Genomic DNA, 71,623 nt, shown 5'->3' on the forward strand with positions numbered 1-71,623 from the left:
CACATATAACAGCAACAGGACCGGGTTCGCTGTCCGAGGGGCCGGAGGTATGCAGTCCGTCGCCTGCAGCTCTTCTGTGACACATTCCTGCCTGATCCACTGACAAAAAGTGACAACAATGACCTCTGTGTTGTTGTTGACTCTGAAGAGAGCATAAATAAGAGTTTGAGCGTGTGAAATTATTTCAAAGCCGGTGGTTCGCTCTTTGTTAACCAGTGGAAAAAATATGAGGTTCAAGTTTGTACAAAATTGTAGTTGCAGTAACACAACACGAACGTTTACCATGCAACATTAATATGTGTGAGTTTGGAAGAGTTTCCTTGTTTGTATATCAAGATGTTTTCAAAAGCTTTTGTGCATCTTATCCTGACAGTGACCCCTGAGACATCTGATGCTTACACAAACAGCACACACATACACAGGTATGCAGCACAAAGACTGATCCTCTGCACAGCCCAGACAGGCTCTGCAAACATTCACGCCTCAGATTTCAATCCAACTTCCCTGCAGTGTGATTTAGATTTCAGAGCTTATACATGACAGATGCACATGCTGCATCTGGGTCACTAAACAGTACACGTAATTCACCTGCCTCTCCACTCGGTTTCCTGACTGACAGACGGCAACAATATTTACCCACCACGCAACAAATCCCTTCCTCCTCTTTGTGTGAGCTGCGAGTGAACATGAGTGGAATAACTCCATTTGTTCTGCTCCGTCGAGCCGCTGGGTGAAAGACAAACAGCTGCCTCTTTGCTAAACAATTGATCATAAAAAAAAGTGATGCGGACGCACGGCAGCACACAAAGACAGCTCATGGTTCGAGCTCAGTCAGGTGGAAGATACTGAGGGAGACAGATGTCAGAAACCTGCCACCCAACAACGTTTGGCCTCAGTGTTACAGCAAACATCTCCCAGGTGATTCAGAGGCCAAGGTGACAAAACATGCTCACAGCGCTCCTGTTCTGGCCTGTAACTGACATGTGATAATAACACCGAACAAGAACCTTTGCAGTTCTGTGCAAAAGTTTTAGGCACTTGTGACAGTATTTGCCATGACCTCCCAGCTGCAGTTCTTGGTACACCTGCACAGTTCTTCAGGTACCTGGTTGTTCCAGCACCTTGTGCCTCAGTGTCTGTGTCTCTTCATGTGATCGCAGACTGACTGCATGATGCTGAGATCAGGGCTCTGTGGGGGCCACACCATCTGCTGCAGGACTCCTGGTTCTCCTGGTCTCTGAACATAGTTCTTTATGACTCCGGCTGTGTGTTTGGACTCTTCTTTGGCAGAGATGGAAAAGTTGGTGGATACCGACAGAAATAAAATGCAAAAAAAAGTGACAGACTTAGTGAATAAATTCTGACGTCTCTTCACTTCCAGTGAATAGAGGAAAGCATCAGCTGTGTGCAGAGTGATGATGAGAAGGCTGGACCTTCCTCACATTAATACTTGTTGGTTTTCCATCGTTTGACCTTTGACTGGATCTTTGAATGACCCTTATCTCATTCTGTCCTCTTCCTCTGCAGTGGGTTAATGATTAGTTCATTAGTACACTTCAGTTGCCATTTTTAAGTTGGAACAACTTCATAAAATGAAGTAAACAACAAAATAAGAAGTAAACTAAACGTGGATATGAATCAACGTAACTTCAAATTAATAGTTATATTATACTTTTATTATTTAAGGCAATCGGTTTCTTAGATTTTTTTTAAGTAACATCAACAACTTGTTTTAAGACAAAAACATTAGACCCCCAGACTAAGACCAATGTTATCATGGTAACAATCCATTCTTATTGTCTTTCTATCGTCTTTTAATCTTTATCCTATCATATTTTTTATTACTCTTCTAATTGCCTTAGTTCCCTAACATCCTAAATTTCTTTGTATTGCTTTTATTTCCTTTTATTGTTTTTTATGGCTTTCATTTATCCTTATTATATTTATGATATTCCTTATTGTTCTCACTCTTTACAAATGTTTTTATCTGTTTCTATTGTTTTTATTTCCTTTATCGCTTCTTCGCCTTATTTTATTGCACTGTTACTTACTACTTTTTCCTCTTTATGCTTTCATTCTGTTGCTTTATGTTGTTTTAGTGCCTATACCCTTTTTCATTATTTCTATCCCCTTTAATTGCTTACATCATCTTACATCTCACTTTGGTCCTCCTGGTCTCAGTTTATGTTGCTGGGCTCTCGTGTTCTTTGCTTGGGCTCTTATGGGTTCATATGTCGCTGTTGTAGTTTGAGTTCTGCTGCCATTGTTCTCTTGTATTTTTGTGATTTTATGTCAAAGCACTTTGTAAACCCTTGTTTTTAAAGGTGCTATATAAATAAAGGAATTATTATTATTATTATTATTATTATGTAATGATACCTGCACTGACCAATAGCACCCAAAAACAAAAAACAGGAAAAGGCTCATGATTTGTAGTTTGCCAACATTGTTATGTGGAGAGCAAAGAGAAGAGAATAAAGAGACCGCAGCGATTTTTAGTTTTTATTCTTCACTGAATAAAACGTCCTTTACCCAGAATTCATTGTACCACAGTCCAACTTAACCAAACAGCTTTGTGCAACGGATGAATTCAGACGTCTATCTAAACTCAGACTATTTGTTCTATCCAAGCCCCAGTCAAAGTCTGGACCCTGACACTGAAGCAGCTGAAGGCAGTCCATTATTTTACAGCTGTGAACACAGTCTGAAGAGTTCACAGCTACCTGATAACAGAGAGCTACAGCAGACCCGGGATCAGCAGACTACCTGTCTCTGTGTATCTCATGTCACAATCTGCCCTTCTCTCCCCCTCAGTCCCTCTTTCCCTCTTCGCTGCCACCTCTCACAGCTTCTCCCCTCATCTCCACGTTCTCCCCCCTCACACCTGCTGTTCTCCTTCCATGTTCCCGCTCTTTTTCCCCTCTTGTACCTGCTCACTCTCCAATCACCTGGACCTCCCTCCACACTCACAGACCTGATCCCAGTTTCATTACCTCATGATGATGTCAGCTTGTTTGCCTGCTTGCCTGGTCTACTCACCTGTGCACTTGAGTCCTCCCTGCCTGCTGCTTGTTGTACTTGGTGACTGATGTACGTGGTTGGTTACTGATCTGCCTGTTTCCTTCCTGGTCTATCACTGTTCGAACTACAACATGCTTGACGCAATACTTTATTCCCCTAAATTATGTTTAGTGGCTGCATGAAGGTTCATCTAAATTATGTCCATACTTCTATGTATGTGCTATTAGAGTATGGTAAGTGGCTGTGGCCCAGGGGGTATAGTGGGTCATCCATTAATCACAGGATTGGTGGTTCAATCTCCAGCTCCTCCTGTCTACATGTCGTAGTGTCCTCGGGTACAACACCGGACCTGAACCTTGCATGGTAATAATAATAAAATAAACTTTATTTATATAGCACCTTTCAAAACCAAGTTACAAAGAGCTTTACAATACAAAAATAATAACAATAAAAACAATAGTAGTTATACCAATATTGGTCCTGCAGAGTCCTACACAGATCCAGTTTTTGCAAACCCGTACTTTAAAACCTTGGGGAAGATTATTTTCTAAATCCAATCTGGACCCGACCTGACCTCAATGTAAGTCCTGCAACCCAAACCTTAACTGTAAGATCAATTAAACACCCAGGCTACACAGTCACTCACTTTAAAACTCATCCAGATCTTATTTAAGCAGGACTTCAGCTGGTCTGAGGTTATCTGCAGTTTTGTGACTCGCTCAATCAGCTCCCACTTGTTGATGTAATGTAAATGGATATTTTTATGTCTCTGCGGTGGTGACAGTCAGAGCCGGCGGCATATTATTTTCCGGTTGTCCGTCTGTCCATACATCCGTACGTCCCATTCTCATGGACACAATATCTCAGTTACACCTTGATGAAACTTCAATTTGGCACAAACATTCATTAGGACTCGAGGATGAACTGATTCAATTTGAATTGTCAAAGGTCAAAGGTCAAGGTCCCAGTGACCTCATAAAACACTTTTTAGCCGTAACTCAAGACTTCACATAGCAATTATGACAAATTACTAATAATGACAAATGTTTATTATGACTCTGGATAAACAGGGATGACACCACGACAACCACGAGGAGGTAATTCTAGTTATAGTAACCATCTGTCCCCATATCCAAAATGCCTACCCCTTTGCTACCAGTCAGCTGCATTCTCATTTTTGGAATCATGATGAACTGAGGGGTAAGTGCCATAGGATTTTACAAATTCAAAAAGAATCATGGCAGGAAATCGGTGCAGGACTCTGGTTTGCTGCCTTCAGTGCGTGAGTATGTCTATAAATGAGTGAGAGTGAAAAACGTTTTGGATAAAAACTGCTGTATAACTGCAGCCATTTAGATTAAAAGTTAATCTTTGTTGGATGTGAAGATCAAGTATTGAGGTTCTACAGTAAAGAATAGGTGAGATTTGATTGTTGAGCATTAGGGAGGACAGCTTTGCCTCTTCATATATCTGCAGATTTAATCTCACTTACAGGAATGTTAATCCTCACACATGCTACATTCTTGGTGCTGTCATGTAAACCTGAGATAAATAGTGAGTGTCTGTCGCTGGTGTCCCTCAGGGCTCCGCTCTGGGCTCTCTGCACCGAGCTGTGAGACAACATGCCGTTTGTCAGCGTCTAATCATCACAGCGATCTGACATCACAGGTGTGAGCAACCAATCAACATCTGTCAACGTGGCCGAGCCACCGCTCAGGCAGTTTCTCTACCCTGAGGACCACTGTGCTGTCTGACCCTGAGCCGGTGGCTGACACGTCAGTCTTCACGGATCCGGGAACAAACTCACTTTCTGCTCTGCTCTGCAACCTGCAGCCCTCACTCACATTGCTACCATACTTCTCCTCACCTCAGAGAGAAACAGCTAATCCTAATTGTGTCTGAGACAGATGAATGGCTGCCAGAGGGCAGGTTGTCCGATGGTTATTACCCCCTCTTCTTTGAAGCCAGGGCTGAAACTTTTGACACCTCTTAGCAGACTCCTTTCACCTTTTGTTCTTAGGTTTAAACAAAATGTTAATACTCCAAAAAGAGCCTGACTGCATTCTCGAAAACAACAAAGACTTCTCTACATATATTACACACATTACCCTTTAACCTTTAAATGCATGGCTGTTTTTTCCTCTGAAAACTCCTAACTTGGAGTATTAGCAATGCAGCACTTCTATGACATAGATTAAGCTAAACTGTAGTGGGGGAATTAAGCTACAGAATGAGCGTTTGTGGTAGAATTTATAGACGATTGAATTAGTAATACAGATGAGAGATAATTTCCAGAGAACAGTTTCATTTCTTTCAGTCATGCATTGGTATTCATTGTGTTGCATTTTTACGGTTTCATCGTTATTTTGACTGTGCTTGTTAAATGATTTTTTTTGATACTATGTGGTTAGAGTTTGAAAATTGTAGATCTGTAATGCAGAGTGATGTCTGGGTTGATTGAGATGGGTTGTGCGGTGATGTACTGGTGATGCCTCAGGGCTCAGGTAGAGGGGAACCGCACTTCTCTATGCCACTCAAGATAGATGAGTGAACATGAAAGCTGCGTGTTGCTTCATTCCTCGCTACTTCCCTGTTTAAGGTAAAAAATACTGTACTGTAAAATACTGTACGCAAATCACTGTACATTTGACCGAACATGTTCGTAGGTGTGATAGATTGGTTAGGTGCAGGAGAAGATCGTGATTTGGGTTAAAATAAGTACTTCCTCAACATAACATGGTCTTTGTTGTCATGGTTACAATATAATCAGCTAGTCTCACATGGGAATGGAACACCGCTCTCCTGTGTTATCTTCATCCATCCACCACAACCTCCTCCTGACGTGGACTTTGTCTCTCTTTATACTACGTCACCGCACTTTTCCCTTTGCTCCTGTCATAATTACTAAGACCACTAGATGTCGCCTAGCAACAAAACCTAACTATCTCCATTAGCCAATTCAAATGTCCTAACCGATGTTGAGACCAAACCTGTGTCGTTGAGCCGCCGCCACATCACTCACTCACCTTGAATGTTTGTGGACATTATATAATAACATCACCTGATTGCTCCCATCCTTATGAGCCTGCTACAGCTGCTTGGGGGCGCTGTCACTCCAAGTTAAACAGATGTAGTTTTGGGGTGTTCCTCAGTCTGGAACTTCTAATACGACAGAAATCAGGAAGAAAACCTCTTTCTCTTCATCTTAAATGACCAGCTTCCCTTTCAAGTGAACGGGAAGGTGGTCTCAGACTTCTGGACCCCGCTGTATATGAACCTAATATCTGCGTGTAAAGCTCTTGGCCAGTCAGCAGGGCCTACTCTACAGTCTTTCATTGCATGAGGCCCCTGCAGCCCTGTTGTGGCCTGTAACCTGAGTTGTTTCCCTGACTTATGACGCTGATTTGTTTATTGTTTTATAAAGAGCTCCTTCTCTCCCTCTGCTGACATCATCTGAAGCTAAGGAATAGTTTTAGGACTTCCACCGACACTTAAGCTCCCGCTGCCAGACATTATTCATTAATAACGGCGAGCTACCGATGACATCAGCAGCGCACAGGGAAAAGAGCTCTGTCATAAACATTAGAGAAGGCTGACACCTGTCTGCAGCTTCATTAGCGGCTCGCCACAGTGCCAGGACTGTATATGAGAGGCGTGTCTTTCTGTGACCCGTGGCTTCAGGTGAGTGTGAAAGATGTTTGTCACCAGCTGGCACTGTCAGGCAAACTGGTGGTTTTTTACCACCAGAGCTGAAATGTTTTTATGTATTCCTAAGCAACCAGGTACACACACTGGGAGCACGCACTAATGCTGAAATTTGAGAGCACCCATAATAATGCATGAGAAAGTTCAGAACATGGAGGTATTTTTTAGACAGTATTAGAGTGGAGTTGATATTGTACAGTGCAAAAGCTGGAGCAGGCCTCAGAAGTTACCCACTAATCCATTATACACCGCGTGCTGCCCATTGGTTGAACCTTGTGGGTGTCAACAGCATTGATAATTGCTGTGAGGATGTTGAGTCTTTTTCAAACTGCTATAGTCTCTGTATACATTTAGCAGCGCCTCAACCCATTGATGTAACACGCAGCTGTTCCATAACAGCGACACCTACATTAGCCACACTTTAAAATCCCTCTGCAGTACTAGGAAGAGTTGTAGAGCAGACTGCACGAAAGCCTTCAATGACAATTACAGAGCAATTGGAGATACATTTACCAAAATAGATAGTATATATATAGATAGATAGATAGATAGATAGATAGATAGATAGATAGATAGATAGATAGATAGATAGATAGATAGATAGATAGATAGATACTGCAGTGCAGTAAGATTAGACATTTGCTGCAGCTGTAGCTGCTTCTCTGTCCTGCCAGAATGTTGTGGAGAGGATGGTTGGTATTGTCCAAGATGGCCTCCATCTTACATTGCATGTGTCTCTCCACAACAGTCCTGAGTGAGTCCAGACTCCTGCCAAGCACAAACCCAGACTTTTTTACCAGCTTATCCAGTCTCCTTGTGTTCATGTCTGACATGCTGCTGCAGCAGACTGCAGCATGAAAGAGTCCACTGTCCACCACTGACTGATAAAACTTGCAGCGTTTCACTACAAACATCAAAGGACCTGAGTCTCCTGAGGAAAAAGAGCGGGTTCTGCCCCTTCAGGTAGTTGGCATCCATGTTCAGGGACCAGTCCAGTTTATTGTCTAGGTACACACCTAGGTATTTATAAGTGTGCACCACCTCAACGTCCTTCCCTCGAATGTTGACTGGCTGAAGGGTGGGCCTAGACCTCCCAAAGTCCATGACCATCTCCTTGGTCTTGGAGGTGTTGAGAAGGAGGCAGTTCTTGTCGCTCCATTCATTGGTTACCATCGTCAGATCCCTGTACTCCTCTTCCTGCCCGTTCCTGATACGCGCCACAATAGCTGTGTCATCCGAGTATTTGTGGATGTGGCAGGACGCAGAACAGTCCCCTGTGGAGCCCCAGTGCTGCTCATCACTGTCCCTGAGACACAGTTACCCAGCCTGGCGTACTGTGGTCGTCTTGTCAGGTAATCCACAATCCAGGACGTGAAGCAGGGATCCACCCCCATCCCCTTCCAGCTTGTCTTTAAGGATGAGGGGATGGATGGTGTTAAATGCACTTGAAAAATTAAAGAACATAATCCTTATGTAACCACCTGGCTCATCCCAGTAAGAATGGGCCGGTGGAGCATGTAAAGGACGGCATCATCCACTCCAACATGTTCTTTGTAGGCGAACTGTAGGGGGTCTAGTGCATGTTCAACCTGTGGCCTCAGAAGGTGGAGAAGCAGCTGCTCCAGGGTCTTCATGATGTTTGATGTGAGGGCCATCAGCTGAGATAAAGACCAGCTTTACTCTATGTACCGAAACAAGACGTGATGTTTTCCACAGGAGCGGGACCCTCCCTGTTTGAAGGCTTAAGTTAAAGATCCTCCTCGCACACACACGTTATCGTTGTGGAGTTTTTGAAGGTGCTATAACATCTACCAACTGAAACAAGCCGATCAGTGCGGAAATTTAGTGTTTGGCAACGCTGCAACTTGCAACAGGGAAAAGCCAATCTATCCACCAAACAATAAATGCATTATTGGACAATTCATACGATTTCTTTTAGCTGTTCAACAACTACAGAGAAATGAAGCAGCTTCATGGTCGGTCTACCTGCTGTGATCACTGCCAGAGATGGAACGCATATAAAAACTATTGCACCACCACCACAGGACGAGGAGGTTTTTGTAACAGGAAAACAAAATCACAGCATCAACACACAGGTTGTGTTGATGCTGCCTGTACAGTTGTGGACGTTGTTGGGAGCGCCTCCAATGAAATGCATTCAAAACTACTTTCTGCACGTTTCTGCTACTTTCTTAGGCTATACAAGTACTATCTCTTGATAAAAATACTGTTTACCACCTCTGCAGTACCTTAAGAAATGATGATATTAACAACAAATCTCTACTTTAGTAAAGAAGACAGTTATGACAGCAGTATTGTAATAAAAACGAGTGGGGTCCACTGAATAAATGCAGTCTTTCTGCACTGTGAAGAGGGAAAACTCAGATATTCACACAGTTTGTGATGAATGGCAAGTTGTTTCTTCATGTGTGTGTTAAAAATTCAATTAAGCTTCTTTATTTTAGTGGTTTAGTGAAGGCGGGTTGGAGGACAAGGGGAGTATACAGAATGTGAAGACAACACTAGGTCCACAAGTCTGGACCTCTTTGCCAACATGTAACTAACAACACTCATGCACAGATACTGGAGTCCCAAAAAGTTCAAAGAATTCACTGGAGATGGTCAAAGTTCAATGCAAGTTTATTCCTTCACATTAGGATAAACCTGAGCCAGCTCCTGGGCATTGAACTGAAAACAAAGTGCCTGTGCACCTTCTTATATAGTGAAATCATCCCTCCTTCTCAGGTGGACTCTCCACCTATTTTTCTAAAAACAACCTATCATCACCCTGGAAGTAATAGTGTCCACGCTTCCCTCGATTTCCCTAAACCGAGCTACCAGGACATATTAATGGTGTCAGATTTCAAAAAGTCCCCTAACTTTCCAGAACCTGGGCCTTGCCATGTTCAGCTCACACCATTATTTCCAGGGGTTTTCCCCATTTTTTTTTTTTTTTATTCCTACCTTCCAGATTACATGATATAACAAACTTCCTTCAGCAAAGGCTGGCTCACATGCAATCTCACTTCAGCTGTGGATATAGCTGATACACTGAGTTTATAAGTTTATAACCTGTCCTCTCTCCTTAAGATTCAGCTTATTATAGATTATAGAGGATCTGTTATGCTTTTCTGAGTTGTCCCTTTCCTATAGTGAGTTATAGCTTTTTGTGTGTGTAAATGGTCTAAGAAGTCTCAAGGCTGAACGTACCGCCAAAGGGAGTAACTCTCTCAGGGCAGAAACTACATTTTTCTCATTTGTATGAAATGCCTTTTTAGGGGTCCAGGCTTTACTTCCTAAACCTGTTGATGTCAATACGTCCCTCAGTGCCGCCCACCTGCAAGCTGGACACCCCCTGCAAGCTATAGGCACCCCCCCCCCCCCCACACACACACACACACACACACAAGGCACAGCACATAACTACTTAAAATGAAGGCCAGGAAGAGTTTTAGTTTTGTAGCCGTGCTGAAAAGACACTGTGTTCTCACCACTTCAGGGAGGACTTCTTCAGAAGCCTTGAGTTCGAACAAAGCATTTCAGACAGAGGGTGAATAGAGTGCAGTATATGATGTACAGAAGAAGAAAAAGATAGCCTTTTTGAAACACTGAAGCATGTAAATCTGTTTCAGCAGACACCGAGAATAAAACAATGAACACTCAAATGGCCATAATGGCTCCTCTTTAATGCTTTAATGTGAATTTTGTGGGTAATGTGGGTAATAATAAAAAACTCAAATCAAAGAGATCAAGCTGCCACTGGTGGGAGAGCAGAGATGAAATCACTGTAAGTCACAGTGTACAGCAGTGTTTTCTTTCCACAAATGTCTGCAGGAACAGTAAACAGACAGAGACGTGTGTGTGTGCGTGTGTATGTGTGTGTGTGTGTGTGTGTGTGTGTGTGTGGGTGTGTCTGAGACAGACCTCAGTCATGTTTCTGACCCAATAAAGGAAATCCAGTGTGGGGTTTCACAAACATGAGAGAATGAGTTGTGAGTGTGGGAGTAAAATGAACAGGATGGCAGTGATGGAAGAAGTATTCAGATCCAATACAACAAGGTAAAAATACTCCATTATAAGCATGAAAAATCCTACTCAAGTAAAAGTACATAAGTATTAGCAGCTAAATGTAGTTAAAGTATCAAAGTAAAAGTCCAGGTTTGGTCCCTGACTGATAGGCCCGTACGATTATATATGACATCATTAATGCTGAAGCATCAGTGTGTGAGCAGCATGTTACTGTTGAAGCTGCTGGAGGTGGAGCTAGTTTTAACAACTTTATATACAGTTTTATAAACAGGGACAGATATATCTGAGAGGTCGACAGATGATTCACGAGAGAGGAAAGAACAAAAACAAAGTTCTGATCCAAAAATCTGTTTTTAGACTTTTTCTGTAATCTTTGATTTTTGGTGAGATATTAGATCATTTGAACATTTATTGAAATGAAACCATGTGAGAAGTTTAGAGGGAAGAAATATTTAACGGCATGTGACCTCAACAACACAGTTCTGCCTCAGGTTCACAGGCAGAGAGGCAGACCCTCCCTCTCCTCCTCTAACCAGGACTCATGGTGAAAATAGAGCACAGCACAAATGTAACAACAGCTCCTAAAGTCTGTGTAATAAGACTAAAGAAAATGGCCGACAAACCAAACATTGACTTTTCTACAAAATGTAAAACCCCACATTGCCACAGCCAGAAAAATGTCTGTTGCTGATGTCGCCGAGTCCTCCTGCAGGGAAATTGCTCAACACTGAGTTAGGAAAGAGGAAGCAAATAAGTAAGTAAAAAGTACTATAAATACTACAATAAACTAGTAATAATAATAAATGCAGCGTATGTGAAGTGGTGGAATCACAATATGGGTAAGAAAAAATAAACCAGATCTTCTCCCAAAGCAGAAGTTTGTTGGTCCTGGACAGACGATGTAACATGATCATTGACAACAGGCCTGAAAAGGGGGGGGGGGGGGGGGGCAGACAGAATCCTGATAAAACAACTACAAACAGCAACAGTTCCCCTGAAGATCCGAGGTTAAGGGTACAAGAACATGTAGTGTATGTACCAACCTCTGATGCTGCTCCCGCTGTAAGAGTCTCAGTTTGTCCTACAGCAGAGCTGATGTAAAGACAACATCCCTCCTCATCTCTGAGAGAAGCCCGAACACTTTGATGGGTTGAGAAGAGTTATGCAAACTGCAGGCTGTCACTCACTGCAACTCCAGATGGAAGGTTTCTAACTGTGACAGAGCTTCACAGGCAGTTCAGGTTCTACAACCCACCACTGTCTGTCTGTTCTTTTTTTTTTTGCGGCTTTGCACAGGCTGTCCTGCTGTCGAGTCCCACCCTCATTTCACCGCTTTGCTTCCTGTGCTTTGCACCTTGGCATGTGACAAATAAAAATGAATGCAAGCAATTGGCTGATGCATTTCTGAACACACAGGAGCGATTCAAGTGTGAACTCCAACCAGAGCCCATTTCAACTGCACTAAACAACGCAGGTCTGCAAACACCTTAAAAATGCAGAGCAGCACTAGCAGCCCCAAGAGTAACACAATGCAACACACAACAAATGCTGCTGTGTGATGGCTTCACCAGCAGACACACACTGGACCAAGGCAAGGTGGAACTCTTTTCATTTGTTTTATTCACTTAGTTTAAGAGTCTTTCTGTCTTAGCATGACACTCAATTCACATATACAAACAGATAAATAACTGCACGCACAGGATTTGGTTTGATATAACATACACTGTTTTATCAATAACATTTGGCAGTATAGTGATCTATTTGAGGAGCACACATTTAGTTTGCTTTGGTGCTGATTACAAATTGGACTGCACCATGTTCTTCCAGCACCGTGGGGGGGGGGGGGGCAGTGTCTTGTCATTTGATTTTTTTGTTATTATTTCTTTGACAATTCTGTTTGAGTTTCAGTACTTTCAGTACTCCTAATATGGTGCAGCATGTACTGTGGTTATCTATCCCCATGTGCTTCTGAATGGCCTGATCAGCCAGTATATACAGTATGTTTCCCCTATGTTTATTCTTCTGTTTGTTCTTCTTCTGTCTTTTATGGTCCCAGAATTATGGGTTGAAGTGTTTTTGTTATAGACATTATTTATTATTTTTCAAAAAACGACCTGTGTCTCTCTGGTCTATCAGCTCTGTCCCTGACAGTTTTGATAAAAAAAGCACAGACAATGTCTAAATCTAGACTTACATTAAAATGTGGTGATTTCAGTGGCCAAGTCAAACAGCTCCGATAGTTTCGAGATGAGCACAGATATTTGTAAAATGACACATTTTCTAATGATTTTGTATAGAAAAAAATCGCTGCATAAATAACTAATCCCATATTACTGCCACAACACACTTATCCCTTATCAACTCTATGTTCCCTGAGATACAGAAGAGAACAGCTCTGATCCTCCAGTGACTGCAGCACCAAGCTGAGAGTCCTCCAGTCCCCGCTGAGTGAGACAGGAATACAGATGAGAAGATGTGCTCGTTCCAAACAGGTGGAAATACTTTATTGTTTATTAAAAGATGATTGGTTTGGGCTGTGTGCTCTGTATTTCTGTTACCCTCAGTCATATGTGACACAATCCTAAAGTAAGATTAAATAGCTATTGAGTATTCCTTGGACTGAACCAACCCCAGGAAACCAGGCCATTGACTTTAACCCCAGCCATGAATGTGGCGGAGCAGCTGTGCTTTACTGACGGACATTAAAACGCCATGATTAAATACTGCATCAGCATCACAGCATGCTGGTTACATCCCATGCTCAAACAAGAAGAGGAGATTACTCACCTTTGTCTAAAGCCACTGCCAGTGAAGAAAGCTTGGATACACTTTCTGTAAGAACCCTGGGCAGCCTGGCTACCTCGGCTCCTGCCAGAAGTGCCTGCAGTCACCCTGAGCTCCTGGATCCAGCAAAGCTGTCCTATATCCCAGCAGATGCTCTGACCGCCTGTGAACTCCATCCAATCCGCAAGCTCTCAGCTTTCCTATCAGGGTCCACACTGGAAGGACTAAAAGTTCAAACATCGACTGCTACCTGATCTTCTTTGTATCTCCAGCTTTAATGAACCTCTTGGCAGGTTAAAGGTGAGTTTAATACCATGAAAGAGGTGTTTGTGTTAAAACAACAGGAAGTTGTTGGTATTGTACAAGGAAAACCTGAGGATCATATCCAATGCAAAAAAGTAAGATGCTTTTCTTATACCTATATGTCTGCCCCATTACAGCCTTCTCATGCATGCAAAGATTATTGAAGCTGCCTGACAGGTGCATGACACAACAGACACATAGTGTCTTGGTTTGTATATTGAAAATCTGGTTACCTACGCTTCATAACTGTACGAGTGGCCGCACTCATAGACTGTAAGTAAAGATGGACGTAGCCTCTATGACGTCACCCACAGGTTTCTGAAGAGCGGTTTTGAAGCTCAGAGCGAGCTGCTCCCCCGTCACGTAGTGGGAGATGGATGAAGGAAACCACACACAGCTCTCGCCTCACTCACACATATTCCCAACACACTCAGTCTCTGATGTGTCTTTCTATCTTGTATCTTTTTAGCTTATTGTAATGTTTTTAACTTAACCAACTATTTTAACTAATGTATTACATGACATGTGAGATATGATACGCAGTATACTTTTGACTCACTTTTTGCTGTCACATGAACTTAGCAGTGAGACGAAACTACTGTTAACATATATTCACGTTTAGATAGATAGATAGATAGATAGATAGATAGATAGATAGATAGATAGATAGATAGATAGAAGAGAAGCGCGATCCCCCTATTGGAGCCCCAGGGAATTACCAATAGATCGTTGAGCAATTAAACCAAGCAGACCGAAGCACTGTCTCTTTATTCTGATAGAGAGAGTGAGAGAGAGACAGACATGGAGAGACAGGAGAGAGAGAAAGAGGGCGATATAGTGCGACTCGAACCCCGACCGCTGTGGTTAGGTTTTACACCTTCAAGGTATATTTGCATGTGTTTGATTTTCTTGCAGCACATGTGTTAGCATAGATAATCATCTGCAACCAAAATCTAATTAACAATGTATAACAATGGAAACATTAAAATATAATCCTGCAATATCTTTAATGTGTGTGTGTGTGTGTGTGTGTGTGTACACTTGTAAATGCTACATAGTGAGGACTGAAAAAAGTATTTTCTCAACAGATTGAGGACATTTTTGAAAGGTGAGGACATTTTGGCCGTCCTCACAACTTCGAACAGTCACTTGAGGGTTAAGACTCGGTGTTGGGATTAGAAACAGGTTTACGTCAGGATTAAGCATTCAGTTGGGGTGGTTAAGGTTGGGGTAAGGGGCCAGGGAATGCATTATGTACTTTGTATGTGTGTCTGAGGTCAAAAGTAACAGAGAGAAATTTAGATAAGATTCAAAGCAAAATAAGATGAAAAGAAAAATAGAAAAGAAAAGAAAGAAATGAACTTGAAGGTGTGTGGTTAGGGGTATAGCCAAGTGTCAAACGCTATGTAAATATAACGTCCCTGGTTACATGTCATTCTGCCTCACTCGCATTTACTCTGTACAACTGGACTTGTAGGTGTTTTTGTTGTCTAATACAATACCTCCATCTAATGGTCAAAAAAAACCACTGCACTAAAACATGAAATGGCCTTTTTACTGGAATTACCCAAAAATGGCCGTCTGCTGTGTGCTCTTTGAAATGATGTGGTACAGAGGATGTGAGCTCACTGTTAATAGTGTTACTTTGAGTTCACGTTATGTCTGATATATGAAAATAATGTTCTGGCGCTGTGGAGAAGTTGAGCTGCCCATTATTAAAAAAAGAACTGAGCATGTGACCAAATTCTCTTGAGGAGTCCTGTATTGTTATTAGTCAGGTCATATGGAAGCAGGTACATGTGTATCAAGCTTTATCCAGGCTTGTCCTGTCCAAAAACTCTAGCATCATTTCACAGCTACGTGGTTTCCAGGAGGTTAATAACAGTCAGGTTTTCATAACCCCAGATTATGAGGGTGTTCTTGCCCTCTGTCACATTGTTTAAAGAAGATATTAATAAGTTTTCATATTGCTACATAGCTAACGTTAGCATAAACAACTGTTTAGGCTACTTACCAGTCTTACCATGAGAGAGCTTCAGCCATGTTGTGCTTACAAAATATATATATGTTTATATATATAATACGTCCTCTGAGCAGCTACTTCCTCAGGACAAACTGGAGGCTACAGTGACTCTGTGGCAGAAAGTGACAAGACGGGCCGACGGGGGCATAGCTAGCTGGTTAGCATGCTAATTTAAGTAGAAAAAAAAAGAAGTGACAGAAATCAGGGCGCCCTACTGGCTCACCTGGTGGAGTGCATGCCATTGGGGCTTGGTCCTAACCAGCAGCGGCCCGGGTTCGGGTCCGATCTGCGGCTGCATGTCATCCCCTCTCTCTCCCCCCGAGTCTCCTGTCGCTCTCTCACTGCAGCTTGAATAAAGGCATAAAAACTGTAGAAACTATACAGACAAACATTTTAATTAATAACAATTCAAATTGCTGGAAATATAAACCTGAATCAACATTTAAAAAATGTATTTGCTGTATCACAAATTAAAAATTACAGCTTAAAAATCAACCAAACCGACAAAAGTGAAATAAAAACAGACATGTTTTAACATCGAATGAATATGAATTCAATACTTTGTTTTACTTGATCTCTGATCTACATTATAATGAAGAAGCTACAGCATAACATGAAATGATCCAACTAAAAGCCAAGTTACAGAAACAGCTGCACCTCACCTGAACTGACAGGTGAACTACCAGGTGAGGTGCAGCCTCAGACAGGAGGCTGAGGATGCGTTCAAAGCTCCGTTTTATCATCTAGAAACATCAATCGCAAGCAACAAACAGGCGGGAAATATACATCAGTACATTCTGCTGTTATAAGAATAGTGGAGGTGAAGGCACGTCAGAGCTGAGAAGGTGGACTGTACATAGACCCTGAAACAGGTGAGTTCAGTGATTGGACAATGCTTATTAGCTGCAGCTTCAGACCGGGTCAGAACCATGGACAGAGTCCCTCCTCCACAGGATGATGACACGAGACCAGGGATGCTCTGATCACTCCACGTCACTGTTTCAGGTACACTGCGCAACCAACACTCACCAACACTGAACACCCAGTAGGATTTAACAAAGGTGATTCAACAGGTGAGACGCAGGTATCTTCTAGAGTTGCTGATTTAACTTAATTTTTATAATCTACTAGCCTATTATAAAAAAAACTTTTGTTTCATAAAAGACTCATAAAAGTGTAAGTTTGCCTCTTTTTCACGTCCGTTTCCCAGAATGGAGTGCAGACATGATGTGGATTTGGAGGAGCCGTGTCCAGTCTGTGGAGATAAAGTCTCTGGATATCACTACGGTCTGCTCACCTGTGAAAGCTGCAAGGTAGACTTTCTCCTCCGTCATTTTCTTGTTCTTGTTGCAAAGACGTTATTGAAAAGTTGTTGTTTTTTTCAGTGAAAACGACCCCGGGACCTTTGGGCAATTAGCCTAGAGATGTGGTTCTCAGTGCGTGCCCCTCGCGGGAGCGCGCACAGCTAAAGTAAAAACTACCAGATATTGTAGGACAATGATTTCTAAAGCAAAGAACTGTTAAAAACATTTAGTTTTCTTTGGATCTGAGGTCTGCGGTGTTCTCTATGAGCATCACTGTTTATTAACCTCAACAGAAGCAACATGTCAGTCTTTTTCTAAAATGAGGCTTAAATGTGAAATAAAGTGTTTCTTAAAGCAGTAGAACTGACTGTATCTGCTGATTAATGCATCCCTGGCACGTGCGCACATAGACAGCAAAGGGGGCTTGAGAAAGTGCCTTTTTCTGGGGAGCTTCCTTTGATAAATGAAAACATATATTCCTGTTTGCGCACAGCTTCCCTGTCAAACAAATATACTGATTGAATTAAAAATCTAAATATAAGGTCGGGAGATTGGTCTCAGCCGAGAGGCGATGCTTGGTGAGCACGCAATCACAGCCAGTGACGTCAGACAGGCAGGCAGCACCTCCCAGCGCTTCAACTTCTCCCGTTGAGGTGGTTTTCCCTTGTTGAGGTGAGTGGTGATGAACGAGGGAATAAGCTGCCAGAGTTTACAGATAGTCAGCCAACATTTATCATGGTAGTCAGACAGGCTAATGTACTGTACTTAACTACAGGTGAATATAGTAAAATTTGTATCATTTGTATAATAAAGTTATCACCATCACCACATGTATATGCAAATGAGACGTTAACCAATTAAAATTCGCCAATTTGCATAACTAAAAGATATCACCACGGAACTTCCCCAGTTAATTGATTACATTCAGACAGTAACTGCCCCTGAAATGTTGTTAAAACATGCAGATTAGCTTGTTTGGTGAATTTAGGTTAAATCTACAGATGCAAACAGATAGAGGGTAGTAAAACAAACAGCATCTAAATGTGCATTTTGAACGTTTTCTTTCCATTAGTGCAAAAGAAGACATGTTATGGAATGAAAATAGACTGAAATCTCAAAATTGACCACTAAATGAAAAAACAATGTTTTTTGTCTGTAGCGTCCTGCCTTTAACAGTGACTGCATCATTGTGATTGTAGACCCCTAACTGAACAACTATTCATTCTATTGGTTTGTTGTATGCTAATAGAGATAATAGATCAGCATCAGTGACAACAGATACATGGTGCAGACAGCCCTACCTCAAATGTAAAAGGAAGGAATTGCAGGCACACAGTGTAACTAAGTCCTTAGTTATCAGTGCAATTCTTGAAAATTCTAAATTCATTATGTCCCTCTCCCTGGTGCAGTCAGTTATTCTCAATATATACTAGAAACTAGCAGACTAGAAAACATGCACGATGTGTCAGTTTCCTTTGTTGTTGCCTGCTCTTGTGAAAAAAATCGAAATATTGAATACTAAAGAAGATCATTGTCTCAGTGTGAACTGATTATTTTGTAGAAATCAGTAATGAGTAGTTATGTATTAAACATTTGTTTGAATGTAGGGGTTTTCAAATAAATCAGTAACTAAGTCAGAGATGTGATTTAACTTTTTGTTTTAAAACATTTCTTTTTATAAATGATTATGAGAGCTGCCCTTTCTCTCACTTGAGCCCCTGCCCCCCAAAATGTCATCGCACGTCCCTGATGCATCCCATAATATTTCAGCTTGGGTCATTATAAAAGGTATGAAAAATGTGCTGATTAAAAACATGTGATTCATGGATCATCAGAAATAAAGTTAGGCTGCAGTGTTACCGCAGGTCTGCTGTTCAGTTTTACTTTGCACTGTTGGCATTAATGTGCACATGGATAAGTTATATTGTTAAAGTAAATAAACAAGATGTAAACACAATTTATTGTACCACAAGTTACTGTAGTTACATAAACTGATCATGAAAATCATAAATTCAACTATTGAAAAAAAAACATTGTCAACAACATAGGCAGCATATTTGGGGTGATATGTTATTCTGTAGAAACAGTCTAATGGAAGCTATAAACAGTTGGAAACTCTGACCAAGAAAGTTATTCATTCTCACTGTCGAGCCCAAAACAGCCTGTTGTGGCCATTTCATCTCAACAGTGTGAATTTAACACATTTGATAATAGATTAGAAATAATATGAGATAAACTACTACTACTACTACTACTACTCCACAGCTACAGGTTCACATTCACATTTTTATTTGGTCAACCTTCATTAATGGAAGCTCAAATATGCATTATGATTGAATTAGTCATGGGCTGGATCCACACTTCACGACCCATGACCCAAACTGTATAGAAAAATATGAATTTTATGAAATATGAAATATTTACTTTTAAAGTATTCAATGAAATGTATATTTTTACTCAGTCTTGTAGTTAAGTCTGTGTATCTAAATATATGTTGAGGATAAACCAATAAGAGTCTTCTTTTATTTTTTGTATAATTAAAAAATGGTTGTAACCAAAAACCAGCCGTTTTTTGTCATGTTTAACCAACATTCATTTAGATATTACCACAGAAACAGCTCTATGTCTATGAATGAAAGTCTGTGGCGATTAGACCCCATCGTGATGTCATGAGAGGAGAACACATTTTTAAGTATTACAGAGACAATGTGATTGGCTGGTTGAGATCGTGGCGAGATCTGATTGGTTGGAAGCGGAATAGAGAGAGTCCTCCTGACTAAACTTACACTAAACTTCATTAGCCTACACATGAGGATGTTAGTTTGTGCAGCAGGTTCTGGTGTCAGAGAGCTGGCCGCCTCTCAGCCAGAGATGCAAATGCAACAAGCTGGTTAGTGTCTGGTGATTCTCAGCATTGGACAGTAATGAAGTACATTTACTTGAGTATATATTTCTAGTATCTATACTTATTAGTTGTTGCTTTTTGTAAACTTCAGACTCCAATACACTTAAAGACAAATATTGTGCGTTTGACTCCACTACATTTCTATGAAGTACTCTTACTTTGAAGCAGAGCTTGAAGTCATTGGAATGAATTTTATTTTATTTTGAAAATGTGATAGAACATACACTGTGTAAAGAGGAGGCAGAAGATTCTTCACCAGAGACCTGATCTGATCTGAAGTCTGTGTTTGAAGGTTTAGAAATTTTTTTTGACATTTTTTTAAAATATCCAATGTGTTTACCACGACCAGACTTCATCACTGACTAAAAAAAAAAAGAAAGAAGAAAACAATAAAGGCTCCTTATGTTGATTCAATTGTGTTTTTATGGCTATTTTTATCATCCTTGTATCATATCCTACAGTATTTTTATTCTACAGGTTCTACAGTCAGTCAGTCAGTCAGTCAGTCAGTCAGTCAGTCAGTCAGTCAGTCAGGTTGTTTTAGAGTCATCAGGTTCTGTAAATCTGGAACAAATCAACAATGTGTTGACATAAAAATGCAGTTTTCAACACTTCTACTAAAAAGTTCTTTAGTACTCAAGTAAACTTTCACTTGTATTGGAGTAATATTTGACCAGGAGGATCTGTGCTCTGACTCCAGTAATGAAGTTGTGTCTTCTGGTGATTCTGCTGTCAGACGTCTCTCTGTGTCAGAAACCATTCAACAAAGAAAATAGTTCCAGGATACAGAAAGGCCTGAGAGGATTATACTGGAGATGCTGTATTGTGTTCTGCATGCTGTGCTAGGTCTACTGGGTATCATGACAAGATCCTCTTCGTCATCACTCACAGGGGTTTTTCAAAAGGACGGTTCAGAACAACAAGAAGTACGTCTGTGCAGAGAACCAGGAGTGCAGGATCGACAAAGCTCAGAGGAAACGCTGTCCGTTCTGTAGGTTTCAGAAGTGTCTTCATGTCGGCATGAGGCTGGAAGGTAAGGATGGCATTTTTTTTTTACCTGCAACATTAATGTGAAATAACTGAACTGCTGTTGTATGGAAAACCTTGCACCCAATGACACATGCATCTTACAAATATCCAGCTGTCTCCTGCATCATGCAGCCTGTCCAGTCGACATATGACAGAAATCAGCTCTATAGTCTTCTTGCTGGAGTGTTAGTCCTTCAGATTGTAAACATGGCTAAAATTCAGGTTTCCAAGACTAGGAGTGAAAATCCAGGAGATCAGCAGTTTGACAAAAACTCAAACCAGCGACAATCACGTCACAGTCAAAGTCACTGAGATTCTGATGTTTGATGTGAACATTAACTGAAGCTCCTCACCTGGATCTGCAGGAGTTCATACACTGCTCTGCTGCTACATGATTGGCTGGGTAATTGCATGAATAAGCAGGTGCACAGCTGTTCCTGTATATCCATAGAGGTACAGCGTTTGGCCGAATGTCTTGCTCCCAAGCAGCCAAAATAATTTTAATAGTAATATTCACTCATATTGAAAACAATCTTACAATTACAGTGTAACACTTAAACGCACCGTCTGTAACTTCTGCCTCTAGGGCAATCAAAACAATATCAAAAGACAGCATTGGATGATGTCATGAAATAGTGTGGGATCATGGGATTTTTCACCACCATCATCGTAAGCTCCTCCCGGTTTGGATTCCTTCAGTGTCAGTGGTTCAGGAAATCAAACAGACCTGGTGATTCTAATGTTAAAAACACTGAATGAAGCAGTTTGACATTTAAAGTCTGAGTTTGAGCGACGCTGTACAGAGGACAGAGACTCAGGGAAGAGCTGGAGCTGAGATTGATGCTAACCTTTGTTCTGATTGTTTCTCTGATAACTTATGAAGCAGACGTTCAGCAGGTTTTTACCGGCAGCTGAACGATCCACAGAGGTGTCCTCCTCTCCACAACAAACATTTCCTCAGCTTGTTTCTCTGACAACTTCAGATCCAGACGTCCGACGACTAAAATCCTTCATCTGGTTCAAATATAGAGCTGAAAACCTCCAAGGTGTAAAAAGTGTATGTGGCTTAAAACTAGATAAAAGTCAATGTTGAGCTTCTGTCAGACAAACACACTGACACATGATCATAGAGGAGCACATACATCAGGATATGATGAAAAAAAAAAAGTCCTAAACTTATTTGCACCAGATCATTACATTTTAGTGCAGATCTGGTTAAAGGAGTGGGTCCAGGAATGTTTTATCACTCTTTAATGTGTAGGATCGTTTGGCGTGTGAGTCATTCTAGTTATTACTATTACTATAGGCTACATCTCTATGTGGAACCTGCTCTGTGCTCTGTTCTCTTTTTTAGTATTTTTGGACTTAGCTGCTCCCCATGAGAGCTGGTTTGCAGCCATCACACCAGAAATCATTATCATCATTTCAAAATCAAAACATAACTTATGTAAAAGTCAAGTCCAGTCTTTTATCAGTGTTGGTCAAGTCTCAAATCCTTAATTTTGTGATTTAAGTCTGATTTGAGTCAAGTCATGTGACTCAAGTCCCCCACCTTCCACCTTTGCCCAGGGCCTACTAAAGTCATAATGATGTCTGGGTGATCTGCTCAGCAGGACAGTGTGTGCACACTCTACATCAGTGAAAATCTGATGCTCTAAACAAATCGGCCATTGTCCTCAGCTGTTCGAGCAGATCGGATGCGAGGTGGCAGAAACACGTTTGGTCCCATGTACAAGCGAGACCGTGCCCTGAAGCAGCAGAGAAAGGCTCTGATACAAGCTGGTGGATTCAGACTGGAGAGCAGCCCCCCTGTGGTCTACTCAGCCCACCCGAGAGACTTCACCTTCGCTGCCGGCCTCCAACCGGACTGCATCCTGCCCACAGAGCAGAACGACTGCATCAGCTACCAGCCTCCATCACTGTGTTCACTTCTGCCCTCCAGCTCCCCTGTTGGCCCCCAGTACCAGAGCGTCTCCTTCTCAAACTGGACTATCAAGTCCAAGCACACCAACAACTGTGACAGTCCACCAGGCTCTGCTGCAGCAACCTACACCGACTCAGACGAGCTACACTCAAGCTCTCCACAAGGTCCCGGGATGCCTCGGCTGGTGACGGAGTTCCTGCTCTGTGATCCAGATGAGCTGCAACTGCAGAATAAGATCAGCGCTCGTATCCAGCAGGAGCAGACCGGCTGGAGGAGACTCGGGAACCCCGGCACCTTCAGCCTCATGTGCGTCATGGCTGACCAGACGCTGCTGTCCATCGTGGAGTGGGCTCGCACCTCCATCTTCTTCAAACAACTTAAGGTAACATCCGACCTGCTGGTCTCACTTTTATATACATTATTAAAAGAAACATAAAGAGCCTGATAAAACCCGTATTTAAACTGTATTAGCTCTTTGTTTTTTGCACCAAGGTCAGTGATCAGATGAAGTTACTGCACAGCTGCTGGAGTGAACTGTTGATCCTGGACATCATATCCAGACAGGTCCTGTACGGCAGAGTGGGCAGTCTGCTCCTGGTCACTGGGCAGGAGGTGAGATAGTTTACTGTCTTTAAAGGTGTAATGTGGAAGATCGTGCTACTTGCTCCACATCCATAGGGGGCAGCATTTCACCTCTTCGTTCCTGTCCAGTTAATCATGTTGTTGTTTTCCCCATGTTGCTTATAATTTATTATTTATATGTGCATTTATTGTTGATAGTTAAAATTGTTGATAGCACTGAAACACATAATGAGTACTTGTAATACAAACAGATTGCATGACACATGGGTGTCAGTCTACAACAGCATGAAAAAGGGATGATGACATCATCACAAGGGCAGAATCATAAATTAAGGTTTATTGCAAGATACTTTACTTACAAGGTATTTGGCTTGGTGTTTGGTGCAGTATACAATAAACATATTAACAGGAAATAATAAAAAGGTAAAATACTTCAACAGTCAAAAAGATAAATATACATAGAAAATAAATCTATGAAAAAAACTATGTACAAAAGTGCTGACAAAACTCTAAGCAGGATGTGAAAAAGAGCACAGTATTGACAGTATCTGTTCTGTGCAGGGATAATACTCCAAGGTGTTACTGTAATGTGGTTGTTGATGGTTGATGAGGCCAGATGCAAAAGAAAAGGCAGGTGCTGGTCCATCACTGGGGAGGACTGGACATTTTTTAATTTTATGTAGAATGTATTACACATGAATATAAAAGCTGTGCAGTACAGAGGAACATTCATGACTGTTCATGATGTCTGTACATGTATTCTGTGGTCCAGGTGCAGCTGTCAGACATTGCCTCTCAAGCTGGTCCTACCTTGGCCGGCCTGGTCCAGAGAGGACAGGAGCTGGTTGAGAGGCTCCATATCCTAAAGCTGGACCGTCAAGAGTTTGCCTGTATCAAGTTCCTCATCCTCTTTAACCCAGGTCAGTGACAGCTTATGCTTTTTATCAGAGAAAGGTTCATATATGCAAAAAAGGTCTTCCATCCACACAGACTTCGACGGTAAATTGTGGTTGTTTTCCCTTCCCCCGCACTGACCAGATGTGAAAGACCTTGAGGAGCATCAGCTGGTGGAGAGTGTGCAGGAGCAGGCTGAGGGAGCCCTGCTGGAGTACACATCGCGCACCTCCTCTCAGCACCTCGGACGCTTTACTCATCTGCTGCTGTGTCTGTCCGAGCTGCGCTCTCTCAGCACCCTCGCTGAAGACTACCTGTACTGTCGACACCTCAGCGGCGAGGTGCCCTGCAACAACCTGCTCATTGAGATGCTCCACGCCAAGCACAGCTGGCCATGAACATTCAAGAGACTCTGTGATCGGCTGCTCTTGTTATTAAGCTGTAAAAATGTTTAACACAATGAGTTTATCCCTGATATTTTTCTGTGCTTGAAGAATTAAGTTTAGCATTAATAAATATAGTACAATAATTAATATTATAAATGGGTACTTGTGTCCACTTAAACTAGTTGCATCTGAAGTTTTGGCAAATATGTTTGTTTGCCGTCAAACATCCCACCGCAACATCCCGCCCAACATCTGAGTTCAGTTCTATCTCTACGCATCTTGTACAGCGATAGACACAGTAATTGCTGGTGTGTAAGTATAAAAAGGCTCCAAAAACAGAATACGTCTGTATTTCTCAGTGAAAGGAATGCAGTGTGTGTGTGTTGCTTTCAGCCTAAACCTCAGTGTCCCGTGCACAGTGTCATTCTTGATATTGCCACAAGATGCCGCCAACATAAATATCTTTTAGATTCTAGATGCAGTAATGCATTGCAGCTCTATGTGAGACAAATAAGGTTTTTTTTTTAAATGAACCGATTCTTACTGTAAGTGTTGTGGTCTACAACAGTGAATGGAAAGTGCGCTTCCTTTTGGGGTTTTTTCTTGACACTGACCAAATGTGCTTTAATTATTAGTGCCAATGATAATGTGCAGTTACTGAAAGTAACCTGTAAATAATGGCTTATAACTGGCCAAAATTGAATTATAATGGTTCAAGTTGTATTTCAGTTCAACTTGAATCAGGACTTTTGGTCACGTGGGGGAAGCAGAAATAGACTAAGACTTGGTTTCTAATTGTGTCTGTTTGTTGCAGGACAGATCGTGTACAGTGTCTTTAGCAGCTGTTTGTTTCTCCTTCAGACTGAACCAAAGCAGTACAATCGTGGGCTATAAAACCAAACAGTAAGCTGAAAGAGGCTAAAAACTTATGTAAGGCTGAGATGAAACGCAGAGTTGGTGATAATTAGAGTTCAAGTCCCAAAGGGCGTCATTCTTTCTCTTCTGTTGTAGCTTAAATTCCCATGAACTGAAATGAGCTAGAAACATGAAACTCTTACTACAAATTCTGTGGATTTGGACCAAGTTTATCAGAAGTTGTATAAACGTTGTTATTTAGTTTTCAAAATATCGACCAATGAACTTCATAAGAGGCGGGGCTTACCAGCAAAATGGACAAAACTCAGTAATAATTTGTCCAATTATGATAAATGTGAGCACGTCTTGCCAAAAACCAAAACTGTGTACCACAAAACCCAGCTGACAGAATTTCATCAGTTTAGGTGTGCATGCTCTGTAGGCAAGAATTAACCAAAATCTGAGACATCATATTGATTGTTGCAAGTGGGTGTGGCCTATCATATATTTGCTCATAGCTCAAGATGCCTTGCAGCAATTGTATTAAACTCACTGTGGTCGTCCTGAGATATCTCCTGAACGTACACACAGAGTTTCATTCACATCTGCTGAGGAGGGAACCGTATGGTGGAACGTTGAGTGCTCAGTTATTGAACTGCTGCAGGCTTTGTGATGACGAAACAAGTGTGATTGGTCTCATTCCGCAGAATTTAACTGATGCTGCTTCCGTTTTTTTATCATAATAGGCCTCAAACCCAGAATCGCTTTCTTGTGGCTGTATTTCTCTGTGGGTTTGTCTGATCCACTGTTGATATAAAAATACTGATTATATTTGCTTTATGAAGCTTTAAAGTTATAATGTTTTCCATGTGTTACATCATGGCTTGTATAACCTGTTATTGTAACTGTGTGATGCTTGTTTTGATTGAAATATTCACATCTAAGTCGCTGTGCTTTTTACCGGGGCACCATTACATCATTAAATCATATTACACAGCCGGTGTATTACGTGGCATTTCTGAAACCTTTGGAGAATAGTATCATTTCAAATAAACGTCTATGGCCTGAAGTAATGGCACACAACCCATCTGGAGCACATCATTTTTTTCATATTTGTTGTAATTGTGATCGGGATGATTTTCCTCCCAGATGAACATAGTGGCCAAATTTATAACTACTCTTATACCCTAAATACATCAGCAAATAGAGGTGGGGGGGTTTGTGTGAACAGGGGGGCCTGAATGATGATTCAGTCTGCCCCTGGGCTGAAGCCATGTCTGGTCACACAACATGAGTTCTGATGGAGCAGCAGGGATGAAGAGGTGAATGACGCTGAGTCCGATTGGTCCACTTAAGGTGAAGTTTAGTTTTTGGAAAAACAAGCTCCAACAATATACATGCTGTTACACATGAAGCGTCATATTTATTATTGAATGGAACATGAAGCCAGAGGATGATGGGAAAGCAGGCACACTTCCTGCAGGTTAAAGTCAAAGCACATTTAAACCTTTGTTTATCAGTCGCTGAGATCCACCGATTACACCTTCAACCACCTGTTTTCTCCACTCTGCTTTAATAAAAGGCTTAATCAACATAATGCACTCATCTTGTTGTGTGGAGGCGCCCTATCTGATCTCATCCACCTCACTGGAGCCCATTTCCTACCCGACCTTGACATCCAGCTGGCATCAAGCTGGCATCCGTCCTGTTCAAGGACAAAACATGGCAGCATGATTAAATACACAGTGTTAGAGGCACACAACAGAATCTTACCGGGAAACTTACAGAGACCGTTACAGGTACTTGCAAATGTGGCTTTACAATTGTTAACATAAAAGAATGGAAGCAATTTAAGACTCATGAGGTGTGTGATATCAAAACATTTGTTAATTGCAGTATGTTTGCAGTGAACTGTTTTTCTTGCATTTGTGCCAGACTCTTTCTCCTGAACATTTTCTGATGGTTATGGTTAAAAATTCAAAGAAATACTGTTCATTGTGTTTTACAGAACATGCAGAATATTTTTGTTGTTGTTGCTTAGACCTTAAAAATCTTTAAAACATTTTTGCTTGTCTGTATGTTTTTCAAATCATTTTAAAGTCTTAAAATGTCTTTAAAAAGTCTCTCTGTGTTTTGTTGCTCTGCAGTAGAGGTAACTGTAAATGTCAAACCTCTTTAGTTTCTTCTTTTTTTGTCATAGTTATGATTTAAGAGATATTATCTTTATTATCTCGACTCGGGAAAGCGAATGAAAATAAAGTAAAATGTGCTGAATCGTTCTTTTTATTTCCATCATTTTTATTGTAGTTGATAAGTATTCTGCATATTAGCACAAATGTCTTCTGCTCTGGTTGTGTCACTTCACACCACAATCCCATTGTAAAATGATCTGAGCTGTAAAACCCTTTGAGCCCAGCTTCATGCCTGTTTATGAGGTTTTAGTCCTTTTTACTCGAACTATTATAGTTCCCAAGTAATTTATATCTTACAGTAGTATCTGCAGATGCTGATATGAATACTGCATTGTAATATAATGTCAGGTGCCGTTATAAGGACTACCCCATAGGTAAGAGGGACTCATGATGGACAAATAGAAAGACATAGCAGCCAGCAGAGAGCCTCAAATTTGAAGGAGCAACAACTACATGACTTAGCCTACTGCTTTCCATCAAAAATATTCACTTGTTCACAAACGTGTGCTTTAACACATCTGGTTGAACAGCTGTCAGACCCCTGCTCTGTTTCAAAGTCATATTGTTTCTGTTTCGCGTAGTAGAGAATTTCTGAATAGTTGTGTAAACAATTTATGCTGGATAAAGGTTTGGACACAAAAATTATTTTTGGTCAATAAGATGAAAGAGGTTTCATTCAAAATTATTCATCAGTGTTAACCACTTAGATCTCTTTTTGGTAAATTCAGAAATTATACTAACATAAGCTGTGCCTTCTCATACTGAGACTGTGGTCCATCAGTTTTGGAAGTGTTTACATCTATACCTTTAAACTGGCAAGATATTTGTAGGTTTATCTTGGATGATATCATCTGCAGCTTTGAGCTTCTACTGGAAAAGATTTGGGGGCGTTTCTTAAGGATCAACGCAATATGAAAGAGAGTATTTTCTGATCATCCTCATTATAGGCTATTATTTGCAAAGTTTTATATTCATAAATGTGAATTTGCTAAAGTGAAACCTCACATTCATGTTTTCAACAAAGAAATTGTGTTATATATTAAGACTCTTTAAGTGACTTAAATTCATTTATGTTTACTTCTGGCATATTTTATTCTATTGTATTAGATTAGATTAGATTAGATTAGATTAGATTAGATTAGATTAGATTAGATTAGATTAACTTTATTAATCCCACAACTGGGAAATTCATTTACCACAGCAGAAAAAATAAACATCTATAGAATAAACATCTATTATTATTATTAAGTTATTATTGTTTTTCTATATCATTATTAACCCATATGTATTTTTTACGCATACATCTATTTGAATTGACTCAGCGGGAGAAAAAAACACCCGCCATAAAACGAAAGAAGAAGAAGAAGAAGACGAAGTCACTTCCTCTACTTCCGGGAAACACAAATCCTCATTCACCAAGATGGCGACATTGACAGTGAGCCGGCCACCGATCGCGGGTTTCAGTTTCGAAAACTGCAAGAGGTGAGTGCGTTTTAGAGAATGAAAGTGAGACCAGAGTCACTACAGCACTTAGTTTAATCAGTTTTTTTACCGTTTGTACGTAGACTTTGAGAACAACAGACGAATTTAAAGCGTTTTTCCTAGCGATGCTAGCTCAGGTTCCCTTGGCTCCGGTACAATGACTCAGGCGTTTTCCCCCACACACAGTTATGATTCACATTGGTTAAACATTATACAGGTTTTCTCGTTTTAGAACATGTATAACAACAATGTATGTAGTATATATATTTACTGTCTATTATATTGTTGATGTTATCTTATAAAGAAAATTACGTGTCGGAACGTTTTTTTCTCTTGATATTCAACCCGCTACACATTAACAAACTGTAATAACACCACCACTCACCGCTGAAACCTAATGGAGCCACTGTGTGAGAAAAGCTGGATATCCTGAAACACGGATACATTTAAGAAAATCCCATGGTTTACCTGTAGTTCTGTGTGAGACATATTGATGTGGACCAAAGGCTTCCACATGGAAACATGAAGTGAGATATTACACCATGTACATTTCACTAACAACTGGAAAAATGGAGGTGTTGTAAAACTTCAGACTGGTATTGATAGTTTGCTTTACTGTGTTTTGACAGTCATGGTCTGACAGCAAGAGATATTTGTTTTGAATGAAAATGTCAGCAGTGTGTTATTAGCAGTCATGTGCTTATGATTTTTTTTTTTTTCCTTTTATGTATTAGAAATGCAGTTCTGGAAGGCGAAGTTAACAAAGTGGGATGCAGTTTACCTGCTGCTCGTAAAACAGGAACTACCATCTGCGGTGTTGTCTTCAAGGTGAGTGGCAGACACCATGTTGCTTCAAATAAGTGAGTTGAGCCTGACAATGTGAGCGAAAAGGTGCTGGTGTAAATGAATATTCAAACACATACTATTCTGCCACGCTGTGTTAAATCTAGTTGACTGTTCACACTGGCCAGTTTTAATACACAGGGTGATAGGCTCAAGGGCTCAAGTTGTGGTCAAAAAGCTTTGAGTTCGTAAAATTGATGTTCACAAATAATTCAAAAGTTTGTGGTTTTAAATCAATATCAACATAAACAAATCAGCAGGAGAAAGTCTGTTCATGTGTAGAACAGATTTGTATCTGATGATGTCTCTCTGTGAAGGATGGCATTGTCCTGGGAGCTGACACCAGAGCCACTGAGGGCATGGTGGTGGCAGACAAGAACTGCTCAAAGATCCACTACATCTCCCCCAACATTTAGTAAGTGGCAGGTTTCAATACACTGCAGGTGTTCATGTTTACAGAGTGTGGTTATTTGAGTTGTTTGCTCAGGACTCATACTGTTCCACACACAGCCTTTTTGTATTCAGATGAAGAAAGATGAACTTCAGTCATGTCTAAGTTTTTATAAGAGTCCACATGAGCTCCAGTCATCTTTTTGAATTTTCTGATCCTGCAAATAGTGACTTCAATGAAATATTTATTTTATTCTTTTCCAACTTCATGTGACTGCTGTGTTGTATAACTGACAGACGGTTGTGTATTTGTGTTACTGTCCAGCTGTTGTGGAGCAGGAACAGCTGCAGACACAGAGATGACCACACAGATCATCTCCTCCAACCTGGAGCTGCACTCGCTCTCCACCGGCAGGCTGCCACGTGTGGCCACTGCTAACCGCATGCTCAAACAGATGCTGTTCAGGTACGCTGCTCACACTGCATCATTGTAGGAAAAAAAAAAAAAAAAACATGTTCAGATATGTAAACACATTGATGCCAAAATTACTGTTTAATTTGACACAAACATTCACTTGGATTGAAGGATTAATGATTTGATTTTTGTGGTCAAAAGTAGTTTTCAATAGTTTTATACTTGGTATGAAAAATGAAGAAAGTCTCTGATATGTTCATACATGTGACTGTGAAATGTGTGTGTCTGTGTGTGTTCAGGTATCAGGGCTACATCGGAGCTGCTCTGGTCCTGGGTGGAGTGGACTGTAACGGACCTCACCTTTACAGTATCTACCCTCACGGCTCCACTGACAAGCTGCCCTACGTCACCATGGGTCAGTCTCAAACATATTAACAGTGTTGTACTGGTGATGGACTCACACTGAAGCTGCCTGACTGTTACACAGTGAGGAGAAATGAACCTTTTTATAAAGTCATGCACGTGGCAGCACATTAGCATGAAGACACCTCCCTCTGCTGTGTCAGCTCAGCTGTGATGCGTTCAGTGAACTAATGGAGATCAGAGGAGTCACAGTGCTCTCAAGTGGACTGACTAAGCAAAAGCAGTCACTAGTAATAATAGAACACAAATACACACTTTAGCTTTCCATTATTTGTTTGTTGTTTTATATTAGGTTATATCTGTTTTCTGAAGGCTTGTTAAGAAAGCCTTAGCAGTACGCTCAATAAGCAGCAGTGAGTTTACAGTCTGTCTGTGATTGGCTGGTGGAGTTGGTTGAGATTAGGGGTGGGCGATATGGCAAAAATATCATATCACGATTTTTTAAAAATAAAATCACGATTTCTATTTTATCACGATCTTAAATTGGAAAAACAAAAACAGACAATTTAGACCAAAGAACCTTTCTTAACAGATTTTTTGCCTGCATGTGCAAACAACGTAAAGTTTAAGGTAAACAACAACAACATTCTAATAAAGTGCCCTCTTGCAAAAGTAGTAACAGAAAGTAAAATATCAATCAAAGACATTACTGACAGTCATTTAAACAGGATTTATTTATCAAAACACTAAATAGCTTATTGATCAGTTGCGGAAAATCCAAACCAACTCCATATAATGGAGGTGGAATTCTTTTAGCAACCAACTCCGTTTGGCTTTCAGCCATCGTTCTGCATGTGCTACCACTACACACACAAACAAGGAGGCGGGTAGGAAAGCGCGTCACTGTCCGTAATTCGCTATGATTGGTCGGTCAGGTTGACGACGTCAATACGTCTGGTGCGTCGGTGCATCAGCATAGAACTGCAATTTATAGAATGTGCCCTAGACGATCCCACGATCCCTGCAGTTTGAAAGATCGTCTTCACGTTGTAATCCTTCACGATCTAATATCGTCATATCGCCCACCCCTAGTTGAGATCATGTGCAGCTCAACATGTGTTTAATCTGTTGAATCATGAAGTGTCAGGGTTATGTGAAGGAAGCTGAACATGACTTCAGGCAGATGTGTGGATTTTGGTTTTAGTGCAAAGATTTACCTGGTGTCAGAACCAAAGCTACACCTGAGTTTGTTGCATCTCAAGGAGGACACACAAATCCAAAGAGAAATACCTGGTGCTGCCGGCTATGCTGTAGTGAATCTCCAGGTAAATACGAGGTGCTCTGGTAGAAGTTGAGATGGTTACTTAGATACGAGGAAGCTGCTGGGCTGACCTCAGGCACACTATAATGGAAAATAAAACGCTGACCGGTCTTCCTCAGGGCGTGGTTGGAAAGGAAAGTAAACCAGAGTGAAGCGTCGTGATTCCTTATATAGACAGATCTCACCTTACCAATAGGCTATATAGATAAGATATTAATTATCATATCATATGATTATGTTCAATAAAATGATAGTCATTTTTTACCATACCATTTTAAACGATAATGTGTAAGCCAGTTTACAAGAAAGTTCTGAAATCTGTTTTTAAAGGCTCCGGGTCTCTGGCTGCTATGGCCGTGTTTGAGGACCGCTACAAGCCTGACATGGAGGTGAGTCATTATTTATATTCATGGTAAATACCGCAGACTGTCCTGTGAAGTGTCTGATGATCCCAGACTGACCGCCTGTAACACTTCCTGTCACAGGAGGAGGACGCCAAGCGGCTGGTGCGTGACGCCATCGCTGCAGGTATCTTCAATGACCTGGGCTCTGGCAGCAACATCGACCTGTGTGTCATCTCCAAGGGCAAAGTGGACTACATCCGGCCCCACGATGAGGCCAACAAGAAGGGGGTCAGGTGAGGACCATATCAGTGATGCTTCTAGAACTGTTTATCTGCTGTTTCATTTCATTTCAGTTTGTTGATGTTGAACTGAGGGAAACTCATGTTTTCAGTTCCAGAGACAGAGATGAAGTTGATCTGTTCTCTGGCAGCTTCTCTCTGTCTCCTCCTCTCACACATTTCATTTCCCCACAGTCGATATGGAAGCTCATTAATGTGCGGAGATTAATGTCAGGAGATTAAAATCTGGTCCACATACACACACTTTGATATTTCTGGGAATTCACTGGATTAAAATGGAAGTAGCTCACCTGATGGAGCGTGTCCCATTAAGGCCGAGTCCTTGATGCAGTATCCAGGGTTCAGACCGGTCTCTCTCTCTCTCTCCTCTTATGTTCCTGTCTGTCTCTCCTCTTCACTGTCACAGTAAAGGCATTAATGGCCAAAAAATAACTTAACTAAAAACTCGATCTTCCATTTTTTTTTATGTGTTGCTATGGTGAATCATAGTATCAAAGAAGAACCAATAGCAGCTGTTCACATTTTCATAGTTGAGGAAGTGGTGATGTGTCTCCACCTCTGCATTAACAGGCTGTCATCACAGAGCATGTTTCATCGTTAACTGGACTCATTAACTCTCCATCACACGATGAGCTGGTGGTGACTCCTTGTCTTGTTGCTTGTTCTGTTTAAAGAGTGATTGAGCTTGACGCCTTGCAGCTGTGAGTACAGATGTTGAGTGTTCTGGTGCCGCCGCCTTTCACTGATCTGAACCTACTAATAACCAACTTTTTTTTATTTTTGATTTTTTTAATCTAGCCACTTACTTAGTTTGACTTTCCATAAGCCCAGTGTGTGGTTGTGTCTTTGGGTGGTTGTGTTGAGTGGCGTGGCGTGGCGTGGCGTGGCGTGGCGTGGCGTGCTGATGATAACATCTCTGATTAAACAGGCTCCATCCAACACTTCACTGCTTGAATTGTAACTCATTATTCCACGTGTCTCATTTCCCCTCATGTAGAACTGGTGACTACAAGTACAAACGAGGAACCACCAGTGTGTTGACGAAGAAGGTGACCCCCCTGGACCTGGAGGTGGTGGATGAATCTGTACAGACTATGGATACGTCCTAAAATACTTTGACCATGTTTTCTTGATGTAACTCACCACCCGTCAGAATTCCTAATGCAAATGGCTCCTTTTTCCATGATTTACAATAAAAGTGTTTGAGTTGGTTCATGTTTTGTTCTTTTGTCTTTAAATTGTTGAACCACAAATAAAACAGGTGTCAGTTTTAACAGGACCACGAGTTCAAAGCTGCTGGTTTTGTAAGTGTGTTTCAGCTGAGGCCTGGACGATAATCAAGTTCAACATACCCGGGAGAACTTTTAGTTAACTGAAGCTAACATTGACCGGACTGGATAACCTGTACTGCCAAGCAAGTTATCAACTGGTTCGGTTAATACTGTGTTTACCTGTCCAGGTATGAGCGCGTTCACATGAAAGAGGCGGAGTTGTTAATTATAACCAACGTCAGAACCATGAATAAAATTCTTATATGAAAAGAAACACTGAGACCTGCAGGGACTTAAACTCATTCAGGACAAAAATGCATCAGATGGTGTTAATATCTTCAGGCCTGTACGTGTAACTGTAACATGTTTCACTTATTACATGTGAATATTGTTCACTGTGCAGCAGGTTGAGTCTTTGAAAATGAAAAGTCAAATTCTATTTTCATTTTCAAATTGTTAGAGAATTACAGTTTGACTTACTGTGACATATTGTTTACATGTGCAGGAAATCAGGTGACATTATTTATATTGCATTTTTGATTTTCAAATTGAATTAATGTGAAATTGTCCACTGAAAATTAACAGCTTTCCCATTTTCATTTTAAGAAGATGAATGAGCAAATTTTTATTATTTTCATTATATCCATTTTCATTTTTACGACAGAGTATTAGAGCCACACTGAGGAAAAAAGAAATCTGAAATTTTGAGAATAAAGTTGTAATATTATGAGAATTAAAAATTTCAAGAGAAATTTTTTTTTAGGAATATTACATCAACCAGTCAAACAGGTGACAGTCAGTGTCAGCTGCTGTTTGTCTAACTATAGAATAAACTCAGTTTCTTCACAATATTTTCAATGTCCTAATGATGATGATGATGATGATGAGCTAAAAGATGAAGTTTCTCCTTATTAGTGGAACCTCTGCTAAAGTAGAAAAGGTTTAATTCATTAGTGACAATGTTGAAGTGACTGACTGACTTTGCATGTTTCGACACGTGAACAAGGTTTATTTTGCACAGGTGATTTAGTGTTCTGAGATCTGCATTAAGAGTTGTGAGAAAGATGTTTCTGATGAGTGAATTGCATCAAAGAGATTGAGAAAAACTGTGAAAACAAGATCTGTCCAAAAACTGAAGCAGCAGAGGTTCAGATCCCGACCCGATAATTTCTTTACAAATATATTTACAGGGGAGAAAACAACCAATGGTCAGCACTTCCTGTGTGAGTGTAGTACAACACTATGACTGAGATCTTCAGAATTACAGGAAAGAAATCCACAAAAAACAAATCAACTCAAACTGGATATCATGAGTGTAGGATTTATTACAGGGCTTTTATTTTGTCAAGGCTTTGTGTCATCAAACAGGAAGCTAAGATCAAACCACTGATTGGCTTGTATTGTAAGAGTTGGGTTGCACTGGATTTGGTCGCGTTGGAACTTTGTTGACTTCATTGTTTTATCCTCTTTAGTGTCTGGATGAAAAATGAAAACTGAAAAACCTCGGAGCAGTCTGTCCTCTCTGCAGAGCTCCGGTCTTAACAACAACACCTGTCAATTAGTGGCTTATATTCACTTTCATTTTCTTTTAGCATAGAATCATTTGCATCAAATCTTATTTGAAAGCAGTTTGCTGAAGTTTGACTGAAATTCTTTTTAATCTTCTTCTTGGTCTTGACTTAAACATTTTTGTCAACTGATCTTATAAAGACAGAAAAACTAAAACGTCCAGAGTTTAAATTGAAAACGGACTAAAAAGGATGAAGTTGACTAAATATGACTGAACCTCACGGAGAGTTTTGATCTCAGGTCTAGGACTAACACTAAATCTAAAACAGATGACAACATGAACACTAGTTTACTCAGTTGAGATAGTTGTCATTGACAACTGAGCAAACTTCATCTGCTAATGGAGATCATGACATGTCTCACACAGAAATGTAATATATGATATATACTGTATGTCCCTATATATATATATATATATATATCAAGATTGACGTGGCTATATATGACACTCCCAAGCGGATATATTATTATCACATATAAACATCCTCTGGATAGAAGATATAAGTTTATAACATACAGTATATGAAATACCCATAGTAAAATTTGCATATGTACATATATTAAATTATCTATGATGATTTTTTATATGGTATCACATTTTGTGACCATATATGTTAACAATGTACAGTATTTTTATTTTTATTTTTTATTATTTAAAATATGCAGGTTTATTAAAACAACATACATATAAAAATTCTCTAAACACATTTCTTATTAATTTCTCAAACATGTCGATCTCTCCATTCAGGGACAGTGGTCTCAGACTTTTGGACCCTACTGTATATAATATGAACATATACTGACAGACTTTGGGATGGATATATATCTATGTAACATATGCCTGAAATATAAGCATACAGACATAAACATGCATACACATAATTGTATGGGCTAAACATATATGTCAATATATGAATAGTTTTATATATAGCTTTTACATACATGTTTTTATTAAATATGTGCATTTATTTTATATATGGAAAAGCATATATTACATTTATGTATGGGGTGGTTGTAAGCTGTGGAAAATGCTAAAAGCTGGAGAAAAAGCTGGAGCTCACGCCGTCAAGCAGAGCAAACAGGCGCTGAGCTGTATAATGAGAAAATGAAAAGATGCTCTTTAGATACTGGGCCTAGAAAAGTTCACCCACCACCGACACACTGACATAAATGTACAGTATCATGTGAAGCTGACTCACCTGCATCACACCAGACTGATGTAAACATATAGACAGAGCAGTCTCTCTCAGAGGCATGTGACTATTTGCTAATAAGTATTTACTAATTGTCCCTTTAGACCCCTAAATTATAAAACAACGTATGATATGATTACAATGATAAATGATAGATGAGTAATATTCAAATCTCCCAGCTCCACTGCGTACTTCACCTGAAACACAGAGCGTGAACATGGAATGCAACCCCAGTGGAGTGATGGAGGAAAAGCCTGTGTGGTGGAGGTGAGATGCAGCTCTCTGTCCTCAGCTGAAGAACAGGCCATCAGTGCAGTCACCCCTTTAAACCAACCAGAGTGGTGTCATAAACTTCCCTCCAGTGCTGCACCACTAACGCATCTCTTCACGTCCTCCATGACAGTAGACCGTCCACCGGTGCGAGTCTTTTCACCGTTTCCTCCTGTCGGGACGAGGGTAACAAACACTGTTCTGCCAGACCGGGCGGAGCTTTACGTCCGCTGGTTTCAGGTCCTCACACTGAGCAGAGAAGAGGCCCGCTCGGAGCACGGGTGGCGCTCAGGTGCTGGAAGTCCACATGTGGATCTGTTTGGCGATCTGCAGCACGAAGACAATGTCCGGCCGCTGGTCTGGGTCCGGGTTGATGCACATGCTCACCAGGTTCCGCAGCTTTTAAGAGAGGCTGGATTAGTTTACGAGGCTGATGTCAACAAATCCTTTGAAGAGATCAAACCAACAATGTGTTCCCTCCTCTACCCTACACTATCTCTGGCACAAACACATTGAACCTTGAAGTCAAAAAAAACTAAGTGCAAGGAGTGCTGCTTGGGTGTGGAAAAAATGCCATATGACTGCCTGGACCTATCATGTTACAACTTCTCTGTCCTTATAAATGGAAGAGCCCAAAGGTGGCCATTTTATACTTGCCCTGACGAAGGCCTTAAGGCTGAAACATCTAGGCATGTTTTTATTGGCTTTTTAATTCACCACCCTCTTGAGTGCCTCAGATTTAGCCAAGAATCCACATTAAACCTTTGTTTTTACAGGTTCAGTCATTTCCTACAACAGCTGCTCACTCCAGGTTTTATCAAACGTTAGTCCAGAGGAGGAAATGCTACATTAGTTGGGGAATATTTTCGCTGGCGGATTAATCCACTCTTGCTGCTCTAGTGATTGTTTTTTTGAGTCATATAGGAACAAAAATTTAAACTAGATAGATAGATAGATAGATAGATAGATAGATACCTTCTCAGAGTAGTGGTCGGGGGGGAGGGGAGGGTAGTCACACCGCTCGATCTTCTGGCAGAGAGAGAGGAGGTTCATCTTGTCCCCATAAAATGGACTCTGCAGAGCCGCCATCTGAAGGAAGAGGAAGACGGACGGAGGGGAAGAAGAACTGATGTGGGTGCAAGACAATGAACACTGGAAACAAAAATGTTTACGAAGCTCAACTAGCACCACCTTTCCCCAGGGCCCTGATAACAATGTTCTTGACTAACATCCAAGAGATTAAGGGCTTAATTAGCCAGAAAAAAAATGTTTTTCTACGTCGTTGGTGCTGCGGCCTACAGTCAGTCTGACCACTGATTGGTTCAACACGATACAGACTAAGACAGCAGTTCCTTTTCCAACTCATTGCTCACTAAAAATGTTGGCAACCCACATCTGAACCCACAACGATATGGAGGCCGACATTCTCCGAGCTCTTTTTATTTTGATCATAATCATTGGACATTCAGGACTGAACTGCGAGTGGGAAAAATGTAGGAATCTTCTGTTTGAATATTCTTGGTTCATTTCAAATTGTTTTGGTGAATTTTCCATCAACGTTCATGTCAGTACAGCTGCTGTAGAGACTAACATGGATTATATCAGATCTGTTGCAATGATCAAACAATGGTTTGGTTCAAATGTGGTGTTAATGGTAGTGTAGTAGTGTTATACAGCCAATCATCCAGCTCAGCTGTTGTCAATCTGTATTTCAGAAGAGGAGATCAGTCGTTGTTCAGCTGACTCGCTGCGGACAGACGTCTCTACTAAAAACACAAATCACTCTCACACATTTCACCGTACACCTCTGCAGAGGTAACCCTGCCGTCTCAGGGGTCTCTGGGCGCTGAGCTTCTTTCCTCACAGTGTGAGGAGGTTAAAATTATAATCTGTAACTTTTCCACGTTAAAATCTCTAAACAACTGCACCTGTGTTCTATATGTTGTTGAGTTGTGTTCTTACATCATCCCAAATGTTTCCATCGATTCTCAAACCAGAGGAATCTGTGATTTTAATCATGGTAACGTTTCATTGGTCGCCTGTCAGTGACATCATATCCTCTATGATCATGTGTCAGTGTGTTTGTCTGACAGAAGCTCAACATTGACTTTTATCTAGTTTTAAGCCACACACACTTTTGACACCTTGGTGGTTTTCAGCTCTATATTTGAACCAGATGAAGGATTTTAGTCGTCGGACGTCTGGATCTGAAGTTATCAGAGAAACAAGCTGAGGAAATGTTCGACAGCTCAGCTCCCAGCTGCTGGAGACGTCCTGTCCTGTGTCACTGAAGAGCGTCGGTGAAGTCAAACTGTTTTATTCAGTGTTTTTAACAGTTAGAATCACCTGGTCTGTTTGATTTCCTGAACCACTCACACTGAAGGAATCCAAACCGGGAGGAGTTTACGGTAATGGTGGTGAAGACAACAACTCCCACAAAGTGTGTGACTCACCTCGTACAGGAGACATCCCAGGGACCAGATGTCTGATTTAAAATTGTATCCGTTCTCATGGATCCTCTCCGGTGACATGTAGTAAGGAGTCCCCACTGAGACAGAGAGAAGTCCATATAAACCCTGACTGAGCACTCTAACACATGACCTGACATAAGACCTATGAGATTATATCTGCTGTCACACTGTGTGTGTTCATGTATGTGTGTTGTGTGAGTACATGTGTACACGTGCTTTACCTAAGGAATGAGCTGCAGTGGTTTTAGAGCTGAAGAAGCGGCCTAACCCCAGGTCACCCAGCTTCACCTCCCCTGTGGCTGTTATGAACACGTTGGCTGGTTTAATATCTGGTTCACACACACACACACACACACACACACACACAGATATACACAAATTTAAACCAGGGAATATCCACACCTTTAACATCCATCATGCTGTATTTGTAGAAAAAGATGAGGATGTTTCTCTATAATGACACATGTTGAATTTTGACTGCAGAATAAACAACAGTAAAACAAGAACGAGGTTGAGAGAGGGGATAAAAATAGTGATGCAGTGAAAAGAGCGGGAGGATGAGTGACAGGATTAAATACTGTAGAAACCAATCAGGAAACATGGAGGTAAACGGTGTAAATGAATCTGTGAGTAGCTGTTTACCTCGGTGCATCACTCTGCGTGAATGCATGTGCTCCACAGCACTGCACAGCTGCACGAAATACTTCCATATGGTCCGCTCTGGGATGAGCCGCTGCTTCTTCTTGAAGTACTGAACACACAGAGGGTGGAAGTGTTAGTTAGTCGAGGGGATTGCATTCTGGAGAGAATCCCTGGCTAATACTGGGATTTCAATTTATTTTTCTGTTCAATTCCTAATGTTTACGCACTAGTGATCAACTCATCTGACTATCTTCATCCCTGCATGTAACACCTGGTCTGACCTTTATCATCTGGGACAGATCTCCAGCGTCCGCCAGCTCCAGAACAATGTTGAGCTCATTGTCTTCGATGAAGGAGTCGAGGTATTTGATCACATTGGGGTGATTCAGCTGCTGCAGTGGATAAACAGGAGAGACACAACAGCTGTGACCATCAAGAAGCACAGCTGAGTGACGGTGTCCACAAATGCATCAAATCATCCGCACCGATGGACACGTTTCGAATAAGCGTTTAAATGTGACCCTCTGCTTTTGTGTTTGTTCTCATATATTTTATAGATTTACCTTCAGCAGGTCGATCTCTTTGATGCAGTCCTGACGAGCCTTGGCATCCATCATTTCAAAGATCTGCGGCGACAAAGGTAAATAAATATGAATAAATATGATTTTTTTCTTCCATCTAGCTTTATGAAAGAAAGTCTATTCTCATGTATCTATATGTTTGAAAAACTAATATACAAGCTGATAAACCACATTCACGTCAGATGTTATCAGAGTTTTCAAGCTTTCAGTGTCCACTGGGAGAACCGAGACTTTACTGATGAGCACAGAGGAAGAGGAAGTATGGAAAAGCATTACTGCCGCTGCAGTGGAAAAGATGGATGTTGTAGTTCATCATAATGAGAGACTCAGTCATGATGACGTTCTATAATGCTGCATGTGATGTCGTTGTGTAGGTTTTGTGTTTTGTGCTGCTATGTCTATACACACTGTTTCTCATAAAGTTGGAATAAAATATTTTTTACGTCTTTCCATGAAATGATTGTGACAATGTGATTTATTCTTGACAGATAAAGTGTATATCTTCTCAAAACCTTAGTAGTCAATCTCTTCCAAAGTGATTACTGATGCATTTAAATAGGAATAAACAGAGGATTGTGTCTGAAAACAAAATTATTCCAACTTTATGTGTGTACTACTGTATGTGAGACTGAACTTCATTGTTTTTTGAAATGCAGTCGGCCAGCATGATTTTCAGCATGTATCTTATTTTCCATTAGTAATGACAGAAAGCTAGCTGGTGTGCACAACTTCATGATGATAGGCCTACCTCAAAATACTGATAAAGTTTCTTATCATTTTGTGTCATTAGTTCTCATTGGCTGCTGAGCAGTAGGATTAAACCATTTCTGTATACAGGGGGATTTCCTGCCACTATTTAACATGCTAAAGATCCAATTATTTCTTTGTCCATTTCTTCCTTTTTTGTGTAGTTTCGGTTATATTACCAATATTGACAACGGCAGTTGTAGGCTGCTCCTTCAATGTTGGTTTAGGATACAGACAATTGGAATGAGTATCTGGATTTCTTTTTTTTTTTTTTTTTGTATTTTAATTTAATTTAGGTCTGTGACCAGCAGGGGGCGTATTAGACTAAATCTTAATCCTGATGAAAAGGTCAAATAAGGACAGATTGACAAGAAGATTTCAAGTAGGTGCTGAGGTGCATGGACGGCTGAAACTGCTAAAATCCAAAATAAATAAATCACTCAAGAAATAGATTAAATAAATTAACATGCCTTTAAATGCACCAAAATAAATATTAAAATTAATACAGGCATTAATTAAGTAATAAAATATGACAATCTAGATGGAACCACAGGCCCTGTGTTGGTAATAACAGCATCTGTATCAATGTATCAGAATAAGGTGTAGACCTGAGGCAGTATCAGACACTGTAACGTACCTGGACTTTCTTGAGTGCAACCAGCTGTCGCTCCAGCAGGTAGGTGGCTTTATAGACCTCACTGAACTGGCCCCGACCAATCTTCTTCTCAATGCGGAAGTTTGCCAGAGTGCAGCAGTACTTACAGCTGGGCATGTTTTTCTGTGCAACAAAACACCAAGTTAAAGTGTCATTATTACACAGCCAAACACTGCTCCTCTCCTGACACATACTCCAAGACTTGTCCCAGTTCAGGAGCTCAGCACGACGCAGTGCTGGGGGCACTGAGGGGAAAAAAGGAATCTGAAATTATGAGAATAAAGTTGTAATATTAGGAGACTTTGAAACATAAAATTTTGAGAGAAGAAAACAGAATTTTTAGGAATATTACATCATCAATCAAAGAGGTGAAAGAACAGTCAGTGTCAGTCTGAGCTGCTTCTGGCAGCTGCTGTTTGTCTGTCTGACAATAGAATCAACTCTAAACTAAACTTTCTTCACTATCTTTTCAATGTCCTGATGCTGATGCTGATGCTGATGCTGATGCTGATGATGATGCTGATGATGATGATGATGATGATGCTGATGCTGATGCTGGTGATGATGCTGATGATGATGATGATGATGATGCTGATGCTGGTGCTGGTGATGGCGATGATGATGATGATGATGATGATGATGATGCTGATGCTGATGCTGGTGATGGTGATGATGATGATGATGATGATGATGATGCTGATGCTGATGATGGTGATGGTGATGGTGATGGTGATGGTGATGGTGATGGTGGTGATGGTGATGGTGATGGTGATGATGATGATGATGATGATGATGATGATGCTAAAGTAGAACTTCACAGGACGTTCCTCATTTTAAAGCTTCTGATATTTCCCCTCTGAAACAACATGGAATCTAAAATTACGACTTTATTCTTGTAATATTATGATTTTATTCTCGAAATTTCCTTTTTTTCCTCAGTGTGGCTCCTAATACTCCGTTGTAGATTTTTACTCTGATAAAACCTACATGAAAACTATAAATGTGTAATTACAAGTTATTTTAATTATCATTTTAAAATAGTTCCTAGTCGTAGCTAGGCGACAGGAGCAGCACTTTGCCAAAATCCTCCATAGACCAGACCGGTTCAGCCTTTCTGGTCTACGACACCAACAAAGGGCCACACCCTCATAGACCACGTCCTCCGAAGGATGCGGCCCCTGAATTGGGACACAGCTCAAGTCTGACTGGCTCTTATGGCCTCATAAAGCTTTGGGGCTTCAGACATTTGGCGGTCTGAAAAAAATTATAGAAGCCACTAAAACCTGGAACGAGGCTGACTGTGGAGAAAAAAGTCCAGAAGCCTGCATGTTGTTGTTGTTGTGCAATGTTCATGTTTCATTACATCGAAGATGCCTTATTACATCCTTTTTAAATGGATGTAGCCTTGACCCGGAGGAGAAGTCATCAGGTGGTGTCCAACCTTCATGGAGTGTTGGACCCTGACCACAACACTCTTCAGTTGGCGGGTCTGCAGCGGTGGCCAAGTCACTGCCCCTCTCCTCCAGGCTTCCAGCTAGTGTCCTCTCTCTTATGCCAGAGCCAACAAGAGGCTCTTTCCGCCACTTCTCCGAGCCTTCAGGCAGCTGTTTTCCTCTCGTGGTCCCTCACTCCTACTTTTGTCAGCAGATTCCATACGGATTGGATGGGAACAGCGACATCCCACCTCCACTGTGAACAACCATGTCGTCCACCCTCTTTCCCGACAATCGGACCGGTTGTTGGTACTTGGTCTTCTTTCTTTCTGCCGCTTCTTCACAGCCCTCTTCCCACAGAACAGTTTTTCCCTTCTGAGGACCAGATAGTGACATCTGGTCTCAGGGCTGTGGACAGAACCGCTTCCAGAAAGTGAAGTTTTCTGCCTAAGTAGACTCTCATCTCCCACCCCTGGCTGCTCTGCAACAGGTTTTGTTTGGCCTTGCGGTGGGCGACTTCTCTCTGCCCCTCTTTGATAAAGGTGAAGGTGCAGTGGTTTTGTTTTGGCTGGATGCTTCTTCCTCCTTTCCTGCTCTAGGATGTCTGCTAGCAGCACCCTGTCATGACGCCATCTGTACCTCCCCTGGGCCAAAGCAATTTTTGCACCCTGACAAGATGTGTGCAAGGTGTGCAATATGTTGCAGTAAAATAATTAATAAATGACGTGTCTAAAACTCATTTAAAAGATTTAAAATATGAATGTACTTATCTTTGTTGAGACCCAGTGTGATGTGTACTTCTGATTGTGTCTTTCTAGTGTATATCTCCATATTACTCAATTATTTATCCCACTAATGAGCTTGTGACGTAGTTGAGCTGCAAAACCTTTAAACTGTCAACCTGTATGAAGCACCAGTGACTTCTGAAGCTTCACGTCTCAGTCTAACAGTGTCTACCAGCGCCTCCAAAGCTCAATGATAAAGTTAAATTATAACTCGCTGTGGTTGTGGTTATATGATGAATTATGTGCCAGACTACTTCTTGGCCGGGAGCAGTGACTTCCTGGGGTCTCTGCTAGTTGCCATGGTGAGGACAAGATTTCAGGAAGTGACTGCAACCAGGCCAAGGAGTAGTCTGACCACCTGAGAAACCACAACTTGTCATTTTTTTAACTTCAGAGTTCAATTAGATGGAATGTGTTATTGTGTCTTTAGTGAGATTTTGAAGTTGCATTTTTAGAACATGCTTTTTTCTCTATTATAATTACTGTTTAATAACACACAGGTGAGACGTCCTACCTGATCCTCCTGACCAGTTATCTTGTACAGATTGTTGTGGTTGTCTAAGTTGGGCTGGTTGTTGTTCTGTGCTTCCATGGTGGCATCACACCCGCCCACTGCTGCAACAAGGAAGATGATGATTATTCATTATTCATTTATTCAGCACATTTCCAGACATACAGCAACTTTTTTTTTTACAGAGCATTAAAGAACAAAGTTTTAACTCCAGTGATGAGAGGCGGGTGAGAGATGAGAAGCATGTGGGTTCACTTAATACATCATCAGTGTCACTTGCTTTCTTGCTTCTTTAACTCTCATAAAGCCTATGCACATGGACAGTGTGTGTGTATGTGTGTGTAGGATTATGCATGTGCTGATATTTGCAAATTATAATTCCTCACTGAGACCACACACGCTGGTCGTTATTTTATGTTCTCATCACTGACAGAGTGAGATCAACCAGAAAATCAGGAAATGATTTAATCAACTTGGTAACACTGAACTGATCATAACAACACTCCTTAATACCAGGACAGCGCAGATCAATAGCAGGTGAACTGCACACACACCCTCCCACGCTGCAGAACTGTTCACATGTGTTAAAGACTTACATCTGGATCTAGATCTGGGCCAAAACAGACCCCTTTTCTGGGATTCATTCACTTTTGCTTTATTATATAAGGCAAAAATTGTGAAACAAAAGTCACAATGGACAATCCATGCTGCCTCAGTCAAATCAAGAATACATGGGAACAAGATCTGGGGACAGACCTGAGCTATGGGACCATATTCTAGACCTGGTCCATTCTCCTTCCATATGTGCCCATCACAGTCCCATCCAATTTAAAATCCTACACAGAATCCACTATACAAATGCCAGAGTGGCAAAAATACATTCTAATGTTAGTGATATCTGTAATGTGGTCATTGTTCCTGACTCTTTATCTTAAATTTTTGGCAGAGAAAAAAATACATGTGGCATTTTGTTCTGTTGGATTTGCTTTTCTTCTGTACATAAATAACTTTTTTTTTTTTTTTTTAAAGAGTCACGATAGCTTCATGCCTGTATGTCCACATGAAGCTGGTTAAATTAGTAAGATAATCTCCGCTCTTCGTCTACATTAAAACATGTTCATTTCCCCAGAGCAGCCTTACCAGTGTGTAAATCTGAAATACTGACTTGGTGTTTCACTGGTGGACATTGACTTATTTAGACGTGGGGAGGCTACTTTATGTTTTCGTTGCACTTTTGCTCTGTGCAGTTACCTATCCATCCACCCATCCAGCTGCTGCCTTATTACTTCATCTGTCTGCACTCTTGATCATGTATTTTGCATGTTTGCAAAAAGCTTGTTGTAAAAAGCAAGTGCGCATGGAAAAGAAAGAAATTTGCATTCCCCAGGACAAAAGAGTCACGATGACTGAGTCATAGTCATATAAATAAAAGATGTTGCCACTGAGTCTCATCAGATTTTTGCTTTCACTTGTGCATGTTGCTGCAGCTTTGCAAGTTTATGAACAGGAGTCCACAGTCATGTCAGCTGCTCTGTGAGGCTTAGGCACAGCAGTGCTTTGAGTTAAAGGCTAATGTCAGCATGCTAACATGCTAACATGACGCAGTAGTCATTATTATCATGTTCATTATGGCCCTGTTCAGACCGGGTATTAACATTCATCTCGGATGATTTGATCACAAGTTCTAAGCTCTAAGTTCCTCAGTTCACACCTGATCTGATCTCGCTTTCCCACTTTATATTCAAATAAACAGGTATGTGTCCTTGTTTTTAACCAAACCAAAGAACCAAAGATCCAAAAAGACAGACGGGTCTGTTGTCAATGTGCTTGTGTGTGCTTGTGTGTGTGTGTGTGTGTGTGTGTGTGTGTGTGTGTGTGTGTGTGTGTGTGTGTGTGTGTGTGTGTGTGTGTGTCTGTGTGTGTGTGAGACAGAGAGAGAGAGAGAGAGGGGGAGGGAGAGAGAGAGTGGGGCACAGAGGGCCTGAGTGAATCATTGCTCCGCTGACAGCTCTACAGTGAAATCAGGTTTTATCCATTTGAAATAGTCAAATATTTTGGGTTCATTATAAACTGTGTAAGGACTAATCAGACTGTGTCAGAGGATGTCAGATCCACGCTGCTAGCATAACGAAAATCCATGGCTACAGTGATTTGGTAACCAGTAGAAATGAATGGAATATCACACAACATATGAACAACACTCTTTTTGCAATCTTTCAGATATGTTACTTAATTATATGTGTATGAGAACAGGTGAGAAAGTGTTTTCAAAAAGGATTCTGGCAAAAACATCAGTTCCATTGGCTGGACCTGTGCTGATAGGTTTGTGTTGAACCAAGGAACTGGAACCCTGAATCACCACGTGGTCATGGTTGCATGCCTCTGCCAGCAAGCCAAGTAGCAGGAAATGGTCAGAATCTCCCCTTCCTGGCTGTCGCCGGTGTGGAGGCATAATAATATTTCTGTGCTCTGCCTTAAGAGTATGAGAGGAAAACTAAATCTAATCGCCACATGGTTCAAATGACTTATTCCTAAGCATAGGGACCAACTTTCTATCAAATTTCATTGAAATCTGTTGAGTAACTGCTGATTAGTGGCAGCATTGGCTATACCTGGAAACATAAAATACAATCATATAATTATATTGCAAAAAAGTACAGCAAGTACACAGCAAAGTACAAAGTACATACCGTAAACAGAGTACAAAGAAAATGACATGATAATAGCTTTAAGCCTCCTCAGTCACAACTACATACACTGTGAGCTAACTGCTAATCCACAGACACAAGCGAGGACTCATCACTCTCTCTGACAGTGGAGCTGAAGCTCGCTGGGTGCCTGCTGGTGACTCATCATGAAGGAGACTTTGCTCTGGTTTTAACTGGAAATGCGAAGTCCATTTCCAAACAAATGGCCGCCACATCATCTGTGTCTTCCCCTTCTGACTGGCTGAGTCATCCCAGCGCGACCTTTGTCTCCTGCTTTATTCAAATAAGGTCAGATTTTGAAAGCAGCATTCATACGTTCTGAAGACTCGACCTCTGGAGTTACCACTGCCAAGTGCTGAAGTATTAATGACTTGTTTTACTGCAAATAGCTGCTGAGATATCTCAGCTGGGTCGTGCTGAAACTTGCTCCCTGTACCAAAGCATTACGAGCATTATTCTTCAACACCCCCCGCCGCCCATCTCTGATGAGTCAGGTTTAAGTATTTAGCTAATACTTGAAACCAGAGTGTAGAGTGTGCATGTGCTAACTTGAGCCCACCTTAACCTCCTCAGCGCCACTAACCATTAAAATGTTAGCAATGCCAACTGGGCCTCATGCCACCACTTGGGTTACACACAGGAACAGATCTGTGCTGCATACATATGTCAGGCTGCTGTTAATTGTGGTAATGAGGACTATGCTGTTGTTGGCATTCAAGACTAGGAAATCTCTCAACGTAGGTCTGCCTGACCGTGCAGCATGTCGACAGTGCACTGCCTGCCAGCTCTATGGTTTTCCATAGAGTGTGTGGAGGATTCCCGCTGAGAAAAACACTCACACCCCAAAAACTTACTGTGAACAAATGCCTTAGATTTGTTCTCTGGCTCTTAAACAATGTTTCGGCCAGGAAATTGTACAATACATTTTAAAACATGGCTCTGTTTCAATCTCTCCCTGTGAACATAAACCAGCCGGAGCAAGAGCAGGGAAGGATTAGGGGGGGGTATAAGCAACAGAGACTACGTATGTGTGGCTGTGGAGGCAGGAGGATGGCTTTGTTAATGACACGTGGAGATATTACTCAATATGCCCTCGGATACTTTGGAAGGCAGCACCACAAGCTATGACAAAACACATTCCCAAGAATCCAGACTTTACTTCTTCATGTCACACTGTGATCATGCAGAGCAGGCTGACTGCTTCTGTGTTTCTCTTGGACATTTACCGAAACTGACGACTCAACTGAGACTCAACAACCTGCTGGAAATGAAGAATGAAACTGAATTTGAATAATCAGTTTTGGGTTTCACTCCTGGCATCTGGTACACATGCTTGGTACACAGAGTCTTTAGATACAGTCTCATGGACTCCTGACTCCACCTGACCCTTGCTCATCACTGTACTTTCTACTAGCACATTGAATGGTCTTCTTCAACCTCCATCCCATTGATGCATTGACGAATTTTCATCCTCTTTTTTTTTTCTTAGGAACTATGGAAACTCAGGAACTGAACGAGGGAATTTTCATTCACACATTGAATTTGAATGTTCACCACAAGTGAAAAATTTAAGATTAAACCAATTAGAAAGATTGACTAGATTAAAGGTGTTTTCACACCTAAAGTTGCTTTCCTCTGGTCTGATTCAGTTGAAGAGTTTTACAAACTTGCAGGTTCCTTTTGTTTATACACAGAGAAAAATTCAGAAGAACCAAGATCCATCATTACAAACAAATTAAGAACGTTCACTCCCCTGAATGGTCAGATTGTCTAGAGCTGGAAAGTAAACACAGGAAGAAGGTTCCAGGAGCCGTCTGGCTCAAATCTGAGGTCACCTGCTAGTGGGGTCGGAATGAGTTCAGAACTCTGTCACACCAACAACGAACCGCTCCAGAGTTCCTTTGGGACCAGACCCAGACCACCTCCTCCAACCCCGAATGTGATAACTGTTTTTACACCTGCCCAAATGAGTCGTACCAAGGGGGAAAAGGAACCAGGGTTTGGTTTAAAAGACTAAGAGGCGCAGGTGTGAAAACACCCTGAAACTACTCCCTGTCTGTCCGTCTGTCTGTCCAAATTCTGAATAATACCAGGATAAAATAGAGACTTAAGCCAGAGTGTAAGAGGTGCTTTCCAAAGATGCTGCTCATGTTAGTTCATTTCTGTTTACCCTGACCTGAGACACTAAGTCAAGTTGAACCCACACAGCTGTTTCCTCTTCCTCTGTCACGGTGAAAAACAGTTCTGTGCTTCTTAAGAATGTTGCAGAAATTTCCAAAGAATTGGTACAAGGGAGATTGTTGACATGATAAACGGTCAGATGGAAAAAAAAGTCTAATATTCTTATCTCTGTGACTGAGAGTGTGAAGATGTTTGTGCATGTGGGTGTTAATGCTGTGATAGATGGTACCCAGGGTGGACCCTGCTTCCTGCCCAGAGCATGCTCAGACAGACATCAGCCCGCAGTAGGAGACGGTTAGTGATCCGTCCACTGCAGGTAGAGATAAAACATTCCAGTCAGAGGAACAGAGGTTTTACTGGGACTCTGTCAGTGTCTTGTCCTCTCCCCACTCAGCCAGCCATACTTATAAACTTCATTATTTAATAGAAAATCATCACTAAATGTAACTGCACAATGTTAAAATAAACAGGCTACTGTTACAGGAGTGTGAGCACAGACAGTGAAAGTTCATCTCTGATTTTATTATGTCTCCGCACCGGCGACAGCCTGAGCTGTGGGGGACATTATCTTCCTCAACAGCTAGTTAGCCAATATAATAACACTCTTCTTCTGTTCTGAGCAGCGAAGAAGAAGTGATTGCAGTGTGGTTTCAGTGGTTTCATGTGTGAAACTGTAAAGTTTATTAATAAGTTACGTGGTATTGGATTGGTACACACTCGCTGATACCAGATATAGTATTTTAGGCAGAATCAGAGGCATTTGCAATACAAGTATCAGTATCGGAAACAACTCTAATAACGATAGATTGGTAAAATCAAATAGCCAATTAATCAGCTGATATACTGAGGTTGGATTTGGTTGATTACATCAATGTAATATGTTGTATTTACATTGGGTGATATCGTGTTCATTAATGTTCATGCATGTTCCCAGGGTAAGCAGGATCCTTAAGTGGGTGATTTCATGTCATGAATGGATCGATGGTGGCTGGATTATTTGGAAGACGGAATGTCAAAGTGGTGATAAAATAACAGTTAAATAGTTTATTTTCCTCCCTGTCTGTCTATATTGTATCATGGACAAACTGCTGATAGTGTTGCATTATATTCCAGAGATACAGTTGTGGGGAGAAATTAAACTGAAAACAGATCAGACACAAGGTGAATGTCACTTGTCAGCCTTGATGTAACGTTTATCCCTGCACTCTACTGTAAATTTTATAATTATACCTCCTTGCTGGCGTCAGCCAGAGCTGGAGGCATATTGTTTTCAGGTTGTCCATCCGTCCGTCCATCCGTCCCAGTCTTGTGGATATCTCAGTAATGACTTGACAGAACTTCTTTAAATTTGGTACAAACCTTCACCTGGACTCAAGGACGAGCTGAATAGATTTTGGTGGCTAAAGGTCAACTCTTAGTAATCCCTTCAAATTTGGCACAAATGTCCACTGGGACTCAAGGATGGAATGATTAGATTTTGGTGGTCAAAGGTCAAAGGTCAGTGAGACTTTTTAGCCATAACTCAAGACTTCACACAGCAATTATGACAAGGATTTCAAATAAATTGTTAATATTTTATATGAGGAATGTTACCTGAAACTAGTCTGAGTGGAGGAGGGATACAACCACAAGGTGGTGACTCCAGTTTTTAACTTTAACTTTTAACTAAAAATTAGATGTATTTGAAAATGGCCATGCAACAATGCAACACACAATGGAAGTGAAGCCGAGTCAGGGGAAGAGAACAGAAGTCATGGGTGGAGCAGAGATGTAGTGACTGGACTCTTGAGCTCATTTAACAACATTCATCTGCTAAAGCAAACACTATGTTTCTGCCTCACTGTGAGCACAGAGGAGACACAAAGTAAGTATGCAAATAGATCAGATGGTAAATGAAGCGCTGAGGCCAAACGAGGGCAGACTGCACAAAGCCCTGCAGCAGTGTGCACACAGAGGACCTCTGGGAATGAATGACTCACCACTCCTCTACTCGCTGAGTGACAGACGGACTGAGAATGTCCTGTCGTGCTCCAGGTAACTGTCTCTGCTGGAAGCTGGGTTAAACAAATAGAAACATACAACTCTTCTCTTTACTGTGAGAAATGTCAGAGTTTTCACTGCATATCAAAGTCTAAGGCAAAACCAGCTACAGTGTGCATCCTCTCAACCACCGCAGTGACAGACCTAAAACCTCTGACACTCATGGGCAAACAAATTACTCCGTCTTTGTCAAAACCTACATTATCCACAATGCAACTTGACCGCTGATAGTTTGGTTTAAGATTTGGGTTTGTTACTATGCCAGTAGTCTTTAAAGTAGCCTGGAGCCTCAATCAGAGATGTGGAGTGGGCTACAGACGTCTGGTGAGCATACTTCCACTTGGACTCTACTCCCACATGGTTGTTTGGCTCTGCTTGCCCATCTGAATTTAACATTGGGCCAAGAGAATAATATTTTACTCAAATTATAGCAGATTTCTTTATGGAATAGCAGTAAGATTAACACCATGATCATACTATGTTACAGCACTTCATTTGATCTACTCCTGGTCTGCTCTGGTTTCCTCCTCTTTTCCTCTTTGCTCACTCTCAGCTCCACTCATCTATCCCTGGAAATGTCCTCCATTCAAAGAGGAAAATACACATAAAACAAAAAGGTGTTGTGGTTTTTAATCAAAAACTAAAGATGTAAGAAGATTCTCTTCTTAGCTCCTCTCCTCTCTTAGCCCTCTTCCTCTTCACTTGCTTCCTCCACAGGTTTTCACATCTCATTTCCTGTTCTCTCCCTCATTATTTTTCTCACTTTCTCTTTCACTCCTCCCCTCTGCTCCTCACTCCTCAAATCTACACTTCCACCTTCACGTCTGTCCTCATTTCCTCTCCTCCTGACTCCTCACCAAATATTTTTCTCATCCCCTCTCTTTTCTTACTCCCCACGCCATCTCATCCTGCTTGATCTCCTGCTCCACAGGTTTTCTCCTGTTCTTTCCTCTTTGCTCTGTCAGTCATTTTGACCTATAGATGGTGGTATATCACCAGTAACAGAGCTGCATTGATTTGCAGGTTCACTCAGACAGATTGACGAGGAATGACACAAAGCCTAAGTTACTGTATATGACAAACAGGGGTCATGTGACAACATCTGGGGCTGGAGCCCCATAATCCACTTCCTGCTCTGCTGTTGTCTACATATGAGTTAGCATAATACTGCAACCTTAAAAAAAAGTAGTTTTATGCACATAAATCACTTGAACTGTTCCTTTCATTTATGCATCCAGCCTCATGCTATACAAGCTTGTCTTTTAGGAGTATAGAGTCTCTCCTCTAGTGCAATATACTGAAACACAACTAAGTTCCTTGTTCTCGATACCAAAATATCTCATCTGTTAGTCATCACTTGGTCTGTCAGCTTCCTTTCAGACGCTTTCTGATCAGTTTTATCTTTCAACATCCCAACAGGCTCTTTACTGAATGATTCATGTCAGGGCTTCGTTAATCTTTTTTGGAAAGTTGTGTAACTGACTTGACATTTTCTTCCTTTCTGCACAGGAAATGATCAGAACTATTGATCATCTGACACAAAATTTTGGCTGTAATTATTTTAATGCAATTTGACCTTGTTTTAAACCCAAATTATCAACAGTGAATTAAGTAAAAATAATAAAACAAATTAACTTGACTGCAGAGAGCTGTGGTTATTTGTGAATATAAAAAAAATAAATGTCTTGAACATAGATTTCAGAAGTTCTTCCCTTAGTGAATACTCTACAACACCTCATACTTTTACATCAGCTCACATAAGTCAAAGTATCTAAACACAAGTACAAATACAACTAGACCTGCAGGCAGGTTATTACCAGGGTCAAAGCCCACCGCACAATTCACCTGCAAAGTTTCATGCAGATGGCATGCAGAGCCTAAGAGTAGCCTAATTTGCACCAAGATTCAGTGTAGCATAGAAAACTAATGAGCCAAGTTTCATGTTAATAAATGTGATAATTGCCAAGATATGCATTTTTTCAGTGTGCAAAGTTCCATGCAGATCAGACTCACAGCCTAAGAACCCTATAGCATCTAATCAACAGGTTTTTTTGTCCAATAACAGATTAATCATTTGGTGCATTAAATGCCACAAAACATGGAAGAATTTCTGTCACTGTTTCCTAAAGCCCAGTGTGATGTGATAAAAATCAATATCAAATAAGAATAGCAAGAAAACCTCACAGATGACAAGCTAGAGTGTTGGCCATTTAGCAATTAATTGGTTATCTAGCATATATCTAACTCTAGCATTTAGTATTAGTGACACATCGCGTGAACTGTGTGGCTAGGTTACCTGAAAACACTGGTAGCTACACGCACAAAGCACCAGCATTTGTAGCTAGCTAGCTACCTCAAGTTAACTTTCATAAAACAGCAGCAGCCAGTGCACATAACACTAGATACTCTACTACATGCTGCTGTAGCATTACTGTATCAGCCTTACTCTTATAACAGCAGCTAAAGCACTGTAGCTGGCAAGATAACACTAACAAAGTTAGCTGACTATTTACTACCTCCGAAATGCAAAAAAAAGGGGGCAATTTCAGTGCCATAAAATTATTAAATAAACTAATAATCTAGACTAAAAGAGGCAGACTAAATTGATATTTAATATATATATTATTTATTTGATATTAATTTTTATATAAACAGAATTTTCACAAACATTTTTCCAAAATGTTTAGCTTGTTTACTGTAAATAACTTTGTTTACCTTAAATTTCTTTTGTTCAAAGAATGACTGACAGTGGAAAAACAAACTTGTCAGTGCCCTCTGGTGGCTAAACTATGAAACTGCAACACTGTTGCTAAATTAACTCAAGCATATCTTTTATATCTGTGCTGCAATTTGTTGTTACTTATAAATATCATATCATATCATATAAGAACTGCTAAATGGATTAGGCAGCCAGTGTAGCCTGCAAGTTAAAGTTGGCATCCTTTCAGTCTGAAACACATTCTTTCTAAAAATGTACAAATAGAGAGATCACACAAAACTGCCTCCTACTGAGCAGAGAGTGGGCTGTTAATCTTCCAAATAAATCAGTAGAAAGGGTCGTACTGGAACACAACACCAGACATTTAAATGGAACTAAAATAGAAACATATATTTATCTCCCTTCATTAGAGATATTTTAAATCTTGAATTTAAAACATTAAAAATAGATGTTTTACAGCTTTTTAATAATTCATAGGAACCACCCTGCTCAATGGAAACTAAACCAACTCATAAAAATGACTTACGAGACATATGTAAGTGTCAGAATAACAATCTGTGGGTTAAAACCTGTTTCCAAAATCTAATGTCCATAAAACATGCAAAAATGCAAACCTAAAATGGCCAAACTGGTACAGAATGACAGTAGAGCAGAATTAATAATACTCAGTGAGGATGTGTGAGCGCATGGCTTCCTGCTGGGTGGATACTAACCAGCCCTCCCAGTCAAACAGGACACTGTCACTCCCTGTCACAGCTGACACGTGACTAATTTTAGCCAGTTATTTGACCTTGGATGCCCAGGCATCCTCATAACCACCAGCAACCACCCCTGCGACACCACCCCACACTGCAGCCAGCGTCCTCCCCCCTAACTCCCTGCTGCTACCGTTTCATGTAATGTATGTAATGTTCATTTATACCCATAAAACCCCTCACCAGACATGAGGCTCTGCTTTCACACTGCCTGAAACATGTCTACATGTTGTTTTCCTCAATGGAGGGGCATATGCAATAAGCTATCACTGATTTTACATTTTTTATACCATAAACCATATTCAACACCTTCTTCACTAACTTAAGAATGTAGAAGGTGACCATGGTGCATTGCAATGTAATTAAATGTTAGTCAAAATTTGTTTTATCCTAAAATATAAAAAATTGACACTTTGAGGAAAAATAACCCAGAGACTGCAGAAGTTGGCAATGTGTTGCAGTGGTTTCCTGTTATGAAAGAATAGCCTGCACAGATGAAATGAATATCTCAATATTATAGCTCTTTTATGTTTAGATAAACACACTCACCAGCTGGTCTGAGGCAGCCGAATGATACATTGACTTGGAGCTGGACACATGCAAATTTAAATGTGACAAAATTAACTAGAATTAAATTTTAGTCTTAATGTTATGCTGTTTTGTTAAACTTCTGAATTAGATTTGTGTCCTGTCCTGATACAGCACAGACTACATACAGCTCTTGTTTAAAACTGAGAAAAAAAAAAAACATGTTTAAAGCAGTTAGCAGGAATCAATACAGCCTCGTTTCCGTCCAGGGCAGCGGGTAAATATCATTTCCATATGGTCCCGGAGCAGCAGGCTAACGCTGCTCCTAGCTAGGTATGTACAAAGTGGCTCGTGCAGCCTTCCCCGAGAGAGTAAACAGACTGAGCCCTGCTCGGTGAGGCGGTTTACTGCGATACAAACACACATTAATAAATATCAACAAAGATGGCTGGTGCATAAACTGGACCTTAACAACCTCTAAAGGCGTCACCGATGAGCTGGAGACAGTTGTTTACAGTGAGAGCTGCGTGTCTTACCTGAAGAGGGGTCACAAACGTCCTGCTTATTTGAAATCTTTGAACAGTTTCCACGAGTTACAGTTACAGTGATCCTCCGTGTTGTTGTGCAACTCCGCACACCGACAGACAGACCCCCTCCCTCGAGTCTCTCTCTCTCGCTCTCTCTCTCTCTCTCTCTCTCTCGCTGTGTGTGGGTGTGTGGGTGTGTGTGTGTGTGTGTGTGTGTGCTGCGCTGCCACGCAGGCTGCTCAACAGAGTTTGCAGAGACAACTTAATGAATGAGTGGAGGGAGACTTCAAAGTGTAAACCCTCCGCATAGTGCGGTGAGGCTGAGGCAAGTGTTTGTTGGAAAGTAGGTCAAACGTCATCTCCCTCTCTCCTCCATAGACAGCCCCCTGCACGTGGGATGGGGCCATTGTTCATGATGTATGATGTGAGAGTTTTTATGCACGTGACACAGAGTATAAGAAACAGCACAATTCAGTGAATCGGGGCCGCAGCCAAAATTTCAAAAGCGGTCAAGTGGTCAAATTTAGTGCGGTCATAAGAACCACCAACACGCCCACCTCAATAAATATATAGGCTAGGTGTGAAAACTCTGCAAAAGGTTATATTGATCAGGATATTTTAACCCGTTAAAATTTATTCAAAAATCTTTTTTCTAATATTTTTTATTCTTCTGTTATATAAAAGCTGTTTTCTAACAGTGTTTTTGTACTGTGTGCTGGTGCACGCCACGGTCTCCTCTGCTCTGTCTTAATCACAGGTATGGCTGATCTTTATAATGCCCTCATGCATTTATGAATTTATATGTAGAGCTTTCTATGTGTGTATGGGGTTGTTGCTTCTTTTGCGACATTCTCCCTTGTTACTTGATGCATGATTGATGTTTGGAAATCAATCAATACACCTCAAATGTAAATATGAAAACTTTGACCATTTCATTAGTTTTTATTAGCTCTGTACATGACAAACGTTTAAGTGATCGGATCTTCATGTGCTTAAAATGCACATAAATATCAACCAGATATGGAGAATAAAAGTAGAAGACAGTTGTTCCGGTGCACTCCGGCAGCACTACACTACAGGAATAAGTTATGTTAGTAAAAGTCATTAGCCATTAGTCATTTACTGTATGTTTTTCTTTGTTTTTCCTGACATGAAATTGTCACTATTTACACAAATACTATATCCTAATTCTTGGGCCGCATCTTCCGGCGGATACAGTCTATGTCTTTGTGGCCATCGTTATCTTGGCCCTGAGAGCTCAACACTATAACTTAAGCAAACGTGTTACAAATATGCACAAGACAAGCAAATACAGAAATACGCTATAAACAGCACAAACAACATTGCAAGTGCTCACAGGGGACACAAAGAAAGTGATGAACTTGGCTGGGACACACTTCTTGTTCAACACATTGAACTTGAAAACAACCGTGTCCCAGCCAAGTCCAACACTTTTGTGTACCCCCTCGGAAAACCTTGTCTGAGCTACTTGCAGTGTGTTCTTGTATTTGGTAGTGTCTGTGAGCGCATGTGTTGCCAAACTGATGAAGATGTTTCCTGAAGTTGTTTGTGTTGTGTCTGTATGAACGTGTCTTCTCAGGGCCACTGTTCTTCGTAGACTGGGATTTTACGCTTTGCATCACCAGCTGTGCCGTTGCGTTACAAAGCGCCCCGCCTGTCGCCTAGCAACCTTGACAACACTTTTTTTTTTTTAAGTTGAAGTTTCAAGGCCCTTAGTTTTTTTTAACAGTTATATCATTAGCTGTTGATCATTTGAAAGTGTAATCCTAAGGCTCTCTGTCATTGTTGTTTGCTGCCATATTATTTTCATTACCGGAACGCAATGAATCTTGGGATAGGTTGGGCCATGAAAAATCTGTCCGTTGGAAGGACACATTTCTTTCTTCATTAAAGGAGCCTTTGAAATAGGACAGTCTAGTCGCGCCACTGTTACGCAATCAGTCTTCAACTACTGTACCTCTGAATGATGCAGCCCCTGAATTGGGACACAGGGTATTTCAGTGTGGTTGGCTGTTGTCATAATTGTGTAAAAGTGATGTCACCAAGTACTGACACACCCCGAAGCAGCCTTTAAAAGCTACACCATTAAAATGCTGCATACACATTCATGTAAAATACATGAATGCATCAGTCAATAATGTTATTTCTGTTGATGCCATTATTATTGTGACAAACTGTCATCATCAACAGGCCTGCACAGACCTCCTATGCAGAGAATATTGTTTTAATATTTACATTAAAAAATAAGACCTTTACATAATAAGGTGTCCCCTAATGATCAAATAACATAACCACAGGACCACTGCTTAGTCATTATTCTCACGAAAACCTCAAGGCAATAAATCCGGCCCATAGTTGGACCACATGCTTGTTTTCTTCTGGCCTACTACATGCCCAGTTCCATCCCATAGACAAATGTAATATTTTTACATATACTGAATTTCCAAATATGAAATATATGTACATAAAAACAATATTTGAAAAATTTGAACAATTTCATATATTGACATACATATCTATCATATGCAAATATGCATGTTTATGTATGTATGCTTATATTGTAGACATATATTAATATATATGCATCCCAAAGCCTTTGAATATATCTTGATATTCTAAACAGTAGGGTCTAAAATTCTGAATGAGAAGATAGACATGTTTAAAATTGATGAAAAATGAATAATAAAAACATATATAAACATATAGATTTTTGTTTTTATGTTGTTAATAAACTTGCATACATTAACTATATATTATTGGCATATATGCTTGCAGCATGTTATACCATATAAAAATTCATCATAGATATATGTAATATATGTACATATAAAAATTTTATCATGGTTATTTCATTATAAGTTATAAACTTATATCTTTGTACATCCAGAGGATGTATGTGATAATAATAAAGTTAACATATATGGCGACGTCACTCTTGCTATAGGTACATACTGTATATGTCATATATTACATTTCTGTATGGGATGGCCTGAATCTGTCCATATACAGTATGATTGTCTGATGCTGCTTCCACATCTGGATCAATTCAGTCACACACCCAGAGAAAAACCTGAAGCTGTCAGACAACACCAAAACAGCTGGAAACTGCCCAGATGTGGAAGTGCCAGGGCCAGACTTGGGTGGAGGAACCATGCATGTTGGGCCAGAAATTTCTTTTTGCTATCAGAGAGGCAGGTTCAAGGACTCTTATTTTGAAAGGGTCTGTGCTTCTGTGTTTGGCAGCATAAATTGCATAAAGGTTTTGTAAAACAGAGCTAATAATTCCCTCTTACCATGTTTAGACTTTTATTTTGAATGTTAATCAAAATCGTGAAGATGGTGTTTGTGTGTTTCTGTCAATATATATATGTCTGTCTGTATATATATATATATATATATATATATATATATATATATATGTATATATATATATATGTCCGTGTGTGTGTGTGTAGAGCTTCCCAAAAGAACCTCAAATAAGTTCTTATTACCTGGTGGTACCTTGGTGTAAGTACATTTTTGGTTATTAATCACCCATAAAACCTCAATTAACCGCTACTGGGGTAAGTAACGGGTAAGTAACGGCAGGCATGAATCTTATCACGCGACCCACTCGTCGGCAGCACACGTATCATGGGAGCTGTAGTTTCTCTCGCTGTGTTACTCCGTATTACAAACTCACCCGTCCTCTACAATGGAACTACAAGTCCCAGAGATCTGCGCGAGGCAGAGCGTGATCTACGCGTGTGGACACACCATGGCGTAGTAGAGCTCTGTGTGACAGGCTAGCATCAGAAAAACATCTCCGGACAGACGCGTCTGCGCACTGATATCGGCTGCCAGCGACGGCGGGGCGAGGAATAAGGATGGGGTCCCGAATAAAGTAAGAATGTTTACCCGCCCGTTTATCGGAGGCTGTTAGCGGCCCGCTGCTCTGTTAGCTTTGTTCCTGTGAGTCATTGGGAAAGATACAGTACAGTGCGAGGCCCTGACTTGTTGCGACACAGGCTAAAAACACTGGAGGCTCACCACTGTACTGACCGGAAAAACAATGCATTTACGTCTCTTATGGTTTTGAGCTCTACTAGTCCTCTACAGGCTGTCACAGGCTGAGACAGAGATGACTTGCAGTGAGTTAGGAACATATTTGTGTATGTACAGCCAGTGTAAACATGGTATCTGTGTCAGATGATCATCCTGAACATGATGCCGGTTTTCAGGTCTGAAGTTCAGAGCAGAGATGCAGGGGTCTGACAGATGTCCTTGTGCTTAACTGTAGCCTAATGATTCCTCTGACACCATGTCAATATTACAGATCTATGGCTAAACTGTCATTAGGTGTTGTTAGACTAAGCAATTTTAGTCAGTTGTTCATGAGTTATTATAATTGCAGAAAAATGACTGTCACATCTGTACCATCCCAGTTATATAACACAGTAAAGACTCTTTGGTCTTTATGAAGCAGAGAACTTCTTCGTTTAGCTGCACAGAGGCAGTAACACTGCTCAAGCAATTTGACAGAACTGGGTCATAGAAAGTTGAAGAAATCCTATTAGTAAGAAAATTTCTGCAGAATGCAGACAATGACATGTCAGGATCAGCATGTCAGCAGGGTCATATTATGGCGCGCCTGCTGTGTGGGACATGTTGATAATTAACAAAAGTGTTTCATCAAACCCGTTTTGTTGTAGGTCAAACATCCCAATTAGGGGTTTTAAGCAATTTATGTTAATCATTAACAATTAACAATCATTAATCATTTATAAAATACACAATAAACCCTTTTTTAACCACTGATGTTCACAGCAGAATCACAGTAAAGAATAGATAAAGTAAACACCTTTAGTAGTTACTTTCAATTATATATTGAACAGAAACATTTCAAATTGCAGCGCTTCCAGTCCCATTTTTCACTATTCAATGACTGGCCATAAAAAAATCCAAAGTATTTATCAGAGCAAATGATGTCGTACAACTTCCATGCCTCATTGGAGAAAATGCATTTGGTAAGCACTAAACCTGTTGAACATATGTAACAGTTAAAGGTAGAATAAGCAAATCTGAGAGTCTGAGAAACTGTAGATATTTATCTCAGTCGTAGATATTTTGATCTCAAAAAAAAAAAAACACCCTTCCCTTCAGTGCTCCGCCCCCCAAATTCATGGACGCACAACAATACAATGGTGGAATCCAGAGTGCACACAAACATATCATTCACAGAGTGGAGTGAGAACTAGAGAGAGCTAGTTGTTTAGATTGTTTTTACAAGACTAAAGTGGCACAGTAGAGGACTGTAGGTTTGTTCGTTAGTTAGCGTTACCAACAACAAATACGTGTGACCGTTAACACAACATTTGCATTTATTTAATATTCCTGTGACATTGCTCTCACCACACTGTGACCTGCTGCCTCTGCCTCTCCCTCAGCTGTCTCATACCTGCAGCAGCTTAACTGACCACTTGAGAACCATTGAGAACTGACTTCAGTATTGTTCAGTATCCACTGTGTCCACATCTCCTAACGTAACACCATGTGCCTCCCTCTTTCCCGCTTTCTCTCTTTCTTTTAGTCTCTGCGTGTTAGCTGAACCAAGAGGTACAGGGGAGCGAGTAGAGAATAGTTTATCAATCGCGGACGGCCTCATTCTGACGGATTAAAAAGACAAACAAATAGTAGCAAATGTACTTGGGCGTTAATATACCTGTAACGTGTGTGTGGTAAACCCATAGCCAGCACACCAGCTGCAGACAGCGTTACTCACAACTCTCCTGCTACTACAGCTAACACCACGCCAACAACATGTGGCAAAGTCCTGCAGTAGAGACTACAGAGGCACAGTGCACGTCTTTTCTTATATTGCACAATGCACATTGTTTTTGTCAAACTTATTTTTATTCATTTACAGTAAAAGCACAGAGTTTTACGTTGGAAGCAACATACCTCACTTTCATACTTTACAGCAAGATGTATGCTGTGTGTGAAATTGTTGTATGTTTATTTTTATTTTTTTAAATGTTATAATTTATATTATACAGTGAGATATTTACAGGTTAGATGTGCAGTATGCTGTGCTGTGCTGTGCTGCTCAGTCCACAGCATCTGTTGAGTTCAGGTCTGGGCTCTGCCTGCACCACTCCAGAAGGTGGATTTTCTTTCTGTAGTAGATTTACTTTGGTGTTTAGGGTCATTGTCCTGCTGGTTCTGACAGCAGTCAGTTTGGTGTAGACTGTTTGTGCAGCATCTGTCTGTTGAGCAGCAGCTGAGCAGGAGCTGTGGTGCAGAAACAGCAGGCCAGGCATGTAGAGTATTGCGAGTGACAAGAACCTCCATACATCCATAATCCATAATAGGCTAATTGTTATTTGTGAAATAAATACAGAACACAGAATAGAAAGAATACAACTAGTACTGGTTTCACCTGACCATTGTTGTGGTCGTCCACATGAGACCACAACAATGGTCAGGTGAAACCAGTACTTTCACAGGTACTTTGGTGGACCCACCCACCCACAAGAGGTTAAATACCTGGGTCCTACTCCACTTTCGTGGTCAGACTAGTGCGGACTAGAGAGACCAATACATAAGAACTGATGAAGCCGCTTGGATAAGAGGCGAAACGTCTTCCACAGACAAATATAAGTCCAGTTGCCTTCGATTTAATTTGAGAAAGAGATAAAAGGTCATGTTTGACTGGGCATGCTTTTTATTATTAGTGACAGAGGTAATTTCATTGACAGCATTGATGGCCACAATCAAAACTCTCTAATATACACATTGACTGATTGACCAGAGGGTGATAACCAGCTGTGGTGGAGTTTGAGGTTTGGATTGTAGTGGGGAGAAGTTGTGAAGGCAGTGATCTGTAAGGACTCTCCTGCAGGGTAACATCTGGACCAGAGGGTGAGCTGGATGAGTGGAGTCACATATGATTCTATTTGCTATCTCAACTGTTCCTGTTCTGATCTTTTACAGATGGGAGCGGGATGATGATGATTATCATGTCACAATCATGCAATAGTTTTATCTATTATCCATTTATGTATTTTGATCAATGTGTTATAGGTCAGCTATACTAAGGCTAGTTTTTTTTTCTCAATGTGGCTTTCACACTCCGTTGTAGTAAGGCACTTACACTGTGTGAGTAAAAAAGTTTTGGAACAGCACCAAAGGTCGGGGCCCAAATGGTCCCTGACAGAGGGTACAAAGAACCTATTGTTTTTGTAGAGATTATTATCATTATTATCATTATTATTATTATTATTATTATTATTATTATTATTAGTAGTAGTAGTAGTTGTAGTAGTAGTAGTATTCTGCTGGGAAAATGCATTTCAAATAAATATTTCAAATAAAATGTCTATCAGTTTTATCAAATCAATTATCACTGTGTTTTTCATTTCACATACATTTCATCACTTTATTAATTCATATTCATTTTTATCAGTTATGTTTTGTTACTTCCACCCTTGAGGCCACTTTCCTGAAAAGATAAATGGTCAGTTGTGTGTTCAGAATGAGGAAACAGGGCTCTGTTTCCATCATATTGCAAATGGACTGCAATTATATAACGCTTTATTTAGTCTATCTTCAATCTATTCTAATCAAATCAGCTCTAAATGGATCAAATCACTTGATAATTTATCACTCCATTTTCAGTTTAACTGCATTTGCACCACCTCTTTGCAGACTGAGTGACAGAGGAGCTGGGAACTTGGTGAAACAAGCAGTACAGCCAGGATTAATGCACAGTGCAACTGTGCATTAATGCGTGCATGTGATGTACTGATTATTATTATTTAATTTATGGCATTACAATGAAGTTCACTTTACTTCTGATGTTAAAAACCCTGATGCACTTATAGTTTTCTTCTTTGACACATTTTAAATATTAGAATGACTATGGAGCTGAAAATTTCAAATTAATGACAAATGTTCAGTCATAATAAATATTTGGCAGAACAACCTAACTGGTTGGCTGTTAAATTAATTAAAGTCATAAAATATATTTTTTAGTGGGAGGCTCCACTATAAATAAATAAATAAATATATATATATATATATATATATATATATATATTATATATATATATATGTAATATTTAATAGTCCAGACTGTTCTGGTCTGTGGTTCCCTGATGGTGGAACAAGCTACCAAAGTCTATCAGAGCAGAGCGTCCCTCTGTCTTCAAGCATCTATTGAAGACTCCTCTCTTCACAGAGCACCTCCTCTCTAACACCTCTAACACCCCCACATGTCTAACTAGCTCCTACTGTGGACTTCACCTGATCTCCTTCACTAATTAAACTTAAAACTTAAAATAAGTGCTTAGTTCTTACACCGAGGTCTCTACTGCTCTGAAGCTTCAGTGGTGAACCTCACTGTAAGTCTCTTTAGATAAAGCTGCTGCCAGATGACTAAATGTAAATGATAAGTATTTCCATAACATGAGAAGACCACACTGATGATCTGTCTTCCTCTCTTCCAGGGAGAGCCCGGAGTCCACGTTTGAGGCGTATCTGGAGGTTTCCCATCCAGGCACACACAGCTCCAGTAAGTTGGTGAAGGCTGGAGGTACAGCTGCATTCATCTTCTGTTTTACACTGATCATAAGCAATAAGCCATCAAGGCTTCTATACTACACGAGTGAAGTCGTGTTGCATTTCTACTTCCAGGGGAGCAACCAATTGTAGTCTGGTCTCCTCCAGACATGACGTTTAGTGTAGAGGCCCAGCAGTTCAGTCCTGGTCTCATCAGACCAGAGATTCTGTTTTCTCTCAGTCTCAGTCATTTAGCTGCTTCTTTACAAACTGTCACTGCCATAAAGTCCCGATCAATGTAGAGCTGCAGTGATGGTTGTCCTTCTACATTGAAGGTCTCACAGTTGAACAACAAGGACTCTTCCTGGAGCTGGCAGCCTCACCAAACTGAGCAATCAGGGAGAAACCATCACCTGATCACACCTCATCACCTGATCTGTGTGTCTCAGACTCTTGGATGCTCAAATTTGAATTCATTGTCTTCAGGCATTTCTGCAGTTTTTGATGTGAAATATTTTTTGCACCTTTATTCTGAGAGAGGAAAGTCTGGGAGAGAGGGAGGGGTGACATGCAACAAAGCGCCACAGGTCAGATTGGAACCTGGGCTACTGCAGTTAGGAATAAGCCTTTGTGGTATGTGCTCTACCAGGTGAGCCACTGAGGCCCCCCTGATGTGAAAATGTTCTACATTTTGGCCTCAGATGAGTCCTCAAACTGGGGTCACAAGTAGACCCTGGTTCATTATAAGTGGTGCGAACAGTTGGATTAAGGCTCATGATAAGGTTGGTTGGAGGTTGATCTCGTCTTTGTCGGAGGCTTTTTTTTTTTTTTTTTAAATCTGCTCTATGTGACTCATTTCCTGGGTACTGAGGAGAGACTGTAGGCTTTATTTCTAAGAACGTCTTCCTGTTGGAGACTTGTGCCTCGTCGTTTCCTGTTCAGTCTTAAATATCCCATGTTCATGTCTTTATCACACAGTTCTTCTTCAATCTGACTTCTGCTATTCTTAAAACAGGAATCACTTCAGACCACCACTTAGTTTTTTTGCACACTGAAGAAATAATGGGGTTATTAATATGTTTTTGGGATTTATGGGATTATTATTAATAATGGGAGTTATACACAGCATTTCTTAGTCTGGTTTTATTTATGCTCCCCACAATATGCTGTTTCTCTCTTTTAATTTGTGGGATGATATCTGACATTTCTTGACATCTTCTAGAAACCTTTTCATATTTGCAAACACTCTTTAGATGAGGCGTCAGTGTGACTCTCAGCATGTTGCAGTGAAGCTCAAGACTGACTCCTCCTGCTGGAGACAACATGCAGCAACTGAGACAGATTTTTAGAAAAAAATAAGAATGATCTACATCTGTTCTGACCACAGAGAGTTTTCTCAAATCGTCATAGAAATGATTGGTTATCATTAAAAATTCAAATATAGTCCAGTCGTTATTATTTAGTCAACTCCATTAAGATCAACGACGGTTAGTTAACACTATTCGCAAAAACCCACCGGCTCTGGAAACTCCACCCCTGACACTTCTCTATCAGGTCCTCATACTTGGTCCTCCTCCTCTGATTGGCTCCCAGGGAACAGTGAGCTCCAATATCACCACTTCCTTCTTTAACTCTGACCGTGCAACATTGTCGGGTTTGAAGGTCGTCTGTATTGTCCTGACAAGTGTGATGAGTCTTTGCTGGCTGGAAGCACTTGGTGGTGTTCGTGGCAGATGGCCCCCGCTACTTCCTTCCTGATGCCAACAATAGCGACCCTCTCCCATGGCTTTAGGGCAGCAGCTGATGATGTGCTATAACATCCCTGTCTGTTGGCAGAGCAGGAAAGCAGGTGTGTCATCTGTGGCCTGGTGAATAAGTGGGAAGGGCTTGGTAGTCCATTGTAGATGTGGTGGGACTTTGCTTATCACAGCTCAGGCCAATCCTGCTGGACTGTTCTTCTTCGACTTATGCCCACACCTTTCACCTCTCCTTGCTTTGGTCCTGGCCATAGCCAAGCATCAACCTCCGAGGCTAAAACATGAAGCCAGCACTGAACAACCAAAACCTGCAGTTCCTCTAATGACCACTAGAGTCTGGCTCCAGCAGTGAGTCAGTCCCCATAGACTCCCATGTTACAATGTCCAACTTTACAGCACAAATAAACATGTTTACAGCCTGGTACAAAAACAGTTTTGGTCTCGAGATTTAATTTCCTCCTTCATGACAACTGTTTATATAACTCACCTGTTTACATTTTATTAACGCTTAAAGTTATGGAGAATTGAGGGCGGGCCGCTTTGAGTGACAGGTGGTAGAGCGTATGCAATGAAGTCTCGGCTTCACCCACACCCCACATCTTTGACCATTTTTGGATTAGCTGGGAGTTAGGGGCGGAGTCAGACACTGCCAAGATGGTGACAGTGGAGCAGCTCACTCTGAGCTTCAAAACCACTCTTCAGAAAAACCTGTGGGTGACATTACAGAGGCTACACCCATCTTTATTTAGAGTCTATGGCCTAAGCATTGTGCCACTGCTTAGGCAAAATGTTTGTCCTGCCACAACTCCCATGAGCACCCTGTGCTGTAGTTGGGATTCAGCCTGGGCCACTGCTTCCTCTGCTTTCCTGTGAGACTTCCAGGTTAGAGGCCCTGTACTGGAGCACTCCTCTCATACTGGCCAGCATGAAGCCTGAGTTTGGTCTGGTGGCTGCAGAGGGTCATGTTACTGAGACTAGATTACGTCCAGTCACTGGTGCTAGTTGCTGACCCTCCTCTTGAATCTCTCCACTGTACTTAATGGGACTTCCTGATCCCTCCTGAACAACGCTGGTATCCTTCAGATTGAGGTTTAATCAGGCTGATTAATTAATGATCAGAACTTCATTTATTGTTTTTATGCCTCAGCACCAGCAACAGTCAGAGCCGGAGGCATATTGTTTTTAGGTTGTCCCTTCGTATGTCCCATTCTCGTGTACACAATATCTCAGTAACGACTTGATGGAACTTCTCTAAATTTGATATAAACGTTCACCTGGACTCAAGGACGAACTGATTAGACTTTGGTGGTGTCAGTGTGACCTCAAAAAACTACGGTGGCCCTGAGAGCTCAACACACTGCAACCTAAGAAAACACATCAAGTTCATCATTTCTTAGTGTCCCCTAGAAACACTGCGTTGTGTTGTAGGACTGAATGTACAGCGTGTTTGTTTGATGTTTTCTGAATTTGAGCTCTCAGGGCCACGGTACAAAACACTTTTTAGTCATTGCTCAAGACTTCACAGCATTTATAACAAAATTTCACACAAATGTTTCATATTGTATAAGCAGGATGTAACCTGAAACTAGTCTTACTGGAGGAGGCAGAAAACCATGAGGAGGTGATTCTAGTTTTTCTTGAACCTGTCTGTCTGGATATGAATTTTGATTGAATGTGTTCTGTTAGATCCTAGTCACTTGTACACCCTCACTTCATGTCTGTCATTTCTAACAGAGCCGGAGGTGCGGAGGCAGTTCCCTGAAGACTACACAGACCAGGTGTGGAATACAGTACTTCCTTTTACCTTTTCTTTTCCTCACAGCTGATTTGTAGTTCTTCAGCCTGTAGCACCGCCACATAACGTAAACAGGGTAGTAGTTCTTTCTGTATACAGGCCTAACACTAACCAGCGTATGATGTGTACACTCTTTTATTTATGTTACAAATGGAAGTGCATTCCATGATAATTCATGTAACTACTGTTCTTTATTAACCTTCATCTGTTTCCCACAGGAAACTCTTCAGACTGTGCCCAAGTTCTGTTTCCCCTTCAGCATGGACAGGTACACACACACACACACACACACACACACACACACACACACACACACACACACACACACACACACACACACACACACTACTTGTAGTGACGGTGTCTTAAAAGGCGCACCATCATTTGTTATACTGATGCACATTTGGAGGTTTTAAAACTCGTCTTTCATACAACAGTAGGTCAGATATGTTGCCAGGTGAGTGCAGATGCTGTGAGATGCCATAAATATTGAGCTGTGTAGTTTGTCAGTGTCACATCCCCACTGTGGCACCAGAGTGGTGTGGGTGAGGAAAGAGCCTCAGAGTTCCTCAGTGTTTCACTGCACTCTGTCCTTCCATCCAGTCACAGCGAAACCTGCCTCTGCCACAGTGGTTAGTTGACAATGAAAAATCAATTAACAGTAATCAATTAACCCAAGTCTACTGGGTGACACCAGAGTAAATATGGACACACACTATCAGTCTGCAGATCCTCAGTAAATCAAACTTCAGTTTCTGATTTTCAAGAGCTCCTAGCTGTCCTCTACAAAGAGGACAGAACCTGCTGGTCTGCAGGGCTGTGATTAAAAGTTTGTCCTCTCCCTCTCTCTCTCTCTCTCTGCCTTCTGAACCTCTCTCTCCCTGCAGCCTGACAGTCAACCAGGTCGGACAGAACTTCACTTTTGTCTTGACTGACATTGAGAGCAAACAGAGATTTGGTTTCTGTCGCCTGTCCTCAGGTGCACACACCTGCTACTGCATTCTCAGGTGAGTGTGTGTGTGTGTATGTGTGTGTGTGTGTGTGTGTGTGTGTGTGTGTGTGTGTGTGTGTGTGTGTGCGCGTGTATGTGAGATCATAGCAAAATGTGGTCCTAGAGAGACCTTTATAGCAGGAAGTACCACAGAGGTGGTTTTGAGAACTTGGCGGATGTCTGTCTTTCTTTCTTTCTTTCTTTCTTTCTTTCTTTCTTTCTTTCTTTTTCTTTCCTTCTGTGGACAGACTCTTGTCACCACAATAGCATAACAACAAGATACAGTCACTAACTTCTCAGGTGTGTAGTTGGGCTGGGTTCAAAGATGGATGTGGTCCAAGCAAGGGCACCAGGGTTATGGGTGTTGGAAGTAGAGCTGCTGGTGTTGAGACCAAAAGAATTCATGATAACGATATTATTGCCATATCTATAGAAGATTTTTAAAACAGGAAATGGAAATCGAAGTTGAAATCACGGAGAGTGAAAAGGAAACCAGATGAACTGATAAACAAAAGATACGCAAGGTCAAACATCTCCCTAGCTGGAAGTAAGGAAGGGGCCATTGACCCCGCCCTACTTTGTGCCACATGCCACACTCATGCGTGCGTGAGTGTGTGTGTCTTTGTTTCACAAGTAGAGAAAGTAGCAGAGATGGAGCCTTTTACAGCGTTAGGATTTTAAAGTGAAACAGTAACTCTCATGAGCTCGTTAAAGGAACCAATCACTCCTCTAACGACCAGTTTACCAGATAAATGTCTCAGATTCTGGGTTTAGAGTGAAGGCTGACTACAGTTCTGAAGATGTCAGATTTAACAGATGTGCCATTAGTCACAATGTGATGTTACGCTTTGTAAAAGTACAAACTCTTTCTTGTTCTCTCAGCTACCTGCCCTGGTTTGAAGTCTTCTACAAGCTGCTTAATATCCTGGCAGATTACACTATCAAAGGCCAGGTGAGTGAGGGCGGGCGACTCCTCTCGTTTTGTGTCATATCAGATTTCTAGACTTCAGTCTGTTGGTTGGTTTGTTGACCGATTACTGAACTCAACATGCAAGTGTTTGTCAGCTCTCATCAGCATTTTGCTTTTGAGCTAAATTTCAACTTTTCTTTCTGTTTCTGTGAATTTAATTTGCTCCAGAGTTTCCCCTGTTTTGTCAAGTTGGCTTCAGACATGGAGAACTAGAGCAGACTGCTAGTTTCTGTTTAAATTAAACTCGGGTGATATTCAAAATTTAATATCTTGATACAATCCAGCCCAAATATTGTGATATATCATGTAATTTTATCCTACAGTATATAGTTTATCTTTTGTATTTTATGTGAAAAATATAATTATAACACACAATTAACACATATGATGGCCAAGGGGTGGGTTTTTCAAAAAACTTTATCTACAATTTCATTGTATTATTGTATTTCATGTTTCAGGTATAAGCAATGCTGCCACTAAACAGAAGTTATTTATGTCACAAGGTTTAAATGTACAGTAAGTAAAGCAGTGAAATGAGGGTTGGACTCAGACAGACTGAGCTAAACAAAAAA

At 40.9% G+C, this 71,623-nt stretch overlaps 4 protein-coding genes across 13 annotated transcripts in view; 3 read left to right on the forward strand and 1 right to left on the reverse strand.

Moving 5' to 3' along the window:
- The first annotated feature begins 16,748 nt into the window (after positions 1-16,748).
- Positions 16,749-26,829, forward strand: LOC130186929 (nuclear receptor subfamily 5 group A member 2-like). Of its 5 annotated transcripts, none has more exons than XM_056404284.1 (7): positions 16,749-16,870; positions 17,076-17,178; positions 20,966-21,107; positions 22,784-23,409; positions 23,499-23,639; positions 24,382-24,529; positions 24,648-26,829. In XM_056404284.1, exons 2-7 carry the CDS (start codon positions 17,077-17,079, stop codon positions 24,899-24,901), a joined length of 1,413 nt encoding a protein of 470 aa, XP_056260259.1. In that variant the 5' UTR covers positions 16,749-16,870; position 17,076; the 3' UTR covers positions 24,902-26,829. The 5 variants fall into 5 exon arrangements, with proteins under 5 accessions (XP_056260259.1, XP_056260258.1, XP_056260261.1 ...); XM_056404283.1 differs by having other exon boundaries at positions 16,803-16,938; XM_056404286.1 differs by having other exon boundaries at positions 16,804-16,938; positions 23,520-23,639.
- Positions 26,830-29,259: 2,430 nt separating this feature from the next.
- psmb7 (proteasome 20S subunit beta 7) lies at positions 29,260-34,604 on the forward strand. The gene is made up of 8 exons (XM_056404294.1): positions 29,260-29,418; positions 30,153-30,246; positions 30,579-30,676; positions 30,977-31,117; positions 31,366-31,481; positions 33,081-33,139; positions 33,236-33,387; positions 34,391-34,604. The coding sequence occupies exons 1-8, from the start codon at positions 29,357-29,359 to the stop codon at positions 34,500-34,502; spliced, it is 834 nt and encodes a 277-aa protein (XP_056260269.1). The 5' UTR covers positions 29,260-29,356; the 3' UTR covers positions 34,503-34,604.
- Positions 34,605-35,969: 1,365 nt separating this feature from the next.
- On the reverse strand, positions 35,970-57,304 carry nek6 (NIMA-related kinase 6). 2 transcript variants are annotated; one of them, XM_056404291.1, is made up of 10 exons: positions 56,989-57,304; positions 45,525-45,622; positions 42,775-42,915; positions 41,373-41,435; positions 41,091-41,201; positions 40,810-40,918; positions 40,389-40,496; positions 40,150-40,244; positions 38,672-38,785; positions 35,970-38,095 (listed from the first exon to the last, which is right to left on the reverse strand). In XM_056404291.1, exons 2-10 carry the CDS (start codon positions 45,600-45,602, stop codon positions 37,985-37,987), a joined length of 930 nt encoding a protein of 309 aa, XP_056260266.1. In that variant the 5' UTR covers positions 45,603-45,622; positions 56,989-57,304; the 3' UTR covers positions 35,970-37,984. The 2 variants fall into 2 exon arrangements, with proteins under 2 accessions (XP_056260266.1, XP_056260265.1); XM_056404290.1 differs by having other exon boundaries at positions 45,525-45,625; positions 56,989-57,303.
- Positions 57,305-60,747: 3,443 nt separating this feature from the next.
- The window catches only part of dennd1a (DENN/MADD domain containing 1A), a 26,612-nt gene continuing 15,736 nt past the window's right edge, over positions 60,748-71,623 (forward strand). For all 5 annotated transcript variants that reach the window (XM_056404274.1, XM_056404277.1, XM_056404275.1 and 2 more), the window contains exons 1-6: positions 60,748-60,883; positions 65,487-65,551; positions 69,030-69,073; positions 69,309-69,358; positions 69,978-70,097; positions 70,964-71,033. In XM_056404274.1, coding sequence (XP_056260249.1) covers positions 60,867-60,883; positions 65,487-65,551; positions 69,030-69,073; positions 69,309-69,358; positions 69,978-70,097; positions 70,964-71,033 — 366 coding nt within the window. In that variant the 5' untranslated portion in view covers positions 60,748-60,866. The remainder of the gene's footprint in view (positions 60,884-65,486; positions 65,552-69,029; positions 69,074-69,308; positions 69,359-69,977; positions 70,098-70,963; positions 71,034-71,623) is intronic.

This window comes from Seriola aureovittata, chromosome 18, assembly GCF_021018895.1.
Source record: "Seriola aureovittata isolate HTS-2021-v1 ecotype China chromosome 18, ASM2101889v1, whole genome shotgun sequence".
NCBI classification, from domain to species: Eukaryota; Metazoa; Chordata; class Actinopteri; order Carangiformes; family Carangidae; genus Seriola; species Seriola aureovittata.

What these genes read in the sequence shown, in the direction of transcription:
- nek6 (XM_056404291.1), bottom strand. Translation starts at nt 45,602, where the DNA reads ATGGAAGCACAGAACAACAACCAGCCCAACTTAGACAACCACAACAAT. An exon ending in CACTGCAGCTCATTCCTTAG is followed by an intron (nt 40,245 to 40,388) that starts GTAAAGCACGTG and finishes TCTCTGTCTCAG; the next exon opens with TGGGGACTCCTTACTACATG. An exon ending in TGGGATGTCTCCTGTACGAG is followed by an intron (nt 38,786 to 40,149) that starts GTGAGTCACACA and finishes CTCTTCCTTCAG; the next exon opens with ATGGCGGCTCTGCAGAGTCC.
- LOC130186929 (XM_056404284.1), top strand. Translation starts at nt 17,077, where the DNA reads ATGGAGTGCAGACATGATGTGGATTTGGAGGAGCCGTGTCCAGTCTGT. An exon ending in TCACCTGTGAAAGCTGCAAG is followed by an intron (nt 17,179 to 20,965) that starts GTAGACTTTCTC and finishes CATCACTCACAG; the next exon opens with GGGTTTTTCAAAAGGACGGT. An exon ending in TCTTCTTCAAACAACTTAAG is followed by an intron (nt 23,410 to 23,498) that starts GTAACATCCGAC and finishes AAACTGTATTAG; the next exon opens with CTCTTTGTTTTTTGCACCAA.
- psmb7 (XM_056404294.1), top strand. Translation starts at nt 29,357, where the DNA reads ATGGCGACATTGACAGTGAGCCGGCCACCGATCGCGGGTTTCAGTTTC. An exon ending in AGTTTCGAAAACTGCAAGAG is followed by an intron (nt 29,419 to 30,152) that starts GTGAGTGCGTTT and finishes TTTATGTATTAG; the next exon opens with AAATGCAGTTCTGGAAGGCG. An exon ending in CTCAAACAGATGCTGTTCAG is followed by an intron (nt 31,118 to 31,365) that starts GTACGCTGCTCA and finishes GTGTGTGTTCAG; the next exon opens with GTATCAGGGCTACATCGGAG.